Here is a 72,089-nt window from a genome sequence, read left to right as displayed (position 1 = left end):
TGACAAAGACTCAAAATGAAAGTGTATTGAATGCTCTTGTAAGGCTGGTATTTTCTTTGGGTTATGGTCCAATATATACTTTATGTACAGGAGTCTTCTGGTCTTATAACTTCACATCCTGGAGCATACACATTCATTCTCCACATGATCAACAGTCATTCTGCGTAGTGGTTTTGAACTTTTTGTCGCCACTTTCTGTTATCTTTCCATAAAATGACAGTGCAATCATTTAGCTCTTGCCAGAATTTCTGATAATTTTTTTTATTTCTCTATAATTTGAAATTTGACTCTTCCCTAAAGAGTTCAATATGCCTTGCTCATTTATACCTTCTACATGGTCGGAGCACAAATGAGTTCAAAGAAAACCACACAAAATGCTTTGTGATGTGGCTGCTTTCTTAAAAGGGACCGCGGTAGTCTTTTTTAAATGTCTGTACAAACGCATACACCAGGAGGCAGAGGGAGTCATCACAGTTGTTGCGGCCAAATCCATGGATGTTGGTATAAAGAAAATTTCCCAGCAGTCAAGTACTTGTCCATATTCCAAAAGGAAGTTACATAGCGTATTTACTTGTCCATTCCCGTGCAAGTGAATTGTATCTGGAACGATCTGTTTTGTATATACGAGCTATTTCTGGCACCAATGGATCGTCTGGATTTGGATCGCATAATAGTGAACAAATTGATAGTAATACTGTAGAAAGAAAAAAATCAAGGTATCTTATGAAAGTTCCTCACTTGTTTAATCTGAATTTAGGGAACCAAAACAATTGCTATTACATTTTACACTGTGAAACAGGATCTTCAAATTCACAATGGAGTAACAATCAAATTTCAAATGATCTCTCTCCGTGACACTGATATTACTTTCACTAAATATCAATACATAAAGAAAAGAGTTCAGTGTGATTTTTCATGTGACACCTGGCTTATTGTTATTCTTTTATTTTTGGTGATGTTCTGGTGATCGTCAACACAATATTTCTTTACAAATATCATTATTATTCAAGACACATACAACATAACCAAAAGTTAGTGCATTCCATGACCAGTTTTCATCACACACTGGTGTACTTTGTGCGCTTTTTACAAAACTTCGGCGCATCAACCAACTCAAGGAATTTACAGTGCATCTTCCTCGAAGAGTATAACACTCACCTTTAGATATTGTTAATGCTGGCGACCACTGTGACCGCAAAATATCCAAACAGATACTACCATTACTGTTAATATTTGGGTGGTAAATCCGAGTTGTGAAGGACACCTGTAAACAACAGAATGAATCTCAGTTACATCTCACAAAGTCTGCATGCATCAATATCGGAAACATGGCTGTATAAGGAAATGAGAGTCACAGATTAAACAAACTTGAGTAATGTTCTACCGAAATGCTGATAAGACATTGGTTGCTATTCTACTGTCACAAATACAACTTCCTCATTTATTCCCACACAGCCGTAAATTTGAAGTTCATCTATATGTTAATAGTCATCAATGCAGGCCTACTTGGCTAAAAAGCTGTTGTAACATTACAGAATACAAAATTTCTAGCTATTTCACACAGCACGTGTTACTATTGATTATCAAATGCTACAGCAGCATTGTTGAAGCTTTTGAAATCAGAGACAGACAACATTCCAAGGTATTGAAGGTCTAAATAGCTTAAGAAACCACAGGTTGTTCCTTATTCTGTATGCGTTTCTAGAATTGATTGCACACACTATAAGCTGTACAAATGCTGCTTTAGACAGTATGATTTTTCAGCAACTTCTCCTGTGATAGGACGCATTATCACAAACACACAGCCATAAAAGCTTGAAGTTGATGTTTTTTAAATTATATGAAAGCTTTGATGTATGACAAAGCAAGTGGCGGCAAAGAATCAAATCATAATCTCTTTTTGCAAATAGATGTTATACGTATACATCAGCATATAATATTTATATGGCAACAAGCTATAAGGTACAATTGGGCCAATATGACACATTTTGCACCAGGAGGATACAGCATGCACCCGCTAATAATGGAACATGAACGGCATTTACATATTGATAAGGTATTACGTAAAGAATACCATATGTATGCAATAGGTTAAAACCCGGAATTGGAATGGACCACAGTACAAACAAAATCATGTGCACATAAAAACACAGAATTCTCTGTATTTCTGCATACAAATTTGTACACATGGGTTTGTTTGTACTGTCATCATGAGATCTTTAGGACATACTGAGTCTGCAGGGGACACATCATATCCTTTTTATTCCAGAGTAGACCCACTGAACATAACAGATTATTACCAAATATCAACTGTTCTTGTGTCTCGGTGTGACTATTGATGTCCAATGGACAATATACAGCTATTTCACAGAGTAGAGAGTACCAACTGTGGAACTAACTGCATCAACAGATGGCAACGAGTTTGGGCCATCAAGTTCATGTATTTTGTTAAACCTAAAACATCCATCTCTGCAAATACTAAGGAATCTTTCAATGCAATGCACTGAATTTCAAAACTTGCTTGCGGTACAAGAACAGAAAGCCACATTTGTCTGTACAGCACCTACTCAGTACAAACTGAACATCTTGCACCTGACACAAGAGACAGATTTCTGACAAGAAGCTATTTATAATAATGTACAAAACAGCTTTTTAAAAATGGAAAAGCATATGAAATTATACCTTAAAACTGAAATAAAACGCAAACAGCTTACTCTACATGTGGCACAGCTTTTTCATTGGTGATTACTGACTACATGAGCCCATCTACAGCACAGAGTATAGCCATTTCTTGGCCCCAATTACATCACTGCACTACAGAAGTCAACTATGACATTGAGCTTACCTTTGGCGGTTTAAATGGATAATCTGTTGGGAAATGAATGGCTAAAAAGAACACACCACCTTGATACGGACTCTCGGGCTATTGAGAAAAGAGAAACGCAGTCAGTCAACCAGGGCACATGATACCTCAATTATTGACCCAGCTTACCTTGGGTGGTTTAAATGGATAATCTGTTGGAAAGTGAATAGTTAAGAAGAAAACACCACCTTGAAATGGGCTGTCCGGCTATGGAAAGATGAAAACAACACAGTTATGAAACTGTTAATTCATTCTGTGCTGTTTGTTTAGATCAGTGTGCACAATTAGTATTCTGCACCTCAAGCAGTTGCACTTAATGACTACGTTATGAGCCCTCCACTGACACACAACACCGTCGTGTTAGATTCATATCTATCCCATGTCCCATAAACATTGGAATTATGGATTAGCCTGGACAGGTCTACTGACAAAGTGGTGAGAACAAAGTGAGAGAAGAGCCCAGCTGGCAATGGTGCACATGCAGAAGTTTAAAATGACGGCATGTAACACTACCATCACTTCATACAGTCAATAAATAAAATCATGCCCCCCTCCACTTTAAGAACAGAGTTACTTGACACGTTACATATTAAAGTTTGGACCTTAAATATGAAAATGATGGGGAAGAAACTGCTGTGTCTTTGCTGTCTTTCACTGGAGATTTGGTTGTACCCATGTGTTATGTGCAGTACCTGGATCCACAGCGTTCTTAAGGGTGGTTCTTTCCTGGGATTGCCCATTGCATGTTGTTAAAATCATATTTAGGGACATCAGAAATGCTACCAGGGTTCCCATGTGACACCTTGTACCCACGTTCATTAACCTTGGCAAAACACTGGCTGGGGTCATGCACAAATGATTAAAGAGACAGTTAAATTCAAACATGCACCAAAACCAACAGGTCTTCAGAAACAACCACAATGTAAGTTACAAAATGTGCGATTTCAAGCTTAAAAGTTTCCAACATAGACATATTAGCTTAACAGTTAAGATTTCTAACAGTTATATGTATGCAATGTATAAATAATTCAAAAAGCATGAATACTTACGGGACCCATTATGGTTGCTTGCCAATGAAATACTGCAAATAAGATGATAAAAGTCAATACCATGTTTACTAAGGTTCCATGTTTCAGTTTCACTTACATACAAACACACACAAGATCAACATAACCATTTAACTACTTCGTTTGGGGGCGTTTCTCTGTAGATGGTTTATTAGAAATTTGGGACAGTCCTGGTTGACACCACTGACAAGGTTTGGGTTTGAAAAAGTGACCTATGAACTTCATTGTTGTTTTATTATACCAGGGTTGCCCTACCTGCTGCCGAACCCTCTATGACAACTCAAGGCAGATCAAAGGTGAAGCCAAACTCAATATAAAAATCATAAACTAGCTGTGAAATGTGTTTGTATTACACTAAGGCCACCTGTACTTGATTGGCTCATTTGAGAGCAACTCAGCAAGATCTTGTCGTTACACATATCTTCAATAACCAAAGTATCTATGTGAAACATTCATTTGAAGTTCAGATGATCAGCCTAGTTTATCTGCTTTAGAGACTGTCTTTCATGCAAAACTGGCCAATGCTAAATGATTTCAAAGTTAAAGCAATTTTCTCAATTTAAAATTTCGACCACGTGAGTGTATAACACTTATTTCCATGATAATGGTCTGGAGATATGCAAATTTATTCCTTGCAATAATTTCATTAAGTTTTGTCCATATGATCTCCACCTTCACATTCGCTTTAACACAAAGAAGCACCTTATGTAATTATTTTCTGGTATGCAACTGATTGTATACAGTCTTGCCAATGAATGAAAACAGACAAAATAGTGTCTGCGCCATACAATCTCGCCAATGGTACATACAGAAACAACTGTCATGCTTTCATAACAACAAACTGAGCATAAAAACACCATACCACCACTGTCACCATCATCCCTTATCCTACCAAGTTCACCTGTCACTATCAGGTCAAGTTCAGTAAAACCTGGGAGGGATATGTCCCTAGTGTTGCATTTTAACACACACTTTGACATTTGATTTGAAGGCCCCTAGGAAAAACATGTCAACTAGGTGAAATACCTGTAGGTTTTGACTATCAAGTTTAGCTTTTTACTGACCTGGCTGATATCAAAATAGTTGGCCTGACAGGATAAGGGTTGCAATACAAATTATAAACAGTAATGATGTCAGATCACCGATGTCACTGAAACGTTAAAGTGACACAATACAGCAGAATGATAACTTACAGTCATCTCCTACAGGGCCTGCTGAACACTGAGCTGGGGGATCGCGACCTAGGTCTTGTAATTCCTGTCAAGGACATAACATAAATGAGTCATTCAAATTTCAACACACTAAGAATGTAAGCAAAATGCTACTGTTCAGAAAATGAAAAAAAACTATCCAGTTGAAGTACCCCAAAGAAGAAATTCTGGTACTAAATGTTTTGTATAGATGGTCATCACACCTTTTTCGTTGATGATGTAATATAACTGTGAGCTGATAAATATAACTGTTCACACTTCAGAAATTATATGTTCAGTGTTGTGCTTGATAAATCGAAAAATGCAAACGATCGCCATCTTTGTATGTACTATAATTAAAACAACGCAGTTTGTTTTGTTTTAGTTTATTCTTAGTCAAGTTTGAACTGTCATCATAGATATTACAGATTAATGACTAATGATGATTTGCATTTCGGCTTGACTGCCACATCCTGTATGCGCCGTTATGTCAAACGAACTAAACTTGAATTTTCGAACGTTTCCTATGTAATTTGTGTATAAAGTGATACTGTGTGATCGATCAGGTTTTCCTTCCTATATTTTTTAGCAAATTTAATGGTGCGAGTTTCCCGATTGTCGACGGAAACTGTTTCAGCGATGTTCTCACAACGATAGTCCATGCGGCCGTTCGGGCTTTGGCAACACGACAGCGCCGTCGCATCGCTATGAATCGATCCAAAACAAACGTAGCCGTAGTGAAAATATAACGGTCATATTTTGGATAGTCGCCTTAAAGTGACGGCGATATCGAGATATAATCAGTAGACACCATTATTTTCGATATGAGCAGGAAGTTGGTTCCGTCAGGTTATACGCAGTAACCGTACCGAACGAAAACCGGCATTTTCATTCATAACTGAAGGTCTACCCAATTCAACATTCGAAACCCTGACTAAAACGAAAGAACCAAAATCCCCATGCTGGCCTCTGCGGTGACTCTTTGATCCTGAAAACCGTTTCAAGGTTATTCCCGCCATGGCTAAATTCAACGAATATTTTGAAGTACAACGAGGAAATGGACTTTTGGACCAACTATGTAGACCGTGTCCGCCTTTGTATGGACACCGAAAAATCTCGTTACGTAGAAGCGTGTGTACCAGTACAGTACCACCCTACAAAGACCGACAACGGCAAAACCGAGAACGAAATCGTTAGTATTGTCGAAGAATCGGGAAAACTACATTACCTTTTTTATTCTTTTTAACGCCATGGTATATGTCTGTCTGTGAAAGTGGGAACTAACGCTGAACTGGACGCGAAAGACAATGGATAGGCTCGGTTGTCTCCTCTTCTCACGAACGTTTTCGGCGAGCAAGTATGGCCGAAAGATGAAAGTAGTGCCGGAATATATAAATCACGTGACATCGTAACCTGACAACAAAAAATTGTCATTTGTTCTTTCAAAATTGAGCGTCTTTTTGCCCCAAATTTATCTTACATGTTTTTAGTATATGTAAAATATTATATGTTGATATTTGATCCTCAGTATTCATGATGGCCCGAGATTAGGAAATGTAGTTCCTGCGGATTAATAAGAATCATCAACAGTAACGAAGAGGCCCAGTGCATGCAGTGAGCTGCGCTTACAAAAATTCACTTGGAGCAAAAATCGACGGTGCAAGATTGTATTGCACAAATGTATTTATCATAAACACAGGAACGACGATAATTTTGTCCTTAGCTCCTTTCAATAATATAACTTTATTTTGTTCCTGGACGAGGCTAGCATGGTTTTTCGGTGATGTGAGGGGATTCCCATATTGTAGAGAAGGGTGCCGCTTGATGGCGCATTGTATTTCGAAAAAACACCATTTGCAAGCTATGCCGTACAAACCCAGTTCCTCAATCCTTATGCATGATTTGCACTGTCATTTCCTGTACGTCACCTATTGAAACTAATGAGTTTACCCATGAATTAAAAAAAATATCATCACAGTCTGGTTTCAATATCATTCAGTCAATTTTTATTTATTTTTATTATTTTTATTTACTCTTTCAATAATAGCATGGCTGATCTGTAGTACAGTGGGCTGAGCATCAACCCAAACTCAATAGACGGATTTTACTTTTGATTGAAAATTTACCAAAAATCAATGTTTGTTAAATCAGAATACTAATTAATATTTACCCGCATCAGAAATGATTTTTTATTTATAACATAAAGTGTAAGTAGCACAAATATGTCTTTTCTACTCTTTTTTTCATTGAAATAGGTTGTGATACCGTTAGAATAATCAATACCAGCAATAAGGCTGTGTTACTTAAGGCAAAAATAAGCAATTGAAATGGCTAGTGAAGAAAGTTACTTGAATTATATTTTGCAGGCAGGTAGTTATAATCATTGTAGGTAAACATTGTAAAGAATTTTTCTGTGTCGTTATTAAAAATAAAATACCCAGAAATATAGAAACTCACAGAAAAAAAAACAGGCAGTACTTTGATCAATAAAGGGTGATGAGTAAACCAGAGTCATCAGCACCTTTTGTTATACGAATATGATATATCATATTCATATGACGTATTTGTATTTGTCATATTATGAATAACTGCAGTCCTAGTACATGCAAACATTTTTTAACAATATTACAATGACTTTCATAAAATGCATATTTTTTGACAATTTTTAGCTCCGCTGTCAGCGACGCGGAGCTTATCAAATAGGTTGATTTTCCGTCATCGTCCGTCATCGTCCGTCGTCGTCCGCCGTCGTCCGTCGTCCGTCAACAATTGCCTTCTCCTCTGAAACCGCAAGTCCAATTGCTTTGAAATTTAATATGCAGTTCACTTGGGGTGACCTCACTTAAGTTTGTTCAAATTGTGGTGATATTTGCATATTTGTATTTTTGGGGCATTTTCTGCTGTTTTTGGTAAAAAAATCTTCTTCTCTGAAACCGCTCGTCCGATTGCTTTTAAATTTAATATGCAGTTTACTTAGGGTGACTACAGTCAGATTTGTTCAAATCGTGGTGAAATTTGCATATTTGTATTTTTAAGGCAATTTTTGTCATTTTTGGTAAAAAAATCTTTAAAAATCTTCTTCTTCAAAACTCCAAGTCAGATAGCTTTGATATTTGGTACATATGTCCCTAGGGATGATCTATTTCAGATTTGTTCAAATTGTGCAGAAATATGCAAATTTGCATTTTAAGACAATTTTTGCCATTTTTGGTCAAAAAATGTTTTTTTCAAAAAGTACTGGTCTGATAGTTTTGAAATTTGGTATACAGGTTTCTATAGATGAACTTAGTAATATATATTGAATTTCTGATGAAATCTGTAATTTTGTATTTTTGGGGCAATTTTTGCCATTTTTGGTCAAAAAATGTGTATTTCCAAAACTGCTCATCTGATAGCTTTGAAATTTGGTATACAGATTCCTACAGATAAACTTAATGATATTTATTGAAATTATGATGAAATCTGCAATTTTGTAATTTTGGGTTAATTTATTCCATTTTGGTCAAAAAATGTGTATTTCCAAAACTACTCATCTGATAGCTTTGCAATTTGGTATACAGGTTCCTACAGATCACCTTAATGATATTTATTGAAATTATGATGAAATCAGTAATTTTGTAATTTTGGGGCAATTTTTGCCATTTTTGGTCAAAAAGTGTGTTTCTCAAAAAGTACTGTTCTGATAGCTTTGAAATTTGGTATACAGGTTTCTACAGATGAGCTAAGTAATATATATTGAATTTCTGATGAAATCTGTAATTTTGTATTTTTGGGGCAATGTTGCCATTTTTGGTCAGAAAATTTCATTCTCAAAAAACTACTCATCGGATAGCTTTGGTTGACATGTTCTTAGGGATGATCCGATGTGATATATTCAAAGTATGATGAAATTGTGTATTTTTGCAGCTTATTTTAGCCACTTTTTTCTGGTCATTGCATTGAGCCATCAAAGATTTCCACCTTCTTCATCAACATGTGTCAAAAATAGTTACTCTCTACATAAACACAGCGGAGCTATATCGGCCGCTAGGCATGTTATTCCTTGAACAATGATCTCTACAGAAAACAGCAATTATCATCATGCATGTATTCCATGCAGAGATCAGAAATTTGCTTCCATGGAACTTTTTCAACCTTATTACAATGAATTATCATACATCCAAATGCACAGCAGCTTATACAGGCCCAGTACCATACACAGGCTAATACAAGCTGCTCATGGGTTGTTGATAAAAGTGCAATACTCGTCCACAATGTTAAATGTGCTGTATCCAAGTAATGTGTGGAAAACATTTGCAATAGCTTACTTCTTCATTTCAAATTGTTTGCCAATCATTTTTCCCCCATTCAAAACACTCTTCTGGAGGCTAAATTTTGTTGAGATGAACATATCTCAGCATTGTTTGACTGGTGTCTTCGTTCTCTGTACTTTGTAATTTTGATGGTAAAGGTAAGCGATATTTGTATGCTTTCTGCTCCCCTTCTGCTTTACTGTGAATGTATCAAAGTACTGTACCTATATATTACCATAGACCCTACACAAATATCAAACTTTAGAAAGTAGGGTAGTCGTGAACCGTCGTTGTTAGAGCGCCCTCTATACATTATATAAATGAAAAGTGAGCAAGCCATCAAATGTCAAGTTTTCACTGAAATGTCTTTTTCCTCCTTTCCACCCACCTTTCGTTTATAAGAGGACACTTGACTCACCAACTTTTCGATTACATTCTAATGATGTAGATAGAAAAGCCCTTTGTAAAATAACAGATTTACTCGGCAAATTTGATGAAGTTAGGGAGTCTCATAAGTTGACCTTTATGACACCTGGGAGTGGAGGTCGACGACGTCCACTACCTGGTATCAGGCAATCGCAGTGTCGTAGGTGTGCACCTTTGCCCATTTTTTTAGCGTGAAACAGAGAAAGGCTTGGAAAATGTCTGGATATGTAGATAGACTACAAGGTAAGACAGGAAATGTAAGCATAAAGTTGCTGGAGTTATGGTGTCGTCGTTTACGACAACCGTGCAGTTAGTTCTCCAAACTTTCACATATAATTTTTTTTATTAATTTCTGTATGTACAGAAAACTATGGAATTAGTTGTTTGCTCATTCGATAACATCCACGTACCCAATCCCGCCGTTCATGCCGCTAAGAGATCTTCTAAAACGACCAGAAGTCGTTCTGCCACAAATCTTGCTATTTTGAATTCGTCATGGTTGAGTGAAAAACGCAAAGTTTTCACAGTGATTTTTCTGAGTTGACCATGATGCCCGCCATGCACAGTTCACTATGCCATAATTAGAGAGAGCACTACACTACTGCTCCAATTTTGAAGGGGCAGTGTTTAAGGCAGCCCTTGATAAATTTGTATTTGATTTTTACTCCCGAAGAGCAAACTAAACTGCAACAAACGAAACTGTGGACAGGAGATTGTACAGAGAACGTGTACAATATCATCAACCATATTGACCCCTGCAATGAGACTGTTTCCAAACGATGTCAAAGGTTTCTCATTGACCTGTCCTATCGGGGAAATGACAAAATCGTCCGTGTATTCAGGGATTTAGACATACAGAGAATAATGCAAAGTATAAAATGTCAAAATCTTTTGTAATTTTTTTTTTGGAAGTTAAATATCCAAGCATTACAAAACTAAATGTTGTTACTGAAGACCAGAGAAATAGGGCTATTCGCAAATGAAGTCATCGTTCTTTCATTGATATGCAAAAACAAATGTTTGTCTGCAAATTTAGATTACATTTTTGGAAATAACACATGCAATGACGACAAAAATCACTTCATTGTCAATGTTACAATGAACACAATGAACACCAGGAAATATATAGTATGGCCACAAGCTCCAGCAATAGCAGAGCATGCAACATTTACAAAATTTGTCGAAATTTCTGGCAGTAGCTATATTTAGTAACAAACAATCAACACCAAAGAGCCCAATTATATAGCCACTGACTCTTCCAGCTTCATGGGAAAAACACAAAACAGACAACTTTGTCCAAATTTCCATTGGCTGCTACTAATTTATGCATGCAACACTACCCCTATATTCTGCAACAAAGCAATCAGGATAAAGCGATTTGTACTCATTAAGATTCATCGCTCAGTTTCTCAAATTGCTTTCCTTGACCATCTGTTTCCAAATGTCAGTATTCAGAAATTATATCCAATTGTCATTTGATTACGGCTAAAAGTTTGTGAAGTAGCCAAACTATTACCCTGGTCTCTGTAGACTGGTCCCAAGTCGCCTTGCTTTTCTCGGCAGCAGTTACTCACTGGCCAAGGCATTCACCCCATGATCTGCGCAACAGCCTACCACTTAGCGCGAGAGTTTGCTGAAGTTTAGTCCTTCAATTTATTCTGTTTTGATATTTATATGCCCACACACTTGGAGCAAGTCTATAGTCTATGTAATCTCGGATGGTGATTGAAAGAGTATCACACAACCACGCCTAATATATGCTGAGATTTACTCAGACTCACAGAAACTTATATGGGCTAACACCTAGCTGAAACAATAAGAGTTCTCAAGATGATATTGTAGCACTGATATTGTTGACTTAATAAATATGAATAAGTTGGCCTTCTAAAATGATGACATTAGTTATTCAAAGCAAAATATACACAGGAACTCTTATACCTGAAGCTATCTTTTTGATCAAGACATCTTCAAGAACAAAAGCAATTCAAAACAAAGTCCCAATAATGATTGTAATTTTGATATTACAAAAATAAACATCTAGAGGAAGTGTAAAATTCACTAAATATGGGGTCAACAACTAGGTCATACTTTTCACTTTGTTGGTGCTTTTTCAATATCCTAAGGGGAAGTAGTTAGCATGTGATGTACATTCGGTATGCCACTAAACCTTGCACCAAAAAAAACCATGTTATCAACAGTTTCAGAATTTACTCATCATTTCCCTCATCTATCGTACATGTGTATCCTGTAATATGTGAATAATGGCCACATGGATGTTGTCAATGTGGCTTTCTATTATCATGTATTTGGAGCGTGGACTTGATCTATTGGTTGGTTTTAACTTCTTTAATGCTAACCTGCCGAGTTCATATGTCACCATCAAGTCAAGTTTGTTTAAAACTAGTGTGGCATGATATGCTGTATAACGGTATGTTGCATATTAACAACGTCTTTAACATTTGAACACCTCTGAAATCATGGAGACTGTAAACATGATTTTTTACGACCTGACGTGCCATAACGTACCATTCCAAGTAGATGAATCTATATATATGGTATGACTCAATACAGCTATTTACTGATGTGGCAGATTGGGAAGTGACTTACAGGCTGGCAGGATAAGAGTTAGCAGAGCATGCATATTGGAATATTCATCATAGGAGGGCTCTTCCATACCCAAATCCAATTGCCCTGTGTCGAGTGATAAATCTTCTAGTCTATTGAACTTAACATCTGTCTTCATTGAACATTGACTAATATACCAATACTCTCAGAGCACACAAAGACTCTAGTATAGTATATACAATATATTATTCAATATACAAATAAGCACATATACATAGTTTGAGATTTTTCTAGTATTTGAAGTTAACCCTTTGGGCACCAAAGTCAATTTCTGTCCCCTTTATAAAATATTCCATGGTTAATATTTTTTCAAATTTGTGCCAAAATTTGGATGAAAAACTAGAGCCAATGAAATGTAATGACCTTCTGGTCCCAAATTATACCCTGGTTAATATTTTTCAAATTTGTCTGTGATTTGTGACTGTTTTACTGGGGTGAACGTTATGACTTGAGTTCAGTTTTCATATGAAACGTGTTACTGGGGTGAACACGATGAGTGTGGTGTACGCGATACAGGGGAGTTTCACCTTGAATCACTGAATCCGGCAGAAACTAATCCACTACTGTGCAGACTCAAAGGTAATGCGTGTGATCCCTAGGAAAACCTGACCTGGGCTGCCAATTTCAAATGGGTTTGCATGAAACAGGAGAGACACAAGAAAAACTGTTGCAAATGATTTTATTTTTTTTTAAATTCACCGACTTGAACCAAGTCTACCACAACACTGCTACTACTTTTAGGAAATTGAATGTGGATAGTGAGCTTGACTGACTTAACCCTTTGAGCACCAAAGTCAACTTTGTCGCTTTACAAAATGTAACCCAGTCGACGTTTTACAGATTTTTGCCCAAATTTTGCTAAGAAACTGTTGCCAATGCAATTTTATGTCCATTTGGTCCAAAATTATCAAAAAAATTACAGATAATTTCATAAAAATTGATAAAATGTAGCAATCAAATTTTCGTGGGAAAAAATTACAGCACTCAATGGGTTAATTGTATTAATTTATTTGCCTACAGTTCATGACCTTTCCTAGTGTTGAATTGTTTATATTTGTGTTACAGCTCAGGACTGGGGAGTGTTGCTCCCTGTCTTTGGCACTGTTTTGGCCATGACGTTCTTCTATGCATCATACAGAGCCAGGAAAGGCCAGAAAGATTTACGAGTCAACCGCAGAATTCAGAAGGATGTACCCAAGGTAGTCACAATGATGGATATTGAGGATATTGGAGATAAACTCACATTCTGCAGATGCTGGAAATCTAAGAAGGTAATGGAGGTTCTTCAGTGTCTTAATATATCTTTCCTGTTACTTCACAACATATTTATATACCATAAAAAAGTCAACATTGCCCTTACAGCTGATGTGCAGTAATCTTACGAAGTTTTGTCCTGGTCAAGATATGAGGCCATAAACACTTGGAGATGAGATAAAAACAGGCTTCCTTGGGGTTTTCTAGCTTGTACAATATCCCTAACCCTAATGACTCCCTAGGTCACTGGTGATCAATGTGAAATTCTTTCAGTGTCCACTAATCTTTACATCGATGCAATACAATTTTGCCTCAAAGGGTATGCCTATAGTATAGCCACTATCTGGCTCCAAAGCTTAGCTTTCTTTTACCAGTTATATAATTATCTACTAAAGTCCATCTGGTATGATCTAGTTCCAGTGTTTTTTGCTCACGTGTTGACACACGTGAGCATATGTCGCAGCGATGTCTGTCTGTCTGTGTGTCTGTGTGTGTGTGTGTCTGTCTGTCTGTCTGTCTGTGTGTCTGTCTGTCTGTGGGCTCAATATCTCAAAAAGGGCTCATCAGATCAGAATTTAATCTGGTATATAGATTCAAATTGCAAATGGCAAAAACTGATTAGTTTTTGGTGGGTGTGGCTTGCCTACATTTTGCTCATTTGCATAATTAATGATTTTAGAAAAAAAAACGGATATACCAGGTAGGCATTTTTACTTCATGTAGCTCCTAATTTGCATATTTAATGAATTTTTGAAATTAGGGATATATATTTTAATTTACGTGACCAAAATTGATGAAACTTGCTATGTACATTAAAGATACCATTATGTAGGCTAACATTATTGAAAGGCATTAAGCATTTTTGCTTCAGCCAATTCCTAATTTGTGTATTTAATGAGCTTTCCTAATTAGGGATATATACTTGGATTTATTTGATCAAAGTTGGCATAACATGCTATGTACATTGATGATTATACCAGGTTATACCAATATTGGAAGTCATTTCGCACTTAAGTTTTCATGTCAGCTAATTTATAGTTTGCATATCTAATGAGCTTTCAAAGTTTGGAATATATAGTTTGAAGGACTTGACAAGAGGCAATTACACTTGCTATATAAAGAGGTGATAAAATGACAGCAGTCAAAGAAATTAATTATTTCTATTTCAGCTAATTACATATTTGAATACTTAATGACCTATAGAGTTAATCTTTGGTGAATATTGTTCATTATGTTGATCATAATACTTTCAATGAAGTTGCAAACATGTGGCAAAGGTTCAAATTTACACATAACTGCAATATTTAATGAAACACGTGAGCATTTACAGTTCATATCTGGTAAATGTTACCATAAATGTTACCGGGGTTCCCCAGTCATTTTACCGGGGTTCCCCTTGGTATATCAATGCAATCAGATTAGGGGACAGCAGCAATGTTACCGGGGTTCCCAAATCATTTACAAAGACACTGAGTTCACAACATGGCCATAGTGCCATTATGTCACATATCTAAAAATATCACCATGCTGTTGACAGGCTATCAAAATGATGCTTAGAATTTTGAGTTTGTAACAGTGAAGTTGAACAAAGCAATAATAAATTCAGGGATTCTCGGGGAAGACAATGTTTGTGAGTTTATTGTTTAATCCCACTGGACTGATTTTGAATGCCGTCATAGTTCCATCATTAATTTACGAAAATAAATATTTGTCTGACAAACTCAGGGGACTTTCAGAAGTAATGGTTACTGGAATGGTGAAATCATTGTCTCGTTACCGTTTATTGTCTCTTTTGAAGTATGAAATAAATCGCATTCTAACAAATGTCAAAAGAAAGACAGAATCCAATATTGCATGTTTTTAGCTACTATAGACTATAGTCTATAGAAGCTATTGGGATGGGTATCCGTCCGGCGTCCGTCGTCAGTCTGTATGTATGTATGTATGTATGTATGTATGTATGTATGTATGTCCGTTTGTGAGGCGTCCGTCCACTCAAATATCTTGAGAACCGCAGTACTTACTGATTTGATATTTGTTGTGTAGATGAAAAATACGATTTTGAGAAACTATTTTTTTTAATTTTTGATATTGTTGAAAATAGGCAAATTAATGCCAAAAAAGGTGTTTTTGGTAAAAAATCTTCTTCTTCATAACCGCTGGTCAGACAGCTTTGTTATTTGGTATACAGGTCCCTAGGGGTAACTCAACTTAGACTTGTTCAAATTGTGATGAAATATGCAAATCTGTATTTTTAAGGAATTTTTTTGTCATTTTTGGTCAAAATTGACTTACATTGTATGTAATTCTTGTACTGTATAAACCCTATCAATTCACCCAGAAAAAAATAATTAATATGATTTTAAATAATTGAATTAATTAGGAAATCATCAAAGCCAAAATAATTTTAGTGTAGAATTATCAGAAAGTTCAACTTTTTTGACAGTTCATAGTGAAATGCTTACCATCTTGGAGGATTAAAACATGTAATGGCAACTTTCCTGAATCCCAACTTTGACATATTCTGAACCGTCATTTATTGTGCCCTGTATGTTATCTAAAAGAAATTGCTCAAAATAGTCAATAGAGATAGAGATAGAGAAAGTTCTAATTTCCATTTATGGTTGACTTTGTAAGGATAAAATAAGATTACTTTTTGAGGAAAAAAATAGAGTGGTCAATTAAAAGAGTGGTCAAAGTGATAGAGTTTTTATGGTAAAGCTTGGCTGTAAGATTCCTCATGTGCTATTTATAGCAATTATGCAATCTGTGTAAACAGTGCAATGAAAGTGTAACATGATTCCTTATAATGCTTTTGATGACCTTGAACTTCTTAAGTTTCAAACATTTGTCTCTTCAGTGTGCTTTCTCTGAGTATGTACAGTCTCAACTTATTCAACAGAACTTACTTACAATGTTAATTTGAAAGTTAAAATGTGCTTGGTTAATAGGATGAAAATACTGATAAAGGTAACCAGCTCAAGATTCTTTATAACCTGACAGATATGCTGTTTTTTTATGACTTAATCTTGATTTAAGCAAGTCTTGTTTACTTTAATTAGAATGTAATTAACTCTGGTTTATTTGCTATTATAGACTAATATAGTCTGATGAAATATGCAAATCTGTATTTTTACGGAATTTTTTTCCATTTTTGGTCAGGCCATCCTGAAATGAGCTATCAAAGATATCCACCTTCTTCATCAATACATGTGTCACAAAAGGTTAACACAGCAGAGCTCTGTCAACTGTTGAGTCGCTTGTTTTTTTCAAAACCGCTGGTCAGACAGCTTTAATATTTGGTTTACATGTCCCTAGGATGACCTTTGTGAGATAATTTCATACAGTCAGGAAATACTTAATTTTGTATCCATGTCTATAGTAGCTTCAGGGACTTTGGCCCTATGTTTATGCTTTGTCCTTGATAACCTTCAATCATGAGAAGCACAAAGGATTTATCAGGTATTGTTGCTCAAATGCCACTTCATGCTTTCAGCAACACACTAATAAAAGTCAATATTTTTCTTGCCAACAGTTTCCGTACTGTGATGGTTCTCACAACAAACATAATACAGAATGCAACGATAATGTTGGACCGCTGGTATTTAAGCGGAAAGATCATTGAGATCATCGGAGTGCAAATAATGGATTGGAGATGAAAAAACTGTGCCTTGCCAATAATTAGCAGGAGTGAAGGAGTTCTGGGATACTCACAAAGTAGTTCCTATTATTGTTTTGATCAAAGTTTATACACCTCAATTTTTGTCATTAATTTTTGTAACATTCACATTGGTATGTAATATGGGGCATGTTACTTTTGAAATAACATAGTTTCACGAATAGAAAGTAAAAACAGAAGTCACTTTCCTTTTATGTCTTGAAAATATCCGAAAGCTGTAGTTTACTTGGAATTCATGTGAAAGTGAAATTAATGATATGTGCCTGTAAAAGTAGATCACAGACTGTGATGTATGCAGTAGTTGTAATTGGTATATGCAAAATTAAGTTTAGATTCAGGGTAGCAATGGATACAAAAAATTAGTGGTCATATTTTTCGTTTCAAGCTGTTGCTATGAAGAGGGAAAAGTAAATTTTTTTTGAAAAATAAGTTTCCATGCAGTACTGTCCCCAGCAAAAGCGCCCTCTATAGGTGGTCTATGTGACATTAAAACTTTGGTGGCCTCCTTAGGCTTTCACAAATTATTTGCTATGGCCTGCGTGCACACGTACTCACCATCAACAGTTGAACTTTCTGTTTGAGGTTCAGAAACCTTGTTTATATGCACTTTACGTGGTTTTGAAGGACCGATCCTAGCTGTAATGATGTACCCATGGTTTTCAAGAATAATTCTGTGTGGAGATGAAGAATGGTTTTTCCCTTCAACACAAATATTCAAGGAAAAACAAGTTTTCCACCCTCTAATTTGTGTGTGAAGGGGAAACAACCCATTTTTTTGTTCCATACGAATTGCTGAAAACAGTATAGCTGGACTGATATCTGCATGGTTAAAACTTGGCGGTATGTCAAAAAAAGCTGAGGAATGAGAAAGTGGCTGAAGGGTCACCCCGGGGATACCGCAGGTGCTTGACTCATCACAAGAAAGTGTTGAATTTTATGAAGGCCAAGTGGCACAGGTGAATGATCGATGCATTGTTATACTTGGTTGGAACCCAAGCCAACAATAACCGGCTGATTGTCCTTAATAAGCAATATTTTTAAGACCTGAGATGCCTCAGACAAGTCTCTATCCTGCCAGGTCTCGAGTTCAGTGAGTTCAGCAGTTGTGAGAAGTGTAGGCATGAGAGCAGGGAACAGTGTTTGTAGCACTTTAGGTCATAATGTAAGGTAAAAGCTACCTGAAGAGTCATCGTAAAGCAAGGCATGTGCAGGACTGAAAAGAAAATATTCAGTGTTTGCGATGGCAACAAGTCCGGTCTTCTGAAATATGTAACATTTTATTTGTACTGTTACCAGTTTCACTGTCACTTTTCATGTGTGCATCGGATGTTATCAAAGATAACCATAATTGAAGTAATGTGGAGTGATAAAACTTAACTGTAATTGTATTATGTCAGTTTGTACTTGTCGTTTGTTTTTACTTGATTTAAATAAGTATTAGTCGTAGTTTGTGTGTCACTGGTTTTTCAAACGTGTGCATTGAGGTGACAGTTTCTTGAAATCCAAGAGTGCTTTGAAAGTGGTACATTTCCCAAGAAACTGTCTCCGCATAACAAAACTGAAAACTGAATAAGTATAGAAATGATGAGAATACCATCATCAACCAACAATCTACCACCCACACAGAATCGGTCACTGCTTTCAAACAGTGCCACGCTGCCAATAAACAGAATTTCATGGTTTTCCCAAAAGTGCGCCCCCAACGACAGGAATTTCATCTTGCCTTACATTGCCAAATTAAATCAGTAATATGTCACAAAATAAAGATCAAATGCTCCAAGAAAAAAACAATTATCCATTTAGAATCAAACTTAGATTGACTTGCCTATGGAAATATTGGTAGAAAAGAGATGGGGGCTGAGAGAAATGCCATAGATGATATCACTGGCTTTGGTAGTCGGCAAGTTTGGTTTGCAGATTTAGCAGTCATCAGAAATGCAGACCAAAGAGGAAGTTGTTGAGATAATTATGTTTCAGGATTAGGGTAGAATGGGTAAGGTTATAAACAAATTAAGTAGACTTTATCAGCACAATCTTGTCAGTTTACTTTCTGAAAAGTATGACTTTGTGTTGTGTGTTATAAGATGAAAGTCAAGTACAACATCACTGTCTCCAAAGTCTTCAGATTGCTACTGCAACTCTCAGCTCATTATACAGCATGCAAATTTATTTAGATTTAAAAGTTACATCATTGCTTTCTTTTTCGATCACTATAAGCAAGGTTTACAGAACAAGTTTCTCCTCCCTCCCACCCTCCCTCCCTAGGCTTCAGGATGTTTCATGATGCAAAATAAAATAACTGATTTCTGAAATCATACAAAATTGATACTGTTCAAAAGCTTTGTTGACCTTGTTCCCTCAATGACATTGCTCAATGACATCTTCCCACTTGATCAACTGCTCTTAAGATAGTGTGCACCTCGAGACGAAAAGTTCTAACTTTTACTGGAACTTTCCGCAAGAAATCTTGAAACCATTTTTTCATAGTGAATAATAAAAATCAGTGATCACCATGCAAATTTTGGTATGGGGATATAAATATTTTAATCACTACAGAAAAATTTACATGGGACAAGAGAAAATTCCTATAAGATTTCCAATATTTCAAATTCAAAATGGCCACTATCTGGGCTTAAGGTACCAGTATGCACCTCGAAAGTGAAAGACTTAAACTTTTGCTCAAACTTTCCTTAAAGAATCTTTCAATCATTCTCTTTCAAAATCAAGAATAAAAATCGTAGGTCACCGTGCAAATTTTGGTGATAGAGAAACAAATCACCCAAGATTTACCGATATTTGAAATTCAAAATGGCTGCCATCCCTGAGTTAACTCTATGGAGAAAAATAAAATGTTCGAATTTCGAAAAACTAAGCCGATGAAAAGTTTTCTTACACTAAGAGGTTTAAAATGAACCTGCACAAGTGGTATATCAGAAAAGAATTGTAAAAGTTTGAGAGTCCGAATATCTGTCCCCGAGGTACGTTTTACCTAATGATGAAACTTCCAGTACCCCACACACTTCTGAATGAATACACACAAGCAGTAGACCAGAAAAGTGTTGCAAAAATTACCGGTAGATTGTCAGAAAACTATCCCTGAGGCACATTCAACCTTGATGTACACCTGAAATTCATCCTACTATATATAGATCTCCGTGACTTCAGGCGGGTGCATTTAAAAATCCTTGTGACCTATGAAAATTGTTGGTTTACATTTGACTGCAAAGTGTGTGTTTGCCTTGAGGCTATAAAAAAGTTGTATTGAAGATAACAAGGTAACTGTGACGTCAATGAAGCTGTTAAACATTGGGTAAACAAAAATTTTGATTTTCTTGGTGTATGTAAGATATCATTCAGTCACTCCTGTGGCCTTGGGTAAAATGGGAGTTGTCAATTTGACTATGGAATCTCTTCAAGGCTGATATGAAGGCATGTATAACTCTGGCATCCAGTTTTGCAATGTTGCAGCTTTTTTCTGGTCTTGCATAGTTGACCTCTGACCTTTTGATAGTCTTTAACTGATTTGGCATAAATCACAATTAAAACAATAAGCCTTCAGACGATAAGTAAACGACTGATCTCAAAACTCTGTCAGTAGAAATGAAAGCTGTGCACAAGGAGACAATCCTGTCATATATATTTCAGGAACTACGTGAGTACCTGGCTCCCCATTTTAGCCCATACAGGTGCAGCTATGCCACAAAAACACTACATTTGCACCACAAACTGAGACGTGAGAAGGTTGTGTAAATTCCGTCATGTTTCTACAAACTACTTAAACAATGCTGGCAGGTAACCAAGCTATCAATATAGACAATGTTCACATTGTTTGAACATTGAAGATATCCTGCACCCTAACCTTTAACCCTTTCACCCCCAGTTCCCTGTGTACAGGTCCAACTTTACCATAGAAAACAATGGATTTGGGTAAAACTATGGTGGTGAAAGGGTTAAGGTTAGCGCCATGAACTGAAGGAAACTTTGTTCTTTTGAATAGTAATGCAGTCGCTTAGGGTTATAAATTGGTTAAAACAACTCCCACTCTAAACAGTTTGTGTGGGAAGATGAAATCCAGAATAATCAATGCATTCTTTCGGCTTTTATGTAGGCTGACCCGTGAACCTTTCTCATTAATCATGGCATAGTGCAACTGACTACTAAAGCATTGTAGCTACCTGCACAGTGTCACTGGCTTAGGTGAACGTCTCTGTAGTGTCCTTGACCAGAATTCATCACTGCATCCTTTGTGCAAATTGACACAAACTAAACTCTAACGGCAAAAGTTTACCCTCTGGTGTCTGATGCAAGGTCGGACGCTTGTGACCCTTGCATAGTCTTGGGGATAACCGAAGACAAGGAGATTTCATTGCAAACACCAACTTTGTACTGGGGTGCGTTTTGTTTGACATTCCATCGGCATTGGTGTACCATGGTAGATCAGATTGCATTCGACAAGTGCAATGACCTAGAATTCGGCATTTTCAATGTTCTTCCCAATCATTCCGATAGAAATGCATAGGATGATAACCACACAATTATTTGTATCAATAAAATAAGTTTCAAAGAAATCAAAAATATTTATAGTCCATTTACACATGCTATAGTCTGTATTAATTTGAAACAAAAGTGACAAATTTCACTGAAAGTTTAATACCTCATTAATCTTTGTAGTTTTCAAAAGTGAGGCCCTATATGGCCCTTTTATCTAAATACATATCAAAAGATTTGCAGTTTTTTCTGAAAGGTGTTCTCAGGGTACATGCATTTCACCCATGCAGACGATCACAAGGCATCTCCAGTAGTAGGGATGGGGACATTTTATCTTGTGAAGTGGTACTGAAAGGTCAACAAAAATTTGTGAGAAATATTTCCTTTTTTATTACTTTCTATTCTTCCACAGTAAAGTAAAATTGATGAAATTATTTGATGAACATAGAAATACGCAGAAAATCCTCAAATGTATAACATGAAGCACAGATGCTCGACACACTCTATGTGCTTGCATTATTTGCAATGACAGGGCAGTATGTAGTTGCAGAATTTGCTGAGTACCTGCTACAAGTACAAAAAATTAAATCCCCAGAAAAAATATACATTTTGAAACAGGGATGCAGCAGTCTCTGTTTTCAGCCTTTACCTCAAAAAATTCAGAATGTTTCTCAAAGGAAGGAAATAACTATTTGATGCTGTACGAGTACAACTCTTATGCATGGTTATGAATTGCTAGAAATTTGAAACTATACCACGTGGATCTCAAGCTGAATAACAAGCAAATCATCAAAAAAACAGAGAAAAGTAATAACAGAGTGAAAAAAGACAACAAACATGTAAAAAAATGAAAACAAACAAACAAACAGACTGATTGAGAAAGTTCAAGCTTACAATCATCATATGCAACCACCTATAGCACGGAATGGTCCTCCAATTTTGGAAATCCTTAGTTATTTCTAGTAATTTGTACTTTGTTTACTTTTTTGTTTGTAGTCTGTTTGCCTCATATTTAGCTCTCTTTTCGTTATCTGTATGTTGGTTATGTTGGTTGTCAGTTTAGTTTATTTTATTTTTATTTTACTATTTTTGGGGTTGCTGACTTGCTGGTGATGGGGCTCTGATTATGTATACTTCTTCACGTGTCTGCGTGTGTACTTGCAGGGAATATTTTGCACTGGCTCAGTTCACCGCTAGTGGCGCACTTCGTCGCGCCAGCCAACTGTTTTCGCCCGCGCGCTTGCAAACGTCACAGGGTCCCGGAGGGCGTCTGGAAATTTGCATTTCTGTTTATTTGCATATACACGCAGCGGTCACGTGAAACAACACTTTGACAGTGTACAACAAACAGCATACGTTTTACATCGCATGCAGAACAGCGGTGAGAGGTCTGTGTATTTCTAGAAGCCATGTACAGTGTACAGCACCAAACCCATGTTCGAGTTGATTTCTGACATGGACAACGTTTGATCCCTGCCTTTGTAAGTAGACAAGTGAGTACAGCCTCCAAAAATTCACGTAGAATGTAGTTTTTTACATAGAACGCAAATACTAAAGTACTAAAAACATCACAAACACGCAGGGTTTTCCGTTCTATCCGAAGGCTCGGCATTGGTCAATGCATTTAGTGCACGGTTTACTGCTGGCCTTTTCCGGGGCGTTGAACGCCCCTTTTACTACATTCACAAAAATCACTACTTTAAACAAGCTAATTGAGACATGTTCGAGGCCTGTGTTATAACTGCAGATACATCTTCAAGTCGCGCCTGGGGTGCAGTGATATATCAGTTATATTTGACGCTGTGGTTAGCGGTAACATTTTGACGTTTAGGTCCAGGAGCAGTCGCGGCTAGGCTATACGTCGTCGGGTAGAATAGTTCGTTGACATTTGTTGACACGGTCGGTTTGAACCCCCATGCAGTCACACTTGCGAAACCTAAACAACGACTAGACTTTCTGTTTCAAATTCCTGCACTTTGTAGTTTTGGGCATAATACCTCCCAGGCATCGGTTTTGGCAGAAAATGTATGTTTTGTTTGCTAGCTAAACTATCACACAGAACATCTAGCCGTACATCGGGTTCAACAGCAACTGACTTTGTGTGCTCTCTATTATTTCATGACTCCGAGGTCGTAAAGTTTTATGTTTTGGTCGCTCCAGGAGAAATTTAAATGTTCTCTATGCCCTAGATTTAAACGATGGCATGTAATAAAAGCTGTTATTTTTCACCTAGCCATATGCACATGAAGTATTTAACAGGCTCTTTGGATTGCTCGAATCAATTATTTCGTGGTCCCCTTCGGGAGCTGGCCCGCCCCGAGCACTGAACGACCCCGGGAAGACCTAGATTATTTAAAATAACCCGTTTCAGATCGTCGTTGTCTTTTTTGACCACTTGTTCTCTGCGAAAATACTTAAAAAACATAACAAATTCAAGTCTAAAACAGCCTACAGCACTCCATAAACATCATATTGAAAACTGCCCACTGGCATTGAATGCATGACATCGAAGAAGTAGAACTTAATATTATCATGATATTATCAGACCAAATTCGTAGTAATGGCAATTTTTCATAATACATTTTACCGCAACTTTATGGAAGATAGAGGTTTGTTTTGAATTGGAGAGGGATGTAACAGAACTAAAAATAATTTCTGACAAAAAAGAAACGGCATGCAACCACGGATACTTGATTTCACAGGCAAATATTCTGGACAACCTGTAAATATACCGAACTCATGCTATTTGCCATCTCTCACATTTTAACCTGTTCACACCTATACCCCGTAAACAAGTCCACAATCACTATTGATAACAACAGGCTTGGACCAAACCATTGTGGTAGACGGGTCAATACACCACTTCATCTCAAAAAAAAATCTTTTTGCCACTCCTGATTATGGCATTCAGATGTTGTGAATTCAATTATCTGTAAGTTCGTGAGGAATGCTTTTGTTGTAGAGTACTCCTCAAAAAATGTTCAGTTTGAATAGGACTGAAAAGACATGTAGTGCAGGTAGTAGTGACAAAAAATATTGTTTGAATACTACCTTCCATTGAATGTACTCCCCTCATCTGCCACACTCACCATTTGTATTTTCTTTTGGTTATTACAGATGTCAAGTCAATAAAGTTTGACGAAATTCTATAGTTATTTTGCCAACAAGGTGGTTAAAGTTTCATCATGAGTTTCCTCTCGCGATTGTTGAAAGGTCGTCGTGCAGAGGCTGCTCAGCGACCCAAGCTGGACCAACATAGCATTTACACCAGCTGCCAGATGAGCACGGTTGTCATGAAGGGGAAATTGTCCATCCGTGAGCCGTGGCGAAAACACAGAAAGAAGCCGAAAAGTGTTCTTGTTTATTTATACACCAACGATTCGTCGCCGTTTTTGGTATGGTACTCAGAAAAGGCCAAGAAACAGCCAAGGGGTTGCATCCATATCGATTGCTGTGAAATCGTACCCCTGGACGAGTACAGCTTCCAGATTATCACAAAAACAAACGCTGGAAGTGTGTATAAATTTCATGCAGACCGGTGGGAAAACAGAGAGGAATGGTTGTACACCATCCGTGAACAGTTCCGTAAAAAACCGGTGGTGCCAGAGTTCCAAAAGGACTTGGAAACAGCTCCTTCGTCTTCAGAAACCAAGGATCCTCCGGAAAGTTCCCACAGCAGATCCAGAAAGTATGGCCACAGGCGGACTCTGAGCGCAGAAACTGCCTCACCAAAACTGAACCAGTGTACAGTGTTACTGCAGCGAAGCCGGAGTCAGCCACATTTACAGAGTAAAGCCAGACACTTAAGGAAAAGACCGCAACTTTCAGAACTTAAGCCATCCGCAACAGTCCAAAGTAGATTACAAGAAACATCATACATAAGATCCCCAGAAATTTAGTTATGTCTGTGTATTATTAGTATATTGTAGTGAACAATACCCTGTCACATTTTAAAACAGTATTAAAAGATTTTTGCATTGTTTTTCTATTTATAACCAGTTTGATATGAGATATGCTTTCTTCATGTTTATGTACTTTGAAAATAAGTCACTTAAAATCCTAATGAACTGTTTTTAAGGGACAGATTTATGATTTGTTGATTTTCATGATTTGTTGTGTACATTGTCTTTATCTCCAGCAGTCGGCCATGCGTGAGGGTACATTGTATGTGAAGGTTGACTTGTTTCAAAATATTTTTGCAAGGACAGCTAAGAACAAAAGAGTTTTGAAAAAATCCCGCATTGCAAATACCAGCCATATGTCCACACGGCGGTCTGGAGACTTCAAGTAGCATGGCCAGCTTTGTGACAATACAACCAATCAATGGGAGCTACAGAAATATTGATTTTGTCACACATAATCTGTTTTTACGACAGATGTTTGACAGTTTTGTACTGTCTTTGATTTTTCCCGACCAATCTGCTCACATTTGGTACAAATGAAAAAATGTCTTGATCGCTGTCGGGCCGGTTCCTTCAGCTGCAGTTTTGATCCTAAATATTCAACCAGTTATTGATTCAGGTAAATGTTTATAGCTGTATAAGGCCAACTCTGCAAAGAGCACAGCTGACTTTCGATCTCTTAACAAACGACAGAAATTTCTGAAGGTGATAGACAGAGAAATCTACTTTCCTTCTGGATAAAATATCTTGGAAGATAATTGCCATGTGTGGGGATGTACAAACTTGTTTTCCAAACTGCAATTTTTATAAAAACATCAAGATGATCCATGAAGTTGATACTGTCTTATAACATGCCAGTCAAAAGAATGCTTACAATGAAAATCAATAATTTTTCACGTATTGAGATATTTACTCTTCCAGTTAGGGATATGCCCAGAAGTCCAGTGTTTCTCTTAGTTTCCATATTTTTGTGGCAAATATTTATTCTTGTTCAGTGGACATTGAATTTTGATTTTTAAACCCACAGTTGTGCATTTGTATTACACCAATATTTTTTATGTCTGAAGTGCAAGAGGATAATTTAAGTTGGCCACAGGGTGTTAACTAATCTATGGAGCTTTGGATGTTTCCAAATTCACGTATACAAAAAACCACACCAAAGATCACAGTTCATGTATAGTATAACCATTTGCCACCATGGTTTGGCCCAAACCCATTATTATCAATGGAGTATGGACCTATTAGGGGTTAACAGGTTCAAAAAAGACCTATTCAGCATTTGTTCAGAACTTTTGTCTATTTTCTGTGGCGTTCAAGTCATGGTATATATTTTAGAAATTTTGCAAAATTAACATGTCATTGCCATGCAATGTTCCACTGCCTGTTACATCTTTTTATACTTTGAAGTACTAATTTATTTTCAATTTTCTTGTAAAATGGCACACATTTTTTGGCAAGAAAATGTATTTATTTTTCTATGTGCAAAGTAATTTTGGACTTTCCACTCGGCAGAGCTCCAATATTGTCCATTCAATGCAAAGTTTTCAGTGCACATATTCTTAAGTGGAATCAACGACATTTTCACTGTTAAAATGATTTTGTTTTATTTTTTACAAACTAATGAATTTTTCAACAGTTTTCTGATAATCTAAATGAACTTTTTCCCAATTAATGTGTAATTACCTATACAGAAATTCACAGACATTTTAATGAACTCAAAAAAACATATTATATAGCTTTTTCCTCTGAGAGTTGATGATGCGCAGTATTTTATTAGGTCGCGGTACTTTTTCCCACTGCAATGAATTGTTCCAGTATAGAAACTTTACTGTATATGAAGTGATAGCTGTGAATTGATACCATGTGTTATCTGTGAACACAGCGTGCACTCTCTGCGACAACTAAGGATTTTATTTCTGTACCGGCAGGAAGTAAGTCATCTATCATTTATGAGAACTGTGGTGGACTTGTTATCTGAAGTTTCACACTTCCACATTCATTATTTCATGTTTGCATCACAGAGAAATGTAATGTAAAGTTGACACTAATTTTGAATTTTGTATTCTGAAAAAAAATCCAATTAAAACGAAACTCAATGAAAATTTATTGATTTTTTTGTGTCGGTTATTAACGTCTTTGTGCCAGTACTTGTAAACAAGAACAATCACAATTTTTATCTTCCGTTCACTTTATAGCTTCCCTCGGCTCGACTTCCATGTGGAACTACAGATTCACCTCGTCGTGATGTGTCTAAATTTTGAATTTCACTTTTTCTAAAGGAATTTCATTTGTATGAACATTAATTTTACATACAGCAAGAATGAGTAAAATCAATAATTCATCCTTGAAGTGAATAAATCACTTTTGTACTTGCCCTAGAGGAAATCTACTTGCCATGGAAGTAGGGCTGTTGGCTTTATGAAGGTTTAGTCCATGATCAAAATATTATTTTGATGTATATGAATTCAATGTTGTAGCAAGACTAAAATCCCGGACACGGCTGTAATTTGATAATGCTTGGGGAAAGATCATCGTTTTATGAGGCCTGGTCGCTTCAGACCTGTAATCGGCCATTAAACTGTGCTAGGTTGTATCATAATGTCTTTCATCAATAACAGTGACCCTTGTCCGGTGTTTGCCCCCAACTCAGTTAATTTGCATATGTAATGTGAAGTGCACAGGGGCCCAACATCATAAGCTGAAGTCCAAAGTAATAGCCCGAAGGTGAATATTGTAAACATATTGAGAGAAATGGGTCATACAAGTAACCTATATGAAAAATGATATTTCTATTAATTACATCAGCCCTTTAGCTGGAAGTGGCAGTATTTCAATCAAGTGAAAGAAGGCAGATTTTTTTCCCATAACAGCAACAACATCTGGACAAGGCTGCATGTTGACATGCTATGGGTTAATCATGTCATGAAATTCATCTTTGTAATAATATCTCCTCGTAAAAAGAGATTTATTTTATATTCGTGAAATAAAACCAAATCAATGGTGTAATATTCAAGCCTGTGATATCAAAATACTGGTGAGTCATAATTTGCTGGCTGAAATTTCATAAATCTTGAGCAACATTTGTTTTCTTGTTGCCCTTTTGAACCTGAACAGAAAATGGATTCACTAACAGTTTCAATTTCGTACTGGCAATGTGCCCATGGGTTTTTTTTTGCCATCTGTTTTTCCCATGCGCCTAGACTCAATCTCCTATTCTGTCGGTTGGCTCACTGAAATTTTCATCAGTCATTATAATGTGCAATTGTGGAAAGCAGGAATGATACATAATATTTCACTCAAAGCCTTTGTTTCAGCATTTAATATCAGTAGTTTCCAATATCTGACTAATATCAGAGGTACTTGTATGTGAATCCTGGTCACTAATTGTGGGCACACAACACCCCCGAATCAAATATAAATTCATGGTTTTTGTCTTGTCCATCTGATCAGCTGAAAGTGATCAGTTTTACTGTGATTGAGGATGAAATTCCATTGATTTGCTGTTGTAAATAAAAAAAAAATCAGTTTCTGATGTCTTCCGGTCAACTAGTTTGCCCAGGGTACAATTGGATGGTATATTTTATCTGTTTATTCAAGCGTAAACTTTGATAACCTCATTCACAATTATTATAATGCAGACAGTAATACTTGAACTACAACTCATTCTTACCAAAAAGCAACAGATATTTTTTCTTCTCCACTGAAACATGGCCTCAATGCAGTATTTTTATTTCCCAATCGGGCAATTTACATGATTTTTTTATAATATTTTATACCTCTATGTGAAGATCATGTTTCAGAAATTTTTACGGAATTTCATTTAATTGATCTTAGACGTTTTGATTTGAAATGAAAACAAAATCACACAGATGAATTTGAACTTCATGATGTGGCCTCATCGTCAACCACCATTTCATGGAGAACCAAGGTGTAAATTCATGCAAAAACCCATCGATGTTGCCCATTAAGATCAGCGAAGGCAGGATAAAAACTGATGTTTTTCAATTCTTGGTGAAGGACGCGATTAATCCCACAGTGATAAAGATGTGGAAGTATTTCAGATTATCTGACAGTTCAGCGCTGCCTGAAACTCCCAAGGGTCAGCTTATAAACTTCATTACGACAACATTTTATGCACCGCGATACAGTCATCAATTGCCTAATAAGTGGTTATCTATTCAGACAGCCTTCTCGTGCCAATCAAGCATGGTGTAAACACAGCTGCCACATTTGCCAGGAGTTTTGTTAAAAATCATGAAATTACCATCAAAATTAAACTTGGAGATCAATTTTTTTTTTTTTTTTTTTTTTTTTTTGGGGGTGGGGGGGGGGTTACATCGTATCTTTATGTTAGCTATTGCTCAGCAGTGTACAAAATAAAGGTGTCAAAAAATTGCCTGAACCTCGGCTAACCATTCCGGGTTGCCTAAAATACATGATGATGGAAAACAATAATAATTTCATAATACTTGCAGCATTGATCAATACCACTCCAGATAACAATGACTCTAATTTGACCAAAGGTCAATTAAAACATTTAGCATAATGGACTTGAACATGCATTTGAAATTAGTGTTGAAAGACTCTATGTTGACTGTTCATTTATTTTCGAGGCACAAAGACAAGGGAACAATGTACTATGTAAATATTTTCCTGTGGTAATTCATGCAGTGACAGTAAGCTGGGGGGAACAGTGAAAGTCATTTGCATATAATTGTCACATTGTACAATCCAAATATGCAAATAAGTTCAAGTGTTTGCTGGTGGGACTGCTTTTGAAATTTACCTTTACCACAGTTGATGAATATAATTATATAATTGATAGTAATTTGCACCATATATCAGTTACTTGGAGGATTTCTTCTAGATACTAGTACAATCAAGTTGCCAATAACAACATACAAATAATTAAAACTTGCAAAGGATGTAAATTCCTTGCTCAAATTTGCTTCAACATTTTATGGTTTACCATGGAGCTACAAATGGAGGCTCCATGCTTATATGTACAAAAATATAAGGTACGTATTTAACCTTAAAATTTGGCGCTCTGATAGGCAGACTATCTCTATATGAAATATTTGGTTTTCATGTACACCGCATACATCAATATAGGTACAGGGAAGGTTCGTCAGAGTTTGTTGAACTTTGCTTTTGTGGCGCATTGTTTTGAGACCTATTACCACAGAAAGTGGATGTTTGTGTTTACATAACACAACCTATTCAGACCCAACCTGTTTATTTATAGACTAGACAATATGTTGCAATCATAACAGTTTTTGTCATGCGTAAAGAATAAATAGATATCTGTGAATGTTAATATAAATATTTATCACAAATATTTCAGGCCCTGATGCTTAATTTGTTTTGCATTGTATTGTTTTGTTTTTTAGCTATTACAGACTATAGTCTATAGAAGCTATTGGGATGGGTATCCGTCCGGCGTTAGTCTGTATGTATGTATGTATGTATGTCCGTTTGTGAGGCGTCCGTCCACTTAAATATCTTGAGAACTGCTGTACTTACTGATTTGATATTTGTTGTGTAGATGAAAAATATGATTTTGAGAAACTGTATTTTTCAATTTTTTGATATTGTTGAAAATATGCAAATTGGTGCCAAAAAAGGCGTTTTTGGTAAAAAATCATCTTCTTCATAACCGCTGGTCAGGCAGCTTTGTTATTTGGTATACAGGTCCCTAGGGATAACCAAACTTAGATTTGTTCAAATTGTGATGAAATATGCAAATCTGTATTTTTAAGGAATTTTTTTGTCATTTTTGGTCAAAACTTTATTTCATCAAAACTGCTCGTCTGACAGCTTTGATATTTGGTATACAGGTTCCTAAAGATGAACTTAATATGATATATTGAATATATGGCAAAATCTACAATTTTGTATTTTTGTGCAATTTTTGCGATTTTTGGTAAAAAAATGTGTTTCTCAAAAACTACTTGTCTGATGTCTTTGATATTTGGTATACAGGTTCCTAGGGGTTGTCTTAGTGTGATATATTGAAATTTATGAAATCTTCAATTTTTGTATTTTTGGGTCAATTTTTGCCATTTTTGGTCAAAATACTTGTTTCTCTAAAGGTACTCATCTGATAGCTTTGATATTTGGTATACAGGTTCCTAGGCTTTATCTTAATGTAATATATTGAAATGATGATGAAATCATCAATTTTGTATTTTTGCAGCTAATTTTACCATTTTTGGTCAGGCCATCCTTTAATGAGCTATCAAAGATATCCACCTTCTTCATCAATACATGTGTCACAAAAAGTTATTCTCTACATAACACAGCAGAGCTCTGTCAACTGTTGGGTCGCTTGTTTTTCAAAACCGCTAGTCAGACAGCTTTAATATTTGGTTTACAGGTCCCTAGGATGACCTTAGTGAGATAATTTCATACAGTCAGGAAATACTTAATTTTGTATCCATGTCTATAGTAGCTTCAGAGACTTTGGCCCTATGTTTTTGTTCGTGGTCGCAATGTTTATCCGGTTGCTATGGGAAACATTGTCAAAAATTTTGAAGGATAATATTTACAGCTCAGAATCCAAAATCTACTGATTAAATCTCCTTCACACTTCCTATTTTCAGCTATCTGCAAATAAGGAAGTATTAATGAGACATCAATAAATTTCAGCTTAAAACTGGCAGTTCTCAATCCCTGGTTCTCGCATTAGTGCTTGTGTTGACATTGGCTGTTTATGTGATTCCCTGTGTTCTCTTTCGGAAATTTAGGTCAAGTTAATCACTTTGTTCAGACATTAAACTGATAAAAAACTTGCCCTTTTAACCTTTTGATAATTTTTCAATCTGAGTTCTATTTATGTGAATTCTGTAAACATGGCGTGTGTCAACTGATTCTTTGCCACTGAGAGCATAGATCTTCTGATAAATACAAAAATACAACACTTAATAAAGTTTGTGTGTCATTATGTAGAGCGAGAAAAATTCTTAGACTTATTAAATTGTCATTTCATTTTGTGCTTAGGTCAATTGAAATATCATTAATAATTATAGGACAAAGATTGTGATAAAAATGAAGCAAGACATTAAAAGTGATCTTTAAAAACTGATAGTTTATGATACAAATATCACTGTAAAAGATTTTGAATCAAACATACTTGTAAAGTTCCCTCAATATATATTTTATCCAAAAAAAGGGACTATGTACCCGAGGGTAGGTGACCATTTGCCCGGCGTCAGGAGAGCAAATGCATGGTCACCTAGCCTCAAGGGTACATATAGTCCCTTGTTTGGACTATAACGATTGTATTGCACACTGCCTCTCTTACATAGTTTTCACTTCAAATCTCTGGGTTTATTTGCAAATGGCAGTTATATGCTTTATTTCCATGTTAGACCAAAATCTGTTCAAAAACAGAACAGTTTTCAAAATTGAACAGCCCATGGATAAATCACTGCCATGCAGTTTATTGATTTCTCTATTCACAACTTTCTAAAAACCATATTTCCTTTGTAAGACGTGTAATTTGATCACTTTGAAATCCTGAAGTTGTCAAGTTAAAAATAGTTCCTGTTCACTTTCAGTCAAATCGTGACTATGCCGCCCACAAATTTATCACAGAGTTACCATTGAATCCTATGAAATATACAAACATGTAATAATGTTATTTATTCACATAACACTACCACAGCCCCTTTGAATTTTTCATGCTCAAGGACATGATGATAAGCATACAATCCGGTATTTCTTAAATGTTGATAAAAATTATTCTGTATATTATTATTTTGGTTCAGCACTTGAACAGTATATTTGCATGGACCCAAGAATGATATCAGGATCATTTAGATTTAGACTTGAAGCTTGAATAAATATTTATTGTAATTTATTTAACTACTGGTAGTATCTCTTAATCAGACATTTGTCAGGGTATGAAAGATATTTCATCATTGCAGAAGTTGAACATATTGAAATTGTTTCCTGATAAGCAAGGGGAACTAAATTCTGTTACTTCCAGGGAGTATAGTACCTTTAACAATAGCAAGTATCATTATTTCTTATGCTGTGTGCTGATATAATTTTCCATTTAATAATGTTAATACTCTTTATTTAACAGGAACAAGTCCCATTTCAGGCTCTGTAGAATATAAATGAAAAATATAAATGCATAAAGTTCAATAAAACAATAAGCAACACACAGACAACTAAAAATTCTTATCTTTAACATTATGTCATTTCATAAAGTGACTGTGTTTTTAAGCAAGGGTAAGGTGACGGTCAACATTGATCCCTGAAATGTAATATGTTTAGTCAAAATTATCGCCAAGTATGTGACAATTTCTTGCCAAAAAATGTATGCCATTTTACAAGAAAATCGAAAATAAATTAGTAATTCAAAGTATAAAAAGATGTAACAGGCAGTGGAACATATTGCATGGCAATGACATGTTTAATTTGCAAAATTTCTAAAATGTATACCATGACTTAAAGGGCCATTATTTGTAACTTTTGACCATTTTTTACCTCGGAAAATTCCATGTTGGAGGCTCATATTTGTTGCAAAATGTTGTTTTACGAAGAAACAAACATGTTTGTTTTGATTAGTGATGTTATAGCCACATAAAACTGCTAATTTTTGTTCAAACGTGTTGCCCTTCCGAGCTCGTTTGTTGACGTCTGGCATGCCCAGCGTGCTGGGGAGAACGCAGATATGTACAAGTTCACGTTTATTGCGGGATCAAAACAACATTGCATCGTGGATTGCCAGACATCTGGCTACGCAACGTGCTCGGACAATGGACTACGACGTAAGTGCCGGGCATAAGTAATGAATATTTATTTTGAAATTGCTGTAAATGGCTCGCGCAGGTGCAGAAGAATGCCTATGTTGCAATCCGCGTGTCAACAGAGTTTGTATTTCTGTCCGGACAAAAATTGAAATTTTCGTTGAAAAATCACATGTTATTTAGTTGTAGGGCACGTAATGTTTCCGAATAATATGCGATTCTCTGTTATTTGACAGGCTATTCAACATGAGCCAGTGATCATTTCAATCAAAACTAACGGAAAAATCGCAAGAAGATACAGCTAATGGAACTTTAAGGTTCCAAGACAAGAAATTGACCTCTTTAATCTAACAATTCTCTGGTGGTTAATAAGCTCAGAACCCCCGTATATTATACATTTTCTGAAAGCCTAGATATAGGGGAAGATTTTGGTAATCACAATGTCACCATTGTTTACATAACTATCACGTGACAGGTAATTTGCATAACCTTTCAAAAATCGGTTTTCCCTATGTTTTGTCTCAATACTTCAAAATATCTGACTCAAACTTGCTGGAATGCAAGCTGTCACAACGCTCTTCAAAAGAGTGTCTCAGATTTATTATCACAACTGGAAGTTGTGATATAGAGGTGGTTTCAACCAGTGTTTGATGTCGTCCATTTCCGTAAACGACAAAAAGTCAAAAACTGCTGAACAGACTGCGTTGATATTTGATACCGATACATAGACTGGTTCCAAGGTTCCAATTCCGAAAAATGGAGCCAAACGGAGCGCCGGTTTGATAGTTTTGGGAAATTTCTAACCCCCCTTTTTATCTAATTGATTTTAGGGGTCTTTCATATATGTAGTTTTGGAATGTACGACAATCCTGCATTGTGGACTTTTTTATGAGTTGTTGAACAGAAATGAGGTTTTGATGAATATTAGAAATATGCAGGATGGCTGATTTGAAGTATAAGAGATTTCTATGCTCTTTTGGGCATCAAAAGCATTAAAGAAAAAATATTTCATAGTTTAGATTCTCACTTTTGAGATGACCCTAATTTGTTAAGTAAACATCCTTGAGTCAATATACAGACTTTGACATTCCAGAGATTAAGTATCCACAACCTCACATGTTACAGTCTTTCACTACAATGGTATGGCCCAAACCCATTGTTATCAATGGTGAGTGTGGACCTGTCTACAGGAAATTGGGGTGAACAGGTTAGACAATGACGTTACAAGTTGTAGGTTAGTTATCAAGGTAGCACCAGCATAGAGTCCTGAGCATCTGTCCATGTGTTCTCACAGCAAATTACAGGGAAAAAAATTATTTGAGAAGTTTCTCTCCTTTAAATAGAAGTATATTACAATTTACACCTGTCATGGATAGATTGCTCTCAAATGATCTGAAACACAGTTATTGCCCATTAGCAACAAATCTATAGCAAGATTTATGTAAAGTTCATGAACTTACACAAGGTATTAGACAAAAGATGACCATGACTTTGCTACTTTTCAACATTTATTTCAATCAGATTTCCCCAGCTTAGTGTATAATTTTGTAATCTTAATTACTGTCAACTTAGCTTTACTAACTTATTCATACCTCATTATTCTTACACTACTGTTATACCTTATAACCACAAAATTTCAAGAGATGCATATATGATTGTCACTTAACTAACAATTTACAAATATGTCTTCTGCTATTTCCCCATATACATATACATGTCTCTTTTCTCATAAAAATGAGCTTAAAATCGCAATGTGAAAAATAATCTTTCAGCTATATGTTGCTCATTGACTTCGTGGTCTGTCTAATTCACAGTGAGTGTGGTTGTTGATAAATGCCGATAATACTAGGCGGTCATTATGTCCAAGCGCCATTGGCGGTATTTTTTAACATAATGACCATAGGTCATTATCACATCTGGAAGTTGTGATATAGGGTTAGCTTCAACCGGTGGTGGACAGTGTCCATTTTCCGTAAACGACAAAAAGTCAAAAACCGCTGAACAGACTGCATTGATATTTGGTAGAGATATTCAGACTAATTCCAAGGTTCCGATTCCGAAAAATGGAGCCAAACGGAGCAGCAGTTAGATAGTTTTGGGAAATTTCTAACCCCCCTTTAACTAATTGATTTTAGGGGTCTTTCATATATGTAGTTTTGGAATGTACACCAATCCTGCATTGTGGACTATTTAATGAGTTGTGGAACAGAAATGAGGTTTTGATGAATGTTACAAATATGCAGGATGGCTGATTCAAAGTATCAGAGATTTTCATGCGCTTTTGGTAATAAAATTGATAAAAAACAACATATTTAATGTTTTAGATTTCTCACATTTGTTATGACCCTTAACATTACAGACTTGATGACATAACTAGCTGCTAGACCTGTTTACTGGCGCATTGATTTAAAGACAAAGATCGTTTTATTTTGTAATAAGGACGTGTGATTTCGTAAAACTAGTCTATTAGCCTGGAAATGTGATTTTTTGCGAATATTCTTACCCGTACCCCACTGACAAACAGTGGTTTTGAAAATGGCTGGAATTCGCTACTTCGGGACTTTGTTTTCTGTGTGCATTTACTTACAAACTCCAAACCCGCAGCACCTACCCATTCAGTATTTCATGTACAGGTGTACCCAGAGATAGAGTAATTTCACAATGTGCCAGTTGTGATCAAGTGCCATTGGCGCTATTTTTTATATCTTGCTTAGTTTTTATTTGAGCACAATTTTAAAGAAATCAACTAGGGTTAAATTCACCGTTCTGGAAGTTTTTCTGGCATAAAAATTGTTTAAGAAGGTTTAAAAAAATTCTGAGACACACTTTGGAAGATCCTTAGGACAGCTTGCACTCACACAAATTTCAGCCACATATCTCAAAGCATTGAAACAAAACATAGGGAAAACCGATTTTTTAAAGGTTATGCAAATTACCTGTCACGTGATAGTTATGTAAACAATGGTGATACTATGGTAACCAAAATGTTCCCCTATATCTAGGCTTTCCGAAAATATATAATTTACGGGGATTCTGAGCTTATTAACTGCTAGAAAATTGTTGGCTTAAAAAGGTCAATTTCTTGTCTTGGAACCTTAAACGCCACAGAAAATAGACAAAGTTCTGAACAAATGCTGAACAGGTCCTTGTTTTAACCTGGTCACCCCTAATTCCCAATAATTGGGTCCACACTCTCCATTGATAACAATGGGTTTGGGCCAAACCATGATGGTGAGAGGGTTAAGCTATAAAGACAATGGTGGCACGCAAAACTTTGTTGTTAAGCTGATTACATAATATTATAATAGGGTGTTCAAAATCAGAGTATTTGTTTTATTTATTCACACAAAACAAAAAATTTATAAACAATCATAAAAAAACTAGCCCCATTGTGAACTGGAGCTAAGCATCTGTACAAATATTAACTAGCTTTGTCAAGAAGTGAACAAAATTTGGTTAGTATTATCACCAACTTGAACTTGAAGAGCTAGGGTTTACATGAAAGGATAAAATGGCAAAACATTCACAATAGCTTTGTGTGTCTTCTGTATTGTTTCTGTAAAAAAAATCTGACTTGAACTTGTCCAAACTAATATGTTACAAATGAATCGAACAGATTTCGATATTTAGTTATTGACTTCCTGTTCATCTTTGAAAACACCTCCTTCAATTTATTTATGAGGAATTTTTTACACAAAGTTTTGGATTTTTATCCAGTTACTGTTAATGAGCTGGTAATTCCTATAATCCTATGCAATAAAGTATGTCGGTCAGTCAGTTTGACTGTGGTCTGATGGTTCAAGCCATTGTGGGCACCAGAGTTTTACCAAGCCCTGAAGACCATAGCTCGAGGTGTTTCATGGAGTTAATAAAAAAAATACAGGTGTTGATTTTCAAGAAAATAAACTGTATAGGTGTAAAAAAGTTCCCTTGATTTGATTGCAGATCTTAAAATGAAGTAGCTCACACCAGTCTTTCAAGAAGCATGATTGAACCATGGAGGCGGAACAAGACCTAGAATGTTATTAAGCCATTGTTTTTTGTCTTAATTAGGCTGTCATCGCGACATTTCTTGTTTCTTGAAGGACTTAAATTTTTTGTCATCTTTTTGAAGTAGTGGCAAAAACTAAATTGAATTTTGTCGAAATTTTCAGTGTAGTGTTCTGTACAGTCTGTAGGGCAAACTGATTTGAAAAGTAATTTCAAGAGTGTGCACTGAAAGGTGTTGTAAATTTCACACATATAGTTGCCGAGGTGTGAATTTCATGGAACTTCAAAAGCTTGCATGAAATGATACTTACTTGTTTTGCAGGTAGCTCACTGCATTTGATGTACAGCAGGAAATGACATGTATCTGTTTACAACTTGAACCATTTTCACCATACATACATGGTAAATGTGTTTAATTCATATGACCAAAAAATGGTTAAAACTTGCTGGCTAAAATAATAAATGCTGATATAAAAATTACAATACCAATCAGTTTTACATGTACAATCAACAATACATAATGATGAATGTATACATTCAGTGTGGTAGCACCAGTACTGTTAAATTGTTCACACATAATTGTGTAACACAGTGCACATTGTCAGTGGATGGTCCAATCATTTGAATCAAGATGTAGGTTCTTTCCCCAGGGAATCTGTCAGACAATCAGACAATAAATCTTGGACTCTGAGAAAAGAAAACATAACACCTCAATGACAATGTACAGTAGGTTTTTACCTATTGTGCAAGTTCAAAGGTCATTTTCTGACCTACATTTGTCCTTTGGAAGAGGAAATATCGATCAAACTGCTGTTGGAAGCAAAGTCGCTGTTGATTCTTTCAAGTCTTTTTAAACAGGAGAATTAATACTATCCAAAAGGGTACATTTTGTACTGATCAAATCATGTATGCTTATATCTTCGAATTAATGCTCTTTTTTCTTTTCACTGTCTCTGTTTGTTTGTAAGCCCACAAGACAAGAATATGCTTCTTTAAGCTAGGACACTTTGGGATCAATGCATTTCAACTTGAGAACCCAGAAGTTCTCTCACAAATTTCCGTACCATTGAAAAGTCTGTTGAACTGCCCTAAATTCCATCCCTGCATATGTTGGGTGTGATCTTGTCGCTGTATTTCTTTTATGGCCACCTCTGGCTTGTGAAAATATACAAAGTTAAGCTCCACGAAGATAAATCTGTTCACTTCTGAAGAGATTTTATAGATTTCACTGAAGTTAAAAAAATAAAACTTAAGGACATGCCCATAATAAACTTATACCCCCAGTCACTGTGATGTTTGCTGGAGTATTGTACATATACTCCAGCACCCTCTAGCCTAGATTCTATTCGTCCGCTTGCCTCCGTACCTCCTACCCACTGATAGTGGGTCGGAGGTACGGAGGCAAGCGGACGAATAGAATCTAGGCTAAGCACCCTCATACGTCTGAGTCAAAATCGGCACAAAGATTGCATTATGCAGTGTTATTCATGTTATTTGTAAATCTAAAGCCTGTATAGGTTTGATGACCTGCCAGAAATAATAATTGAGGAATTCCTCCTGATTATTAAATCGAAGGAGAAAAAATTATAAGATAAATTTGTCAGCAGGTCAATTAAATTCTACGAGTGTTTATTCTTTCCGCGTGGTATCATTATTAGTCTTATTAATATTTTTCAGAGATCTTTTGCGTTTTTATCCTTCTTTTCCTCAGTGAGTGATTTTAACAGGCTATCATGTGGAATTCATTGTAAATTTTAGAAGTAGTATTTGGAACAGTCAGACCCTCATCATGTTGTGAATGCAGGCCGCAGTGATTCAACATTTTTTGTGTGGGCGTTTCCTCCCCAGCAATTGGATTTTTACATCGCATGGTTTGCATTCTGCAGCCTCCGTAAAATTGTCAGAGGATAATTTCTGACAGACTGCATGGTTCACGCAGAGGACATGGATGGATGGAAATTTTCAAAGAATTGAATTTCTTCTGGCATATGAGAGATTCCACGTGTGCTCAAAATGGAAATCACAATTTCGTCTCCGTCAGTGCAGTCCTCAAAATAATTACTGAAGGTGAACACAACTCCAGGACAAATTCGTAAACACTTGCCCCCATTCATATGACGCTTTGTCGCAAATGATGACATCTCTTCACACCTTGCTCTCAATTTATGACTGCTAAAGGCATTTTCCTAAAATCAGAATTTTGTTGGCTTACAAACGCTCATTTCATTTGAAAATATGTGTTAATGTTTTCTTGAATTATTAAAGGATGATCCGACCAATCTCAACAAATCTTTTTTGACAAATCTTGAATCTTGATCTGCAGTGTCGAAACCTAAAGATGACCACTCGCTGTGAATTTGTTCTAACAATTTGACATACCTTATTCCCCTATTCCGAGTCTCAACAGATCCAACTCTACTATTGGTATGAAATGCAGCAAATCATGGTTTTTTGGTGAATGGGATAAACGCAATCACAGGGCCAGAAGGCATTATTAGTTATAATAAATTTGTAAAATGTGTTTATGATATTAATAAATTTGTAATGATGAACATTGTTGATTAAAAATATAATATTTCTGTCATTATTGTATACTTACATAAACATCCAACTGCACTGGAATTCTAAATGATATCCAGATTTTATACCAAATTTATGCGGTTTTAGCACAAATCCTCTGAAATAGAGTCTGTAGTTGTAGCATTGCACAATAAATGCCTCTCATTAGACTCATCTTGACTGTGTGCTATGACGTCATGGTTTTTGGAGTTTCACTGGGTTGCCTAGTACATAGTTTGGACATGATACAGCAGCAAGCAACGGAAAGCATATACACACTATTGCTTTTTGAAATCTTTGTTTATTATTTGTACCAAAATACAGGATCATTTTCTGCTCATTTATGAACCCTGTGGTTGTAGTGTGTGAATCACTTGAAATCTGCATATTTGACTAGAAAATCACATGGAATTTTGCCCCTTTTCCTTCTGTGGGAGCAATAACAGAATCCCGCTGGGTACACCATGGGGTAAAACATAGAGCACAATGTGATGAATTCCAGATCCAGGCACCAACTTTTTTCACAAAAACAGCTCATGATATATTACACTGCATTAATACAATACAAATAAATAATAGAAAACTTCTTCAGTAAATCAAAGTGACAGAACAACAGAAAACATAAAATTAATAATGAAATGGGAGATTTGAAACTAACGGAACAATGCTTCAAAACTCTGCAGGGGCTTGGAAGAAAAATAATCTAAATGTTTTAACTGGTGCTATACCCAGCAGGGAAGTTACAGGACAGAGAATGTATATAGTTCATATCATGAAATAGTACAGTCAGTGATGGTTGGGGAATTTTTGCATTTCTTGGTTCTTTGGTCCATTGTACATGGTGCTGGGGAAACAGGAGGAGATTTTAGATTTATGATTCATCCTGTCACCAAAGTTCAAGTCCTGTCATTCTTCCAGTCCTATCCCTCTGTTTTTGAACTTAAAGGCTGGACTTGTGTATGGGGATCGGGGTCTAAGAGTAATGGGTAGTCCACTTTGAACTGGACAACTGAATTTTTCTGACATACAATTGTAAACTTTGTACTTTTTTTTGAATGTTTTACACTGCGGGGATTGATGAGCAAAGTCTGGCATTGAAAGAGTGAAGGGCCTACGACACTTTGTGAATTGAGAAAATCCACAAGTATGGCAAATCTGTACAGAAATGTACATCTGTCAGTGCGTGGGTATGTTTGCCTAGACATGTTTCCATGACAACTTAGGTCTTTGCTCTGAGAACATTGACAGTAAATTTCGCAAAAGCACATGCTCACTGAACCTAAGAACACTGAACTGAACTGAACACTAATTTTTTTTTATGCAGCATATTGCAAAAAAAATCAGTACAACCAAAGAACCGTAGTATCCAAATTTATTCATACAAAGTTGATCTGAAGTCTACAGATGTTAGATCATCAACACAGATTAAAATTTCACAATCCTTTCATTTCTATGCACAGCCAAAATAAATAGAAATTTCAAAAGGTTTCAAAACTTTACATAACTTTGAGCGTATACAATGACCATTGTGGTCCGAGAGTTCAACATAACTGGGCCAGACTGAGTGACCCAAAAGTATTTTTTTAAGAATACATTTCAATGAAGTTGAATACAAAATAACCAGACCATGGGAATTTTGGACCAACAAATTGCCGGATAGACCTACAGCACCGGATGTAGCTGAAATTCGATCATCCTGTTATGGACCCTGTCACAAAACAATGATGTAATCATATTGTTTTCAAGGCAAAGTTGGAACTGTACACATGCAAATGAGAATGAAGCCACAGACCCTGCAATGAATGCATTGAAAACGGCCAATAAGCTGTTTTTGGCCTTGACAACTCTCTAAATATCATCAAACAATTTAGGCAATATACTGTAGCATAGCTATACATATTTGGTTTCCATTTATACAATCTTGTTGCTGAAATTTCATCATGTTTTGAAAATACTGCAAGATGTAGCACATAATATTATCATACAGTGATTATCCACAATTTACATAGGCTAGCATGTAATGAACATGCACAAGGCTGCTTCCTGCCTAATGTCATTGTGAATATCAAACAATAACACAGAAAGTGTATTCACACAACGTTAACAAATGAGGATGTCTGATTACATAATGCAGTTTCACGATTTTGGCAAAAGGTTACAGCGCCAGAAATGTGACAGCGCCCTCTAGTGTTGAATTCCACTTCAATAAGTTACTGTTCCTCAGAACCGTGACTCTGCTGATCTAAAAGACTAAAATTTGTGGTATATTTTGCCTGCAATATCTAATCTTTAAAAACACATACAGAGACACATGTAGTTCATCTCCTTTCACTAAAATATGAGTCCTGTATCTATGGGACTGGACTAAAGTACTGTGGCAGTTTCTGAATGAGAAGTGATGCCATGCAGCTTACTGTGATGTGCAAATTTCCATGAAAATCTTTTGACATTTCATATTTTGGCATGAATGGAGCATAATGATAAGGCTATAATTAAATAGTGTCAAGTATGGACTTGGAATCCTTATGAGATGTATTGAACTTGCCCATATGGCTTATCAACAAAAGCACATCAGAACATATCTGTATTTTCTGAGCAACCTGGTTGTCACAGTATCCTCTATCAAAATTGTATGCACATTTTCACGAGACAAAGAGAGATTAAAATACAGAAATCCACAGAATTTAACCACTCTGTGTTGTGCTCAAGGGATAAGAATGGTAAAATGAGCCAGAGGCTGCAATCAGTGTGACTATTACATGATATCCTAGATGAGGATGTGAATTCTAATGACTGATGCTCGTCAGAAATCAGGAATTGCTGCCTTCTGTAAAATTCTGAACACTACTCTGTCGATTGAAGTGTGAATGCCCTGAAAATATTCAGCAATATTAGAGCAAAAATGCTTTAATGTAAAACTAAAACTAGGAACTGAGAACTGGGTAGTTTGATGAATTTGTTCAACTGAAATCACTTTAGAAGGAAACACCCTGTCAGTATATACAAGAGTTCTGTATTTCATTCTGAATTGTTTAGGAGATAAACGAATAAACAGCAATGCCTATATCCTCCCTAAGGATGCATTTTTAGCACACGTATCAAAAGACCAATGTACGTTACAGTCTGTGAATAATCTTGATGTATTTCAAAACTGCTCAATTGTTGAGGATTTTGCACAAGGTGATATATGATCGATATATAAAGCTGTCAACCATAATCTGCCAAAATTTGGGATGGGGAAAAATATTTGTACACTGAATTAAAATTGACGACAGATATCATTGTCATGCAGTCTGTTATTTTCCAGACAAAAAGCTAAAATTTCATGGCACTGGGAGCATCTTGTAAACTTATAGTGAATACAGTCAAGCACTTCCCAAGCAATTGGTTTTAAAACACATCATCAAGAGAGTATTACATTCTGTGGATGCAAAATATCAAAACATCACAGCTTGGCCTAATGTGCACAAATGTCTCTAATTTTTCAGGGACATTTATGCAAATGAGTAGAATACATAAACCAATCAGCATTTTACTGACAGCTTACGGTTGAAAAAGTTTGCTGAAAACTTGATTTTAGGAACAACATCTTTGAGAAAACAAATAATCACATTTCATTGGACTCAAACTCCGCTTTCAGACGTAAGCATAGCAGTATGACTTTCCTCAACTCCGTCTGTCTCTGCTTCATCTTTCCTCTCTGGCTGATCTTCATCCTTCTTGTATTTTGGATCTTCAGATTTCTGGAGCAGTCTCGGTCCGGTCAGTGCAATGGCGGCTGCTCCAATCGGTGCAGTGATGAGTATGGACAACACTGCTATCGTCAATATCTGTAATGAAAAAATATTGAACGCATGAAAACAAACATCATAATATTCTATATGTGAAAGCTAAAAGCACAGTCTATTCAGATGAACAGAGATGCACTAAGGTTTCATCCGTCTAGACAGCTTTATTGATTTTTTCTCTGCAGAACATTAATAACACTGTCATTGTAAACCCTCACTATCATTATATCAACTTATCATTTATTGATCTTTTACACAATTTCTAGTCTAGAGTCTCTTCTCAGAAAGTGACCTTTGACCTTGATTAAATTTACATAAACTATATACACTTCAAAATTGATACTGAAAGAAAGCAATAAAGCAATGAAAAATGTCTTCACCAATAGCAATCCATAGCATAATAATGACAATAAGATTGTACCATGTTATAGAGGGATGAAGGGATGGCTACTGGATCTCCACTTTAGGGAATGAAGTAATCTGCAACTACGGGACACACCATATAGCACATGATAAAGGATTATACAACAGTGTGTTATTCATACAGGGTGTTAAAGTGGTCTGTATTCACACAAGGAGAGTAATATTACCTGGATACCATAGTGGATAGCTTCATCTCCGGCTTCCCTCTCCCTGGCTGTGTCATAGGCTATGGAACCGATTGCAGCCTGGAATGGGAAAACAAACGGAACAATGTCTTAAATGCCGCTAGCCGGCAAGGCAGCTCATGGAAAGTCAAAGTATAACATGACTGTGAAAAAATGAATTTTTTTCAAGGAAGCGAAGTGAATGATGATAGAATGAATGAATGTTGAAGCAATCAAAACTGATCATTCTGGGAAAGAATTATTTCTACTTGAAGGAAAAGTCTCATAGATTTTATGGAATGAACACTGAAAAAATATGGGACATGGTTATTTGAAAGAACTGCATGAAATGTAAACCTCACTGCATTTAGGAAGGAAGGGTTTACGGTCTATTTTCATTTAACATTTTGTGTAAATTCACACAAAACTATGCACCACGATTTTGCCATGGTTACTGTGTATATGCTTGACACTCAATCAAACCACTCTGATTTTGTTTTGAAATATTTTGGTTCAAACTTCAAATTAAATCTTTATGAGGTGCTGGGTTTTTGCACTTGCAAACTGTCATTCAGGGGAAGATGGTTTCATGTCTGATATACCTTATGTATACAAAACAGGATGATTAGCTTCCATAAAACTCTGTTTTCATCAAAATACACATATATTGCAAGATCACAAGAATATGATACAATATCAACCAGGATCGTGTATGGGGAGAAGGGGAGAATCATGAAGAGCATCATGAGGAGTTGTAAATCTTTCTGACAAGCAACAAGTAAGATACTGACTCCGATGAATACTTATGGTTGTGTTCAAAACCTCCCCATTATGAATGATAGTCTTACCTGCACCGTGGCTTTTGGTAGCCATGCTAGTGCTATAAATAACCTCTCTTTAATGTTGAGACCTGACCTGAGGACGATGAAGAAGGTTACTGTCATTCTAACCAACAGACATATTGCCAGCAATGCAATTCCAAGACCTGAAAATCAAACAGAATACAGAATACAGTGTAAATTGTATCAACATAATTCCAACATAACTTATACCACACACACACATATGCAGGGGCATTCACAAATACACACACACACACACACACACACACACACACAATATGTATGCTGATATTCATGTTTCACTGCATGTACATTTAAGCACGTCTATTTCTGTGTCTGTGTCTTTGTATATACATCTGGTACCTGGTATTCACATACACATAGCATGATATGAATACACACTCATTCTGAACACCTACAGAAAGTACATTTATGTAGAAAATAACACACATACCAATTCCTTAAAGCAAGTCCAAGTTTGATTCATGTTACCACTTGATTAGGAATACAAATCCTACCAACAAGTCTGTTGTCTTTACTACTATGTACTCACCTATTGTATTGGGATCTAAATTCTCTATAAGTATTTCAGCACCAATGAGAGCAAAGAGAAATGGCTGGAAAATTGTCCAGAAGACTCCGATAATCTCCTCAATGGGAACCTTTATGAATCATAAAGAGGAACCTAGATGAATTGGAAAGTCATCATCTTCTATACAATTCAATATCAAAAGTTGCAAAGGAGAAAAGGTAACTGACGTCTGATTGCAAGAAAGTTGTTGTTGTTCTAAAATTTTCAAATACTTTCTATTTAACTATGTATGCTCTGTACTTTTGAACCTTTCCACCCCCTTTCTTCATAATAGAATCACCCATCATGTTGAAAACAATAGGGTTATTCCAAATTCTGTAGTGGTTGGGTTAGAATACACTGGAGAGATCAAAGCAGCCTACACTTGCAATCTTACTTTTTCATCTTTCCATCTCTGGGCCGCTACGAAGGACATGGTTAGCACGGCTAATGCCCCTGATCCCGGAAGCTTCAATGATCCGGTACCAAATAACGCTAATAATCCACTACCAAAGAGGAAGAAACTTCGGAAGCTAATTAGAGAACCCTGTGAGAAAATAAGGCAAATTAATTCACTGTCTTTTCTCTCAGTAATTTTAAAGGGATAGAAGCTGTAACGTTTTGATGATTTTTTTCACAAGTTCTGTTTTGCATGTCAATTGAAATATTTTGTTCTACTCCCTAAGTGTGTTGAAACACCAACTACTTAGCTTATAAACGCAGCATCTATAAATGTACACTGCAGTGTTATGGTTTGCATTTCAATTTTAGTCTGAACAGGAATTCACTTGTCTACAATATTATTGTACTTTACACATTGTATAGGCTGAGTTGACAAGCTGACTACTGTGTGTGCCAACATGCTTTGGGCAATAGAAAAAGAAGAAACTTGGAGTAGTTGCCATTTAAATTAAAAATAGTGAAAAAAATCACCAAGGTTACAGCCACTGGCCCTTTACTTGTAAATCATTCATATATTCCGTCCAGTGTTGATATTTTCCTGACAAAATGATATTCTGTTTTGTTCTTCACTCAGTGCAGAAAGATATCTATCCTGGAGTGTACTAACGCACAGTAAGTGAGGCTACCCACAATCCTCCATGATCTGTACACACGGAGATCACTCACTGAACTGAAGCAAATTTCTTCTGTACACAGAACAACTCGGTCCATATTTAAAAATTCTGGCAACATAGTTCTGATCATCATAATTTTCTGATTTCTCACTGTGAATAATGAGAAGATCAACCCCTTTTCCGCGGAGGAGATAGCAATTTTGTAATTTTGTCAACATAGATTTTTGACAGCCATACACAATATTTTCAAGGAAACTAAGGGAATAAGTTGCATCTGTGTTGGCAAAAGAAAGAGTATTGATTTTTTTTAATGTTCGTAACAAAGGAAATTTGCATGTCTGACAGGTGGTATGATGAGACCATCTTAGTTGCTGATAACTTTATCTTGACAAGTGTGCAATTTTTAGCACCTCCAAACATCGACTTCTCATTCAATTTACTCCTGAATTTTAAACATAATCAATAATTTTGGAACATGGTCTTAACAAATAATCCTGAACTTAAATTGTAAGTTAAACATTTTTAAGAAACTGATAAAATTGAAAAAGCCTTTAGCAAAAAATGTCTGAGTGAACAAATCAAGGGGAATTGTGGGTAGCCTCACTTACTGTGTAACGGGCCGTCGATAATAAAAGCTGACGCACATGAAACGTAACGCCTTCGTTTTACTTGAAATCCCCTCCCCCAACACGAAATTTCATATGCGAAATCAATTTCGTATTATGATGCTGTTTCTGACAAACCCACACGCACCTCTCCGATCCGCACGTCCATGAAAAAATACCGGAAGTGCATTTTATTTAATAAACCTCCACTTTACGCGTTTCACTTTTTAAGACAACATTTTAATGTATTTCGCACATAGGAACATGTTTCACGTACATGTTTCATGCTGAAAAAGCATACAAGTTTTTATTTCACATTCATGTCTTTTCGTTGTCTTTCCTGTCTCTGTATTTTGTGGTCATTCTGTTCTGGATGAACACGAAGGTAGTTTTGCGTTCTCGCTGCAAAGTCGCACTTCGAAAACAATAGAAAAATCCTTATGCGATATTGACGCACACAAAACTAAATGAGCTTTTACCCCATCCCCACTAAACGAAAGAATTACGTTTGTCGCGTGTCAGCTTTTATTATCGACAGCCCCTAAGTTAAGCCATATCATACAGCACTGTCACAGAAGGAAGTACCACAAATGACCTGTAGAGGGCGTCAGACATTGATAATTGAGCATAGCATGGGCTCAGACAAAACTACTGAAAAAATTGTCAATGTTACAGTTGCTCTCATTTCAAGTCAACTTTGTTTTGAGTTGTCAATCAGCATTATTTGTACCCATTGAAGTTTTTTGTGTTATTTCAACCATCAAAGCTCTAAGTATACAGTTGCAATGTCAAAGATCACAACCTTTGACACTTGTAGCTGTTGATAATATACGCATATAAACTCCAAAATGTCTTACCTTCTCTTTGTGTGGGATGTACCACATGACAACACCTAAGACCATTCCTATAAATATTCCCACCAGAACTTCAATGGGGCCTCGGAAAATTGTCAGCACTATGCTACCTGAATGAGTAAACATGTACAATTTATGGATACATAAAACCAAAGAAGCGTAACCTGGAGGCGTTTTACTGTTTTGTGACGAAGACACTGTACAATCACAATATGCTAAACTGACTCTTCTGTATTCATAAACAAAATCTCACAGTAAATTTTGTCACTGAGGAAAGCTGTTATTTGGCAAGAGGATAGCAAACTGCGATGAAAATGTTTGGCGAACTGCAGCTGAAATTTTGACCATGTCTGATGTTTAATACACTGACTGTCCGAAAACACACCTACATTAACATAGCTAATCTTCCTTACATGGTGTGATTTGAATGACATTGTTCCTACTTATCCAGCGTTTTTCAACACCATTGCTATTCATACAGCGAAGATTCAAGTGCACATTGTATGCTTGCATTAGACACTCATGCACAGCATTGTTTTGATTTCTGGGGCTATATTATAGAAGGCATTCAATGCACAACTCATGATCTACAAACTATGACTATTTTCACTCTAAGCTGGAAAACAAAATGGCGTCACTTCATTTTTTGGTCCAATGTTTAGCGTTTGTGTTGTAATTTTTCACCTTGTAATGTTTCAAAATTTGAGCCCTCATTCTGTCGAGTTCATATGTCACCATCAGGTCAAGTTGCATTTCAACAAAAACTTGCACATTTGAAGGCCACTGAAAACATAGAAACTGGTGAACATTATTTTTACAGACTAAAGCTGCTATAACATATCAAATCAAGCCGGTGAAAATACGTGTGGTTTGGTCCAATACTGTATTTTGCTGGCTTGACAAATGGCGTAATGATATTGTCTAGCTGCAGGAAATGGGTTAATATCTTGAAGCTTTGACTTATGTAAGTACACAAAACTGAAACAACTTTGTGACATCCTAAACCAACTGATGTTACCATTGTCCTTATATGGTTTGAGATTCATTCCCTGTTTTTTTATAATGTGTATTTTTCATGTTAACATATTTTTCTGGCCAATCATTTAAGGTAGAACGTGCCTCGGGGACAGATATTCAGACTCTCAAATTTTAACAATTCTCTTCTGATATACCACATGTGGGGGTTCATTTTCTTGGTGTAAGCAAACTTTTTACCGGCTAAGTTTTTTGAAAATCGAAAATTTTATTTTTTTCTCCATAAAGTTAACACAGGGATGACGGCCATTTTGATTTTTAAATATTGGTAAATATTGGGTTATTTGTTTCTCTAGTATCAAAATTTGTAGTGACCCCTGATTTTTATTCTTAATTTAAGCAAGAGAATGGCTGAAAGTTTCATTAAGGAAAGTTTGAGCAAAAGGGTAAGTCTTTCACTTTCGAGGTGCATACTCCTTTAAATCAAGAAAGAAACAATAGAATTTGATGACAATCTGCAAAAAAACAAAATTACACAATGCTACTGTTTAGGGTTTAATGCATGAGTGATTTACCTGTAGAAAACGTTATTCCAAGAACCACACTAAACCCAGTGATAGCTAGAACGTCATCGACGCTGGCAGCTGCGATAACTAGAGTTGGTATGCCTTTGTTCGTCCCAAATCCTCTCTCTTGTAAACTCAACAGTGAAGGTACAACCACTGCTGGTGAGACAGCTCCTAAAACAAACCTGAGAACGAGATAAACAAAGAGAGACTTGAAAATCTACGAAAAAAAAATATTCATGACATTTGAGTTCTCGACAACTTGAAGACTGGAGTACTGTACAACATATATTATGCAGACACTTCTAAGACATGCATGGACAGATTTCTTCTGAACACATCAGTACTATAATTTAAGGACATGTATTTCTAAACTGAGGTACTCATTTTCACTATGGTTTGGGTATTTCATAGGTTTTAGATTGCTAGTACCATTTCTATTGTCCCAATATTATGAAATATGGCTGCATCGATATTGGTATATCAAATGTAATGTCAATAGTGTAACCTGGGAACACCAATAAATTTTACCACGGTACAACATTCTTACACTGCATCTCAATGATTTTAACTCTCTGAAATCTATTCCAATAGTTTTGTGGACTACCAGTATTGGTGTCTTGCAATCACATCTTTTTGCATGGATTCACGGCTTTTGCTCAGTCAGGTAATTGGTGACGATTTGGATACAGTACAATCCAAACACTTATTTTTTTAACAGATCTAAAGATTGAAAATCAGTGTTCAAAAGCCGTAGCATTCATCTGTACTCAGAAAGTACGATGGAGGGACTGTGATTTTACAAACTAAAGGAAAGCAAAGCGGAAAATTCATGGTGAATTCTTGGAAAACTGTCACAACGTCTGAAATCCTGGAGTACAATGTCACAACAGATCTGTACCTTATATTGTACATGTACAAAAACTCTGTATTTCCACTTTGCTACTGATAAATACACAGTCAGATGATGTTTACACCTATGGACGAATGGATGAGCAGACTCTTTTACAGCCCTTCAATTGCTATGCAGATCCCATTCTGTGCAGAAACTCGACTGAAAAGCACTCAAAAGTGTAGACAAACAAAGCCTACAGAGCGAAACAGCCACTGCGTACTGGAACCCCGTCACTAGAGTAGCTATGCTCTGTTTCCTTTCAAGGACACATATACCACCACAAGACAACATTATGTAGGTGATTATGGTGGTGACAGTCTCAAAGAAGTGGTGACACAACTTACCCTAGCATAAAACCCCAGTCCCACGGAAAATTCAGCAGTAGAAATCCAACTATGGCCGCTGTTACACATTCCACTGAGCACGGCGTAAATGCTAGACGTAAACACACAATCTTCAGTTTCTTCAGGGCCTTAGCATCAAGTCCCAATCCAGCTCGGATTAAAATGACTGTAAATGCTATGTTTCGGAGTGATATTGACCACTCAGGTTCAATGTCTTTGGCTACATTGATGTAAGGTATATTTCTTAGTAAAACACCCACAATAAGCATACCTGTATTGAAAAAAAGGTATCTTGTTAAGGCAAGGCTCCATAGCTACAAACGTATGCAGTAATCTGAAGAAACCTTAAAAAAAAGTTTCTATTTCATGTGACCTCATGAGTGTAGAAAATATTATTGGTTCGCTCTATTACATGTAGGAAATATTTTTGGTTTGCAAACTAGTGGAACATTTTCATACCATACAGTCTCATGTATAATATCAACTTTCTGAGAATATTATTCACATCATAAATCTGAGATAAGTGATAAAATGTATGGAGATAAGACATGAATGTTCTATAATATTTCAGAATCATCTATGGGCGCTATGATGGTATCTTGCCAATTTGCAATATGGTACCCCATAGATAGTGTAAAAGCCACAATTTCTGTGGCTGGCACAGAAAAGAAGTACTGACTTGGTAATCTAAATGAGGAAGTGCTGTGGATTTCAAAGGAACAATTAAAAGTATTCATGAAGATAAATTTATTACATTCATTTAACAACATCACATACAGCCTGCAGACAAGACTGCGGGCCATAAAATGACTTATTTGATTCAAGTGCAGGATATGTAAATGCATACAAGGCTATTTTTTCTTGTTAAGATTTTCAATAATTTCAATTTTAAATCAGACAGCTTGTTCTCACCGCTATGAAATTTGATAGTCTTCCCATTGGAATCAGCTGTACAGACCAACTGTTTGAAGGTCTGGTAGCATTTAGATAATTTAGTGTTGTATTCAAGCACTGGCGGTTCTACAGATGAAATTGTGATTCCCAGGAGGATAATAATTCAAAGTAAGTTGTACATTCATGTCTCAGAATTAATATTTACATTTTGCTGTTTCAATATTTTTGCACATAATGCCTGTTCTATTTAGACTTTATTGGTATAAGAGTAAACTAATCCTTCTTACATTAAAATTATTAGTGAAAATTGTCTAGATTATGTAGGTTTTTGATAAATTTACATGTTCAACTGCATATTTCTTGTTTTTCTAACAAACTGGTTTTAATTACACATGACACAACAAGGTAAGCAACTACAAATTCTAGTTTTTGTGCATTTTCAGTTACTGCCAAAATGTTTTGGAATGAGCTGCCTTTTGACAATATTTTCCTTGACTACTCAATTGAATCTTTTAAGGTAGAATATGCCTCGGCACAGATATTCGGGCTCTCAAATTTTTTCAATATACTTCTGATATACCACTTATGGGGGCTCATATTAAAGCTCTTGGAGCAAGAAAAATTTTCACTGTTTTAGTTTTTAGAAAATCAAAAATTTTACTTTTCCTCATAGAGTTATCACAGGAATGGCGGCCATATTGAATTAAAAATATCGGTAAATGTTCAGTCATTTGTTTCTCTAGTACCAAAATTTGCACGATGACCCCTGATTTTTATTCTTCATTTGGTAGGACAATAGTTACAAGTCTTATTGAGGAAAGTTTGAGCAAAAATTTTAGTCTTTTCCTTTTGAGGCACACATTACCTTAAACGCAACCTGAGAACTTGTCGTTTTCAAGATAGTTATATTATCTATTTATGATTTGCGACTCTCATTGTTTTGTGCAGAGCACTGAGATAAAACGTAGTGTACTTTTAAAAAATAAATAATAATACTAACATTAACAGAAGACCTGAGTATCTTGATTCATTAAAATAAAATTTTTCACAAAGACATGGATATTCGATGAATTATACTTACCTAAAAGAGGAGGTAGTTTAATAAACGTCACAAGCAATCCGCCAAGGACAGCAGCAACCCACAGCACAAAGAGCGCAAATAGATTACCACCAGGTAAAGCCTCTTCACCGGTAATAGCCCAGAGAGTACCCCACACTATACAGACCAGTAACACGTACAAGATACCAGTGGCGAATTTTCCATGGGGCGGACACAATATACTGTATTTAAATCTGAAAAGGTGAATGAACAGTATAGTGCAGTATGAAATTAAATTGGTTCGTTATAGGACAGTAATGAATTTTTACATGATATTTAAGTACCACACAAAACATTTGAGTATGGCCAGGAGGTGGGTAGTGAACTCAATATCAAAGGTGGCGACTTCAAGACAAGGATGTTGTTGTTTTTCTTAGTGCTGTGAGGCATGTTACCCATCATTGCTAAATATTCAGTACTTTTTGACCAGTACTTCATCCAGTAAATATGCTTCTCAATTGTTGGATGAGAGAGTGAATATTAAAATAAATAAGTCTGACCATAAACAGGCAGGTATGGAAATATTTCACATTATCCCATAAGAACCAAGTTTTGAACTAACTCTGTTGTTATATGTGGCAAGACTGGACCTCTGTACTGTGCAGTAGGGGTGGACATGTTAAAAATGGTTGATACCAAAGTCATGAAATGGAAATGTCTTTACCTATAGCAACACCCATCCCCGGCTTTTGGTGGGTCATGATATTTTGTCAAACATGGCGCACACCATCTGTCGCATCTTTGGAAACATCTCTTACATCTAGACGGTTCTTCTAGGTCCTTTACGCTCCCGCTGGCAATTTGATGGTCGAAACTGTCACTTTCGATGGGGCTGTGTTCAATGTTACCATCTTTTTGTTCATTCTTGGTGTAATTTTTGGCTGCCATTATGGGCAAGCCGTAAAGTAAAGGTGTGTTGCTTAGGTCGTGACTCACTGGGCCACTTGCTGCTGTTCCATAATTTCTAACGATTCCATTTGGTACCTGTGATAGTAGGGCACTTTAAAATAAACAAAAAATTTAAAAAGTTAAACAAACCCAGCAATCAACAATTATCCCTTATCCTGCCAAGTTCATGAGTCACCACAAGGTCAAGTTGGTGAAAACAAATGATGAGGCATAACAGGCCCTACATGTTACATTTTAACAAAAACTTGAAGGCTCATTTATATATATATATATATATATATATATATATATATATATATATATATATATATATATATATATATATATATATATATATATATATATATATATATATATATATATATATATATATATATATATATATATATATATATATTATATACACACACACACACACACACACCACACAGTGAAACCTGTCTAAACTGAACCCTGTCTAAACTGGAAACCTGTCTACACTGAACATCCTTTCTGGTCCTTTAGAATGCCATGTTTAAGGAACCTCTATAAACCAAACACCTCTGTAAATCGACAGTTTCAGTTTTCTCAGTCCCTTTGGTGTTCGGTTTAGACAGGTTTTAATATATATATAATATCATATATATAATATTATATATATATATAATATATATATGTGTATATATGTGTACGTGAGTATATATATATAATATTATATATATAATATTATATATATAATATATGTATGTGTACGTGAGTATATATATATATATATATATATATATATATATATATATATATATATATATATATATATATATATATATATATATATATATATATATATATATATATATATATATATATATATATATATATGGCTCAATGCCGCTATTTATGGTATTGGCAGATGGAGAAGTAATACTGTCTAACAGGTCAAGGGTCAAAGTAAACAAAGAAAATGTAACACTGATGACATGAAGTTCCTCTTTGCCCTAATTTATGTTTTGTTTGAAACATTGAGAATAGAAACACATTTTTCTCCTTTGGTGGTGAGAAAATTGAAAACACATACAAAAACTTGTATTTTTTGCTTAAATAAGTTTCACGAAATATGGTACAGTGTCAAGACATAAAGTAAAACAGAAACTTAACTGACCTCATGTGACCAAAGCAATACTTATAGCAATTATGCAATCTGTTTTGTTTCATTTTCAGATAGTTATTGGGCTTAAGCTTGAAGTCACACTCTTACAAACATTGTAAAACAAAATGGGTGTACCTACAGGCAACTTAGTAAGCTGGTTGTTGTTTTTGCCTACATGTAATATTCGATAATAAAATTGAAAACACTAATTTGCTGTTGCTGTTATTTCAAGCATATTGTCATTGATATCATTGCAAGCTGGGCTTCCATAGCTGGAAATACTGGATGGGTGTTGAGTACAGGGCCAAACATTTCACTTCTTCCTACATTGATCCAAGGAATGCATGCTTGGCTACCTATCTGCTCACACATCTTCTTTTGTGGTAAAAAATCACAACTTGTTGACAATCGATCAATTGAAAAATGGTATGGCAAGAACTGGTGCTAACATTACAATATTCTTTTGTCTTTTACTTCCCCTACTTAGTGTGCATACAGGTGGAAAAAATCAAGATTTTCACATGGTATCAGATTTTTAACCTTCTTTGAAGCTGGACCTGCTTGTGCGGTTGACAACATCACTGGACTTTTAGATGAAAACAGACCAACAGCCTGTAAAGAGCAGATTGGCTGACAATCATGCTGGTTCATTTATAAGTCTGGTGACAAAGTCAACCGTACCAACACGTCAAGATTTGAAATGGATTGAACAATGTCCAAATACATTGTGAGGTCTGAAGATTCGCCACCAATTTGCATAATAGTATGTCAGGACCAAATTAGATTGGTAATGTTAATATCGATTCTTACCATATTTTGTTTATTGCCAACTGGTCATAATTTTTTTGCTTTGAAAATTTAGCGTGTGAAGTGTAAGGTGGCCCAGCTTGGATCCTTGAATAAATATAGCAAGGAACTTGTTCTCAATACCTACCCAGTTTTCCAGCTTTGAAATCCTAATGTGCGACCATATCAATGTGCAAAAACAAATGAGTGTTCTTCAATAGGGCTGTTTGCAAATGACGTTATTGTTCTCTCTTAAATGTGCAACAAGAAATATCTACCTGCAAATCTACATAACATTTTTAGAAATTACTCACATAAGAACAGCAAAAATACAGCTTAAATAGCAACTGCTAATGTTACAATGAACACTGAAGGACTAATTAATGGCCCAGATTTACAAGCTGCAACAACAGCCATGCATGCAAGACTGACAAAATTTGTCAACATTTGTAGCAATTCTTCGATGCAAGAATATTTAGTAGCAAACCTGCAACCATCAGCATCAGTGTTATTTAATAGCGGATGACAACATTGGCAACCAGACTACATTAGGTTTTTGCGCTATAGGATAAATAAACATTTAGTAATGAATAAAATTGTAGTTTATTTTATTTTGTCTGATTGTCGGCTCTGCTGATGCAATGTTTCTCGTTTAAAATGCGTGTAACTATTATAACGATTCCCCGATACACTTTCATTTCACATTTCGTTATACACCAATTTGTATGTAAATTGCAAATGTTGCAAATTACTAGCATGTGGCTCCTGCAGATATCCAAATATACAAACACAGCATCTATGTCGTTCACGAGACATATTTAACAGCATAGTATGAAGAAGAAATGTATGAAATGTGCAGAACTGTGATGGGGATACAAGATTGAAGATAGTTGACATATTCGGATACTGTAGGGCGGCACGTAGCATTTTGAAAGTGCCGATCACCCATGCTAGTACTGCTCCGTTTACGTGACAACTCGGGCATGTCATGTGCACGGCCTCATGGTGTTCCACATTCGACATTGGGAATTTCGACAGCAAATTCAACTAACCTGCGACTCGACCGGTTTTCGGTGCGATTTTCCGTTTCCGACCGACAGTCCATTCGGTCAATAGACTCCCTAAGTACGACCGTACGAACGTTTTCTTATCGCTTACGAGAAGCGTAAGATGGCGCGGCACAGAATATGACCCCGCCACCACTTTCTAGCGTAAAAACAACCTATTCAAATTTGTTTCAGTAATATAAGCCATTCAGGTCAACCAAAATAGTATGTATGACGTCATGATGATAGTTTAACATTTTTAATAGAGTGCCTTGTCATCATATATGCTGCCCAACTTCACATGAACTTGAAGGCTTGTCTGTTTTGACCCTCTGCATGAAGCTGTACAACTGCTACATTATATAATCCATAGATAAACTGAAGCCATACATTTCGGGTGAAACCTTGATGTATGACAGAACAACCCTTTTCATGAAAAGTGAATTGCCTACCAATAGTGAACCACTTCCTCCACCTCGTTCCTATGCTAGTTTTTTTGCTATGATCTTACAGAGGCTTCGTGTGACGAAAACGAAAGTTTCACTGTCCTTTACTTGATGAGTAAGCAAGCTTATTATCAGTTTCAGCCTTGCGTTGTTCAGAGTTGTTTACCCACGTAATACAATGTAATACGATTCATACGGATTGACCTAGGGAGTGACGAATGACCTCAAACGCACTGAATGCTGGGGTGGGGAGCCGGTAAAACTTTGTGAAACCGAAGTCCCTCATAATATTGATGGCATAGCCTTTTCTATAATTTTCCAAACAGATCCTATTATTTTCGCCCATACAAAGATAAGGTTGAACATGGGATGAGGTTAAAATGACATTAGGTTAAGATTATATATATATATATATATATATATATATATATATATATATATATATATATATATATATATATATATATATATATATATATAGGTCTATATATATATATATATATATATATATATATGCCTATATATATATATATATATATATATATATATATATATATATATATATATATATATATATATATATATATATATATATATATATATATATATATAGGCATATATATATATATATATATATATATATATATATATATATATATATATATATATATATATATATATATGAACGTATGTGTATGTGTTTATTTACACATAAATACATTCTTTTATTCTATGAACAGAGAATGCTGACAGGTAAGGTACGATAACGTGGGTAGAGCATGCGTACAACAAAGTGACAACTCCGTCCACCCACCCAAATAAGCACGCATGCTTTAATACAAAATCATTTCAAGGTATATGATCGTTCGTTGAAAAGACCGAGAATATAAAGTAAGCCATATGAGCGTTCTCTACTGAAAAAAAGAGACTGAATTTTCCGAGCATATTCTCTGCTGCTTGTTCAGACGGGTCTACTTTGAGTGTGACCATCTTCCCCACAGAATCACTGGGCGGGAATAGCCTAACATCTTAATTTAAATCTGAGTTGTATTAATAAAATGATTTTGGTATTCATCAGGGTTGACTTTTCTTTTTTCTCTGCAATACTTGAAAAAATCACTGAACATGTACAGTACTGAATTATAAACATAAGCTTAACCATCAACGGAGCGTCAAATAAAATGTAAATATATGCGGGTACAAAATCCTCGTGTTTCCGTTCAAATATACCTTTCCTGAACTGAAGTGCTTTCCAGGATGACATTAATATGAAAGATGAACCCTGTAGCTTTGATGATAAACTTTCTTTCGGATGGTGAAAAATCTCTACATGTAAAACATTTCTTCATCTAATAATAATAATGCGGAGGAAATAATGTAAATACGGACGAGGCTACAACGCCCCGAAACTAGAACTTTCACTACATGATGTCACTTATCCTGAACTGTGACCTCGATCCATGATTAATAAACATGCTGATTCCTGCTGCGTGCAAAAAAAAAGTTTCTGTACGAACGATGCCATGATGAATTTTAATGCATTCCCACAGCGTCAATGAAATGTCGGCCGATCGGCTCACCGTGACTTTGGAAAAGAAAGAGGGTGCCAAACACGAGACAGCGATACTTGAAGGTTTCTTGACCTTATGGGATGTTTGAAAACGTTGGCTGAAAATCGTTCGGTGAGTGAGTATGTTTTGAAAAGTGAAAACCGTGTGCTGTGCTAGACAACTTCACGTGATTGCAGTGTTCGAATTGAAAACATGCTTCTGTGCTGTGCGAATCGACACGTACGTACGTTCGTCCTTGAGAGCGCTTGTTATCCGTGTACGCTGTAAAACTAGAATGCGGCAATAAGGTTGTGACATGAAAAGGGCAAGTGAAAGTGAGGACAAGGAAACCTGCCATTTGATGTAATTTAATTTAAAATAAAATACGTGATCCATAAAGACAGCCTAGTTTCCGGGCGTGTATCTGAATAAAATCTTGTACAGGGATCGGTAAACTTTGCATATAATATTTATACCGGCCGATTTCTCAGTGTTGCGTCCCAAACCTCACTATTCGACATACGATTTTGAATGATCTTGAGAATGCGGCAGTTTCCTAAAAGGTGCACAACAAGTTTGCATTGGAAGCACGAATAAACGCTTTGTGTTAAACAGAGATGTTGTTGAATGGAAGGCATGTGGTGGTGGCGCCTACCGGAAACTTAAGTTTCTTTAGAACGCTTTGTTCTTATACTACCATAAAGGTTTCTGAATTTTCCCCCCAAAAATACCTCCAGACATTTTTTGTATTTGAGTATACACATTAATATAACATAATGATACAGATCCATGTTATCACTTGTCTTTCTATAATATAGAGTAAATACATTCATTGGCTGCTTGGATACAGTTCCCACCTCTCTTCTACATCAGACTTGTTCAAATCATTAAGATATAATCCACTTAAATAACAATATAGACTGTTACAATATGGCAATACTGTTATTACTGTTATTTATGATATTTTGAAGCACTACCAGGCAGTATTATTCAAGAGTTGTGACCAAGTGGACTTTGTGCTCTTTTATCCACTAAGGATAAGAAAGCACAATTATGTCATATATATATATATATATATATATATATATATATATATATATATATATATATATATATATATATATATATATATATATATATATATATATATATATATAATATACGGTAAAAAATGATAACAAGTAGAACACAGTCCTTAGGCGTTGTTACTCAGAGTTTCATGCTACATGTGCTCTCTGTCAATGTCATGTTTTCCAGTCAAATTTCAAATAAGTAATGTATACTATACCATATTCATAGAACTACAGATTAGCTACAGCTGGTGTATTTAAAGACAACTTACATATTTGGCAAACATTTTCATTAGTAAAATTACTCTACAAATAGTTCAAATTAATAGGCTTCGGGTTAAAATATTTCAATTATTTACTAATATCAGAAAATATTTTGTCTTGGATTTCATATAGTGCTCATGAAAAACTGAAAAAATATGGAAATATCTTCAGTGAGTGAAAAGTGTGACCACGAGTCTAAAAAGAATGGAGGTGTTAAAGTCTGTGAAGAAGGAAATATGAACATTGTTGGAGAAGAAGGAGGGGATATACACATCTCTGCTGAAAATATCATTGTTATTCAACCACAAAATGTTACAAGGCAGCCAAAAAGAAAGAGAATGTGTGAAACCTGTGACAGAGTATGTGCACCTTTCTTAGTGAAATATCACCACATTCCAGGGGAGAATGATACTCTATGCTACAGGTATATATGTTTTCAACACCCTTGTACAAACATAACAAGTTATGGAATTGGCAGTATAAACTTTGTATTTAGACTTTGATGTGTTTACACGAGTTCTTTCAGTTTCAATGTTCAGTACTTCACTATGGTAGCAATAGTTTACTCAAAGGATGAAACGGTGTAAATTTGGGGTAAAAAATCTAAATTTTTGTATTAAGACTTCTATTGCAAGTGTAACCGCATAAGATTTCTATCTACAGTGTGGAGCAAAAGCCAACAGACCTACCCGGTTGAAGTCATTACTGCAATGGCAAGATCTTGAAGATGACAGATTATAAATGATGTAATTTACCGAAAATATTTATGTGTATCATGGTATATGAATATCCTCTGCCAACTATCTTACTGAATTGTCACACAAAGGTAGAATATTATATGAATCCTGTCCTTTTAACACTCATGAGATATAAGAAAAGATTGTTGAATATGAGAAAAATGTCCCGTTTCTTTACAGGTTGAAGTATAGTCTTTTGTGTCCACCCCATGGAAATTTTGCCATCAGTATCTTGTACTTGTCACTGGTCTTTGTCACGTGGGGTACCCTGTGGGCTATCACAGGGGAACAGGCATTACCTGGTGGCAGTTTATTTGCACTGTTCATACTATGGATTGCAGCTGTCATCGGTGGAGTGTTTGCATCATTCATCAAGCTGCCTCCTCTTTTGGGTAAGTGTACAGCTTTCTTTTGAAAGTACAATTTATATCGACAGTAGGCATTAAGTCGAGGTTGTCCTTCCAGATTATTCAAGTTGTTTGTAAAGTTTTTTTCATCAGCAAAGTTTCATCGGATTTCATTTTCATTTTTGCTACAGTTGATATATTGTAAATGAAATATACCTGTGTTTCCGGTAACCTGAGCTACCCTAGAAAAAACCTGCTGACCATAGACATTTTTTTTTTTGCATTTTCCAAAAGTTTATATTTTATTGATCTCAGGCGACAAAAAAGAAAAAATTCCTCCAACTTACCTGCCCTAATTTTCGGAGGCATATTACCAGAAACACGTTTTTTTATTTGGCCCCAGATGAACAATTTTGAGTAGCTCTGTTATTTTTATTGTAACAGTGTCGTTTTCCTGTCCAACCAAATCTACGATAACACAAGACAAAAGCATATCTTCTATGATCAAAGAGACAAAAGTACACCAGTATTTCATAACCTGACTGTTACAATATATCAGGCAGTTCTTACCACATTATTGCCTTCCATGGAATTAATCAATACTGATTGTTACTATACAATCTACTTATCAGGCATAATATTGTTACAAGATATCATTTTATTGGAGATTATAATAAATGGGTGTTACAATGTATCAATAATCAAGTATTTCTTTGCCACAATACCTTGATACCTTATATGGAAGTTAATCATGATTGGTTGTTACAGTGTCTCTATTTATCTGGTGTAATCTTGCTACAAGATTATATGGATGATATTTATTAGTACTTGTTACAATGTATCTATTATTGGTTTTTTTCTTGGTACATTATCCCTTTATGGTTCTTATTCATGAGTATTATAGAAAATTTTTTATTCAAGATGCTATTATTATTTTTTTAGGCAGTTAATCTTTATCTTATTCTGATGTATCATTCTTCATACCAGGTATGCTGATTGTTGGTGTGGCATTGCGAAACATTCCGTACATCAATGTTGCCAAGGACATCACGCCTGAATGGTCCATAGCACTCAGAAATGTAGCGTTCACAGTGATCCTGATCCGGGCTGGTTTAGGACTGGATGCCTCGGCTCTGAAGAAACTGAAAGTTGTTTGTTTATGCCTTGCCAGTATCCCCTGCTTAATGGAATGCTTGACTGTGGCGATTCTTGGTTTTCTACTCCTTGGATTTCCATGGGACTGGGCATTTATCCTGGGGTAAGAAATCTGACATGCCTTTTATACAATATGGTAGTAAATTTGATCAATTCAAAAACCTTGGCAACTGACACATTTATATAAATATCACCAATCTTCTAGTTAATCCCTTGACTACCTTGTACGCCGGATATATCCGGCGCCATTTTGAATTACCATATACCTTTAGTGCCGGAAATATCCAGCACGGTTAAATAGGCGTATTTGCTTCGTTTTTGTCCCTAAAAATCCCGTAATTTCGGCATCAGCACGCAGCGCGACTAAGATAGATGTATTTCGACCTGACCTGAATGTGATTGCGCCCCCGCACGTCCGAGTATGGCCAAAATCCTTAAACGAATGTCGTGACCCATGACCTCGACCTTAAAAGGTCAAGCTGATCACAGAAGCATCGCGCTAAATGTTTACAGTTTCCAGAAGTTTGTTGATGTCATTTACTTGCAAGATTTTTATGTTTTTTTTAATGAATGAAATGTTTATTTATTGAAAACAAATGATTCATATGTAAATATGTTCTATTAACAGCAATATTCTGTTAATGAATTTGGAGGAAATATAATTTTTTTACTATAACCCAGCGAAATTTTATAGCAGCCATATTGTCAATATAACTGGCCACATGACTGGTCATTTGAATGGCCATATAATATATTGTTCCCTAAAATGTATTTTAAATATTGTGAACTATTTTTTGATAAATTATAACCATTTTAGATGCATGTTTCTGGAAGGAAGACATAAAGCAGGTATTTACAAATAAAATGTGTTGATTTTTAAATACAGAATTATGTCAGATGCTGATGTTTGTGGTTCATTTACTCTGCCTTATTTGAGAAAAGTCTTAAACAGGTACACCTATAAATAAAATAAAGGGTAGTTTTTATTACATATATGTAAAGACAATGCCATGCAAATTGCAACTCTATTCAAATTTGAGTAATTCTACGGATTCAAAACACATCCTGATGATTCAAATATTCTTTCCCAGCATATTCTTTGCCAACTCTGGTACATGATGAGTCATGTGACCAGTCACGTGACTTGGAAATATAAAACGTATGTATGAGAAAGTTGGAAATTTTATGCTGATTCAGAAAATATATGGTTTATTGCTACTTACGTAATTTTTACTCTAAGTTGTGTTGATGCAATGACCACACACCAGATTTTATCAATATTTTCATAAGAGGCCTGGTATATAGGAATACATTGGCCTTGGTAGTCAAGGGGTTAAGGATAATTTGTTCTGTGAGTTTGTATACAATGCGGGATGTCAGATTTGTAGAAACCAAATAAAAAACAAAAATCGGTTTACATTATCGTTACTGAGAATGATAAACTGACTCAGGCTGTGAAATTTAATGCAAATACTGTACTTCCACCTCCAGTAGCAGCATCTTTAACTACACTTTATCAGTATACAGGTGCTTTTAGCTTTGTAATATGTACGCCAAATAAAAAAATATGTGTATATCCTGAAACCTGATCTACCCAAGAAAAATACCCACTGACCCTAGACATTGTTTTAACATCTTCAAAAAAGTTTCCAGCGAATTCTCTTAATTTTACCATATTTTATGTATCTCTTCCAACAAAAAAGCTATCTGACCTACAAACTAATTTTTGGAGGCATGTTATAGGAAACACAATGTTTTGTTCATTTGGCCAATTAATATACTTGCTACACTTGTATCCAATTGGTGTGTTGTTGTATAGCTTCTATCAAACCAAAGTAAGTAAAATAAAATGAAATCTCCTTTAGCTTTGACTCTTGAAACACAGATCAAGATGTAAAGTTCTATGCAGAAAAGTTTATTTCTCATCCATTTCTCATTGGCAGATTTGTCGTTGCTTCTGTGTCTCCTGCCGTTGTCGTGCCCTCCATGTTGAGTCTCCAGGAAAAGGGTCTTGGAATGAACAAAGGAATACCGACACTTCTCATTGCATCAGCCAGTGTTGATAACGTACTGGCAATCACTGGATTCAGTGTTGCACTGGGAATCACATTTTCGACAGGTTTGAAAACTTAACATTGAAATCGTTTCTACTTCTTCAGATACCATCACAGCGGAATGTTAAAGTTCCTTTTGTCAACAATATTTAGGTGCACAAATTTTTCAACGCTTTGCCTTCAACTTTGCTTTGTTGCATCCAGATTTTATTTAAAAAATATTTCATTCTTTATCCGTAAATGCACAAGTCTGAAGTCAGTTAGTTTTCCCTGTGTTTTAAAAATTCCAGCACCATAACTGACGTGGTTTAAATTTCCTTTGTGAAATCCTATACCTGTAGACATGTGCGGACACTAGAAATTAAGACAAAAGTTTGTTTTGGCAGTTGTCTTTCAATTTTCTCAACAGATATATGAAACAAACAAATTTCACTTGTCCACAGAGCTGATTGCAAATTTATGAACTTACAGCTGACTTTGAATTTCGACGTCTCTTGCTTGATTTTGCATTGACAAACAAACATTTGTATATTTTCATTATCTATGCGACACTTGCAGGCAGTGTAGTGTTCACAATTTTTCGTGGTCCAATAGAAGTTCTGGTGGGAATATGTGTCGGCATTACCTTTGGATTGATAATGTGGTTTATACCCCATGCAAATCAGGTGAGCTGCTAATCTTTAATGTTTTGCAGTTCTTTTGCTTTAGTTCTGAAGATGCAATAGGTACACACTAGTCGTTAAGGTAGAATGTGCCTCGGAGACAGATATTCAGACTCTCAAAATTTTACAATTTGATTTTGATCTACACCTGTGGGGGCTTATTTTAAAGCTCTTGGAGTAACAAAGATTTTTTTATGGTCTATTCTTTAGAAAATTGAAAATTTTATTCTTTCCCATAGAGTTAACACAGAGATGGTGGCCATTTTGAATTTCAAATATTGGTAAATGTTAGGTAATTTGTTTCTCTGATACAAAACTTTGCACAGTAACCCATGATTTTTATTCGTGATTTGATGAGAAAATGGTTGAAAGTTTCATTGAGTAAGGTTTGAATGAAAGTCTTTCACTTTCGAGCAAAGTCTTTCGTTTTCAAGGGGCAAAATACCTTAAAAGTCTATTATACTATTCAAGAACATTTTGGTTTGTTATAAATTTCTGATGAGGGTTTCAAATCAAATGATTTCAGAATCAATATTTAATCACAATATATTGATTATATTGATATATACATGTTATAACCATTGGGTGCCGTATACTGAACATGAATTATGCAAAACAATTTTGCCTAAAGTCTTGACCAATCAGATGAACTCTTACAGAAGTGTGTTATATTTCATTTCACCTTCAATCCATGAATCCCAACTTAAGTGTAACTGACACCACACATCTAATCTACCAAATGTGACCTCCATACGTCCTTTACATTTTTCAATGGTTGCACATTATACCGTCAACAATTATGCTGTTATTCATTCCCTGACAAGGAATGGTTAATTTAATCTTGCCATGACTGTCTGCGTTTCTGTGTTCTATTAAATTGCCAAAGAAGTCATCATTTCTTCACATTAGGAATTTTGCCGCAATGCCAGCTGTATCTGACCCATGACAATCAAACAGCTTTGAATTATTATTTCCATATGTATTACAAATGATGATTAAAGTATTGGTAATTTCACCAAAGTATTCATGTTATGTGGTGGTGTTCACATTCCAGGAATCACAGAACGGATACCGGAGTCTTCTACTGTTTGGAAGTGGATTATTTGCTTTATTTGGCAGCAGTGCCTTGGGTTTACCAGGGTCTGGAGCACTGGCAGTGTTGACAATGTCTTTTGTTGCAGCTCAGAGATGGAAAGACGAGAAAGTAAATAGCATTATTTTACAGATCAGCATGTTTTTACAATAATGATACAAAAAATAAATTATTTCGATCAGAACACTTTGGTGTATTGATGTGGGGCCGATCGACACAATAAAGTTTGAGAATTCCACAATTGACATCAACTGACAGAGTTCAAGAGTAAAGAGGGTACATTGTAAATAATCAAAATGGCAGAGGAGGATAGAAATAAAGTTGGACAAAATGTAATCAAATCTTGTTTAACTGTATGTTATTTACGAAATGTATACTTTGAATATTTTGAGATGTAGAAAGCGATGAAAAAAGTAGAAAAATAACTTACAATGACAAAATAAGAAAACTTTGAATACAATTGAAATTTGATTAAGATGAATTTAATTATTCATTTCATTATTAATTATTTAATTATTCATAGACAGCAGTTGAAGATGTGATGGGTCTGCTTTGGACGTTTCTTCAACCATTCCTGTTTGCGCTAATTGGTGGTGAAATACTTATAGAGAATTTACACCCTAACACAATAGGTAGGTTGGTTATAATGCATATGTAAGATAATATGTTTTTACAATTCAATCATGCCCGTATTGTGAAGACTGGTGATTTCTGCCATAAAATGTACTCAGATTCAGTTATTTGACTGTCTAAACTCTAGAATGTGTTAGACCTACTCCCTCTGAGGATTGTGCTCAAATTTCGTCAATTAGTTATTCCCAGATTTCACCCAATAGAATTAGAAATCACAAGTGTTTTGAAATTGCAAGCGTTTAAGTCACGAGGAAATTTTGGGTGGGTAAATTCTTTTATAGTGTGTCTTAAAGCATTCGAACTCAAAGGCGCATGACCCCTTCCCTGCTTGCCAATAGACGGTTTCATTTCATCACAAAAGTAAAAGATTTGCACCAACAATTTGGCACAGAAGATTGCCCCTTTCACTTCCGTACTTCAGACCCCAATCCATTGTTGTCAGTGGTCATTGTGGACCTGTTTACGGGGAAATTACCACTGAAAAGGATATAAAGGTTACTCCAGGCCTTTCACGTGACGGTTCAGCCATGTTCTGTGGGTAATCGTGATCAAGAAATTTTTGAATTAGTGAAAATCTGTGAAAGGAGAAATGTCATCAGATTTCAAAGACGCGTTTTGCAAAGATTGTGAGACTTCCATGAAATCCATTAGTCTCACTGGGATGTGTGATACATTTACATGGCTCGATTTAGAATCTGCCTGTCCTCGCAAATTTCAGGTCTTGGAATTGCAACATTAGCAGTATGTTCACTTGTGAGGATGGTTGTGACATTCTTTGTTGGAATCAGATCAGGTCTGAACAAGAAGGAAAGACTTTTTATAGCGTTGGCGTGGTTGCCTAAAGCCACAGTACAGGTGAGTGAAACGGCAGAGGGGAGAATTCTACAAAAGAAAAAAAAAGTTGTTACTCTTATAGAGGGCGCACTTAACATTCACCACAGATTTGTACTTGTATCCTCTATACAGTATACTTTGTTTGACTGCTGGCAACCTTAATTTAGACATCAGTTTCTAATGCTTAAATCTTTGTCAATTTTACCGCAGTGTACTCAAAATTTAACATTTTTATATTGTAATTTAAGTGGGACAAATTATGATTAAATGCACAAATTTGGAAGTTCATGTACATGTATAATCAATTCATGCATATTCGAAAAGTGTCACTGCAATTTTTAACTTTTATATTCCAGGCTGCTATTGGTTCGATAGCATATGACACTGCCAGAGAGGGGAATGCTGGCGATGAAGCAATCAATCTTGGTATCCAGGTAATTATCAGTATTGTCTGGCAGTGATTCCCCCCCCCTCTCTCTCTCTCTCTCTCTCTCTCTCTCTCTCTCTCTCTCTGTGATATTATATACATGAGTGTACATGTGTGCATGTGTGTGTGTGTATGTGTGTGTGTGTGAAGATAGAGGGGGGAAAATACTCATGAAGAATATAAATGATCAGTTTCATAGATTTTCTATTATCAGAACAAATTAATGTTTTTTGTTCTAAGAAGGTTCCTCTCATAAGAAGTTTCCTCCAGTTTCACAGTCTCAATGCAGGTTAAGAAGACGCCTCTTTCAATATTTTCCTAAAAGGCAACATAATGTATACACAAATGATAGTGTTCATCCCAGAAAATGTGTATCTTCTTTTATCTTTCAGGTATTGACAATAGCAGTTCTGTCAATCATTATTACGGCACCCATCGGAGCAGCTGCCATTGCACTGACCGGACCGAGACTGCTCCAGCAATCTGAAGATCCAAAATACAAGAAGGATAAAGATCAACCAGGAAAGCAAAATGAAGGAAACACTGAAGAGGTGGAGGAAAGTCGTGCTGCTATGCTTACATCTGAAACAGGAATTTGAATATTAAAAGTTGTAAATTCTCTGCAATTATAGAGGTGCTATGCATGGTCTGTACGTGTGTCCAACTGAAAAAGCCAGGAACAACATTGTTTGCTTTAGGTGGATGAAGTCTCTCAATGAGGAAATGAGCATGGGAGAACCTTCATGATATGACAGATACTGTAAGTTTTGTTGTTTGTTGACTGTACCAAAGTATGTGACTGTGGTATTTAGCTTCTTGTACCAAGTTCAAGTAGACTAGTTTTGTATTTTGGGGACTTCTTTGAAGAAGTGAGTATTTTTATTTTTATTCCATCAGTCTCTCCTTTCAGAAATTTGAATTAAATTTTTCTGGTTGAACTATTGGAGTGATTACAATACTGTAATATTGGAGTGATTACAATACTGTACGAGTTTTTTTAACGACATTATCATCTATGTGATCTTTGTAGGTCAGTAAACGTACATATAACTGGTTTTGCAGAGCAAGAAGATTAAAGCAAGATTTTGTCCTTTAATATGTAGCTGTGTACATAGTTATTTTACATACAAACTTTAAGGGGATTTGCAAATGGTAAATTCTAAAATCATAGGTATTCTATTCAAGGTACTATTTTCTTGTTATGAATCTTCACAGAGTTCAAAGGTTAGCTTAGGGGAAAAAAAAACAGAATTGCCACTGAAGAGCATAACTGAACAACATCAGACACCAAGAGGTATTTTTTCTTTATGATGATAAATAAAAAACTCCTGCTCCAAGGAAAGGAAATGCCAGATAAACTATATGTGTGGAAATTATGTAATGCCATGAAAGTATGATAAAAGTTTGAAAAAAAATGGCTCTGAAATGTGTCATATAGAATGAATTTACCTTCTATACTGTATGTGTATATTAGGACCAAAATATAATATTGTCTTTCTATGGAATGGAAAAAATGTTCATTGGAAGTGATTCAGTCATTTGTGACCCACATGAGAATTTTAAAAGACTGAGCAATTGAAAACTTCAAAACAATGCCATTGTTCCTAGCGTTTTCTGTTAAATTATCAGCATTCGTCATCTTTAAAAAAAGTAACCAATGTCTGCAAACAGAGACATTCTGTCTAAAAAAAAAACGGAGTTAATATATTGGCAATAATGCTTTATATTAAATAGATAACAGTTTTTATAGGGTATATTTTATATATATGTATGTCACGGTATATTATGCAACTTCTAAAGTGGTCACCTGTGTTACTTGTCATAGCTGATAGTTTATCATGTAAGTAACTTTTGTCTCGTAGTTCAATATGCTGCAGTTCATACATGTTTATTGTTGTTACGGTTGTTTTTATCGGTTCATTTTCTCATGATGTCATTATCTCATTTCAGTAGCATTCTATACTGAAAGAGAAATGCTTTAATATGAAGTCAGTAATTTCTGCCATGGAAATCCAGGGATTGAGCTAATTTTACCCTTTGTTCCAAGTCTACTGAGTGCCACTGAATAAAGAGTCACCTGGACAACGAAATTTAATATGTGAGACTATTAACTACAGCTTAAAGGACCATTATAACTTGTTCATATTCAGTGGTCCTGAGATGAACTGCCAAAAGATTTGTTCATCCCTGGAGAGAAAAAAGAAACATAACATTATAATATGCTGCCACATTTTCTCCAAATTTATTGTTTGCATGTACAAAGACTTTCTCCATTTGTTGAAAACATTCACATGTATGATAGTTTAGTAAAATCAAAAATTGAAAGTACTTGTATAATAGTAGATAAAACATTGTTTTTAAAATATGCCATTTGTTGTCTTTTACTTGATGATACTATATCAGTACTTTTGTTTTGTGAATATGGATAAATTTGAATAAAAGTTTGATGTTTGATATAGAAGCATCATAAGAGTTGTTCCTTGGATATCCCATAATGCATCATCAAATGGAGTCTTGGAGTGGGTTCACCAGTGTGACTCACATACAATTTTAAAATGCCAAAAACTTTGAAAATCCAATTACAAGAAAATACCAACAGAGTGACTACGTGGTTTGGAAATTAAGTTATATTATATTAACCCTTTGATCACCAAAGTCAATTTTTGTCACCTTTATAAAACATACCATAGTCAGTTTTTTTTTCGGATTTTAGCCAAATTTAGATAAAAGCTTCTAACCAATGAAATGTGATGTCCTTTT

At 35.7% G+C, this 72,089-nt stretch overlaps 4 protein-coding genes across 7 annotated transcripts in view; 2 read left to right on the top strand and 2 right to left on the bottom strand.

The window, feature by feature from the left end:
* LOC139122877 (ubiquitin-conjugating enzyme E2 2) overlaps positions 1-6,533 on the bottom strand; it is a 7,057-nt gene extending 524 nt beyond the window's left edge. Inside the window, exons 1-6 of one of the 2 annotated variants that reach the window (XM_070688700.1) lie at positions 6,349-6,533; positions 5,124-5,187; positions 3,913-3,944; positions 2,846-2,923; positions 1,159-1,264; positions 1-694 (exon numbers count right to left, since the gene is read on the bottom strand). The exon at positions 1-694 is cut by the window's left edge and continues 524 nt beyond it. In XM_070688700.1, the coding sequence (XP_070544801.1) occupies positions 555-694; positions 1,159-1,264; positions 2,846-2,923; positions 3,913-3,944; positions 5,124-5,187; positions 6,349-6,372 (444 nt within the window). In that variant the 5' untranslated portion in view covers positions 6,373-6,533 and the 3' untranslated portion in view covers positions 1-554. Of the gene's footprint in view, positions 695-1,158; positions 1,265-2,845; positions 2,924-2,992; positions 3,071-3,912; positions 3,945-5,123; positions 5,188-6,348 lie in introns of both variants that reach the window. The other variant, XM_070688701.1, reaches the window with a different exon arrangement.
* A 3,380-nt stretch (positions 6,534-9,913) lies between these two features.
* LOC139122876 (CDGSH iron-sulfur domain-containing protein 2 homolog A-like) lies at positions 9,914-27,888 on the top strand. 2 transcript variants are annotated; one of them, XM_070688697.1, is made up of 3 exons: positions 9,914-10,081; positions 13,529-13,734; positions 17,253-18,784. In XM_070688697.1, the coding sequence occupies exons 1-3, from the start codon at positions 10,054-10,056 to the stop codon at positions 17,340-17,342; spliced, it is 324 nt and encodes a 107-aa protein (XP_070544798.1). In that variant the 5' UTR covers positions 9,914-10,053; the 3' UTR covers positions 17,343-18,784. The 2 variants fall into 2 exon arrangements, with proteins under 2 accessions (XP_070544798.1, XP_070544800.1); XM_070688699.1 differs by lacking the exon at positions 17,253-18,784 and adding an exon at positions 25,002-27,888 and having other exon boundaries at positions 9,916-10,081.
* A 14,561-nt stretch (positions 27,889-42,449) lies between these two features.
* Positions 42,450-58,716, bottom strand: LOC139122873 (sodium/hydrogen exchanger 9B2-like). 2 transcript variants are annotated; one of them, XM_070688694.1, is made up of 11 exons: positions 58,064-58,716; positions 54,855-55,190; positions 54,173-54,384; positions 52,198-52,468; positions 50,968-51,143; positions 49,421-49,527; positions 47,280-47,429; positions 46,865-46,973; positions 46,318-46,454; positions 45,473-45,550; positions 42,450-44,924 (listed from the first exon to the last, which is right to left on the bottom strand). In XM_070688694.1, the coding sequence occupies exons 1-11, from the start codon at positions 58,114-58,116 to the stop codon at positions 44,718-44,720; spliced, it is 1,836 nt and encodes a 611-aa protein (XP_070544795.1). In that variant the 5' UTR covers positions 58,117-58,716; the 3' UTR covers positions 42,450-44,717. The 2 variants fall into 2 exon arrangements, with proteins under 2 accessions (XP_070544795.1, XP_070544796.1); XM_070688695.1 differs by having other exon boundaries at positions 58,510-58,675.
* On the top strand, positions 57,818-71,790 carry LOC139122875 (sodium/hydrogen exchanger 9B2-like). The gene is made up of 12 exons (XM_070688696.1): positions 57,818-57,828; positions 60,124-60,185; positions 61,520-61,811; positions 62,305-62,516; positions 63,459-63,729; positions 65,570-65,745; positions 66,239-66,345; positions 67,397-67,546; positions 67,959-68,067; positions 68,787-68,923; positions 69,259-69,336; positions 69,722-71,790. Exons 3-12 carry the CDS (start codon positions 61,543-61,545, stop codon positions 69,926-69,928), a joined length of 1,716 nt encoding a protein of 571 aa, XP_070544797.1. The 5' UTR covers positions 57,818-57,828; positions 60,124-60,185; positions 61,520-61,542; the 3' UTR covers positions 69,929-71,790.
* Positions 71,791-72,089: the final 299 nt, after the last annotated feature.

This window comes from Ptychodera flava, chromosome 22 (genome assembly GCF_041260155.1).
Source record: "Ptychodera flava strain L36383 chromosome 22, AS_Pfla_20210202, whole genome shotgun sequence".
NCBI lineage: Eukaryota > Metazoa > Hemichordata > Enteropneusta > Ptychoderidae > Ptychodera > Ptychodera flava.
The sequence above is the reverse complement of the archived record's forward strand: the minus strand, read 5'-3'. Positions and strand labels throughout refer to the sequence as shown.

Excerpts from the sequence above, each read along its gene's own strand:
- LOC139122876 (XM_070688697.1), top strand. The coding sequence starts at position 10,054 with ATGTCTGGATATGTAGATAGACTACAAG. Across the intron at positions 10,082-13,528 it reads ATATGTAGATAGACTACAAG|CTCAGGACTGGGGAGTGTTG; the intron begins GTAAGACAGGAA and ends TTTGTGTTACAG. Across the intron at positions 13,735-17,252 it reads GATGCTGGAAATCTAAGAAG|TTTCCGTACTGTGATGGTTC; the intron begins GTAATGGAGGTT and ends TCTTGCCAACAG.
- LOC139122873 (XM_070688694.1), bottom strand. The coding sequence starts at position 58,116 with ATGGACTGTCGGTCGGAAACGGAAAATCGCACCGAAAACCGGTCGAGT. Across the intron at positions 49,528-50,967 it reads TGGAATAACGTTTTCTACAG|GTAGCATAGTGCTGACAATT; the intron begins GTAAATCACTCA and ends TTACTCATTCAG. Across the intron at positions 44,925-45,472 it reads CTATCCACTATGGTATCCAG|ATATTGACGATAGCAGTGTT; the intron begins GTAATATTACTC and ends TTTTCATTACAG.
- LOC139122875 (XM_070688696.1), top strand. The coding sequence starts at position 61,543 with ATGGAAATATCTTCAGTGAGTGAAAAGTGTGACCACGAGTCTAAAAAG. Across the intron at positions 65,746-66,238 it reads GGGAATCACATTTTCGACAG|GCAGTGTAGTGTTCACAATT; the intron begins GTTTGAAAACTT and ends CGACACTTGCAG. Across the intron at positions 67,547-67,958 it reads AGAGATGGAAAGACGAGAAA|ACAGCAGTTGAAGATGTGAT; the intron begins GTAAATAGCATT and ends AATTATTCATAG.